This window comes from Zea mays, chromosome 5 (genome assembly GCF_902167145.1).
Source record: "Zea mays cultivar B73 chromosome 5, Zm-B73-REFERENCE-NAM-5.0, whole genome shotgun sequence".
Lineage (NCBI taxonomy): Eukaryota > Viridiplantae > Streptophyta > Magnoliopsida > Poales > Poaceae > Zea > Zea mays.
The window spans coordinates 214,222,384-214,293,754 of NC_050100.1; the positions used below are offsets into that span (position 1 = coordinate 214,222,384).

Sequence of the window (71,371 nt, forward strand, 5' to 3'; positions counted from 1 at the left end):
TCAATCTCCCCCTTTTTGGTGATTGATGCCAACACAAACCAAAGCAAATATATAAGAGCATAATTGAACTAGTTTGCCTAAGGTAAGTGCAAAGATTGCTTGGAATTAAACCAATATTGATTTCATAAGATATGCATGAATGGTTTTTCTTTCTTATTTAACATTTTGGACCATACTTGCACCACAAGTTTTGTTTTGCAAATGTTTTGGAAATTCTTTTCAAAGTCTTTGCAAATAGTCAAAAGTAAATGAATAGGATTCTTGAGAAGCATTTACAAGATTTGAAATTTTCTCCCCCTGTTTCAAATGCTTTTCTTTTGACTAAACAAAACTCCGCTTCAATAAATTCTCCTCTTAGTGTTCAAGAGGGTTTTAAGATATTAATTTTGAAAGGTGCTACTTTCTCCCCCTTTAGAACACAAAGAGATACCAATTTGAAATTTACCAATTAAAAAACACTAGGGTGGTAGTGCGGTCCTTTTGCTTTGGGCTAATACTTTCTCCCCCTTTGGCATGAATCGCCAAAAACGGATACTTAGAGTGAAATATAAGCCCTTTTCTTTCTCTCCCCCTTTGGCAAACAATTGAAATATTCCAATTGAAATAGAGATATGAGTGAAGATTATACCAAAGTGGAGAACTATGCGGAATACCGACAAAGAGTGGATAATACCGATGGAGTTGAGTGGAAGCGCCGTCTTTGCCGAATATTCCATTTCCCTTTCAATCTACGACTTAATCATAGAGATCACTTGAAAGCACATTAGTTGTAGACATAAAGATATATGATCAAAAAGATACATTAAATTAAGCATGATCATAGTTCTATACAACATAGATTTCTCCCCCTAAATATGTGCATGGAGAGGAAGAACACACATTTTGGCCTAAAATGCCAATTGCACATAATTAGGTTGATGAGAACATATCTAAATCATATAGAAAGTGAAGTGCATTGTGTCATAGGATAAGTGTGATGCTCATGACAGTTTATGCACTACTGAAAGCATGTTACAAATATTTTAAGCATTTTCCCTTAAGGATTTCAAAGAGGCTTAAGGACCATCCACCTTTGAGACAAAGGCAGCTTATCCTCGTTACAAGGTCAAGCTTTAAGCTCTTTGACAATAAGATTACTTCATCCAGTTTTAACAAAGATGCATAAATGCAAGAATGAAATGTTTGAGAGGTTAAACTAGGTATGAAGCAGGGATAAATGCAAAGGACATGCTTTCTCTTCCTTTTATACAAGATATGCAAAGAGTTTATATAAGAGGAAGATTTAGGTACAAGTGTAAGTAATAGGTAGTAGATTTACCCTTTTTGTACCTTTGCTTAGAGATGCTCTCTTCATTGTGCTTTGTCCTCAGTCTTAGATGTTTAAGACCTATACTCAATGACAATATATGGAAATACTTTGCACAAGAGAGAGTTCTACAACTAGTGATCTTTTTCAAGTTATTGTTAGCATATATCAAATGGATCACAAGTTGCATAAATGAATCATGAATTCTCCTTTTTCCTTAGTGCATATCAAGATAGATGTTAATTAAAATTACCAATTGAAATCAAATTGAAATTACATGAGGCACTAAGAAGCATAAGTGATAATTGAAGTTGTTCAATGATCAACCAATATGCGATCAAGAGAACAACATAGGCAATAGATTTTCAATCAAGCTTAAAAATAGGAGAATCCAATAAGCATGCTACTTTAGAAATGAAAGCAACAATCCTTGATAAAAGCGACTTTATTTTAACAAGTTGGATTGATGTGAAGTAGCATACTATAAGAGAAACATTATTCTCATGCAAGAGACTATATGAAATTATTAAGATAAAGCAATAGTCTCAACATAATCAAAATATAAGAATGGACTCCCCCTAAAGATATGCGTCAAGTAATTGAAAGAATTGATTTTGATGCATTCACCTTTAAAGACACAAAGGGAGACCCATTACACACCTTGATCGAGGCTTATAAAATTTGCAATAATCAACTTAAGCCTAGTAATTCCATAATGAAAAGGATTTGGAATGCTTACAACCACACCATCGATTGTTGTGAAAATCTTATTGTCCAAGTGGGTGTTATTTTCCTTGATGTTCTTCCTTTTTCATTTGAGTGTCCTCCCTTTGTAGTTGTCTCTTTTTCCTTCCAAGCTCATTGAAAATACTCAAGAGAGATGTTAATAGCGCAAGGGAGTATATGGTGAAAGATGATTACTTTAGATAATTAACATACATGATTTATCATCCACAAGTCACACAGACATGAAGTAAAATCCTTAACATTTGTGCTTATTACTAAAAAGGAATATGCACTATTTTAACTATTTGATCAAACATAGGATTTTGCTTCTTCATATTGAATTTTATTAATTATTACTTAAAACAAGTCAATATGAGAACATTTATAGCAAAGGTATGAAATAGATTCTAATGGATAAGTGCATTTATGAGAATGTGATTGAATGCACATCAAGAAAAATTTAGTCCTCTAAAGAATCTGTTCTTCAAGAATGATAATTTAGAGAGAATAACCATTGAAGGGAACTATATTAAAGAGATGAGTTCCCATACCTTTGCTTTTACCTTTCTTCCTTTTTGGTGAAGAGTACCCTTTGAGGCTTGTGGCTTTCACCTTGCACTTACTTTCTTGTAGATTTTCATAAGTAGACTCAAGAGAAATGTTAAAGGCAGCACAAGCACTAGTTTCCCTTTTTGTAATCATTTTGATAAGGAATGAAAAGTGGATTACTAAAGCATGGAAACTTTATAATATGAACTAGATTATTCCAATAAGTATGCTAAGTTTTAACTCATAAAACAAGCATGGCTAAATTCTTGATACTCTGGGAATAAATCTAATCCATAACATGGAGAGCGATAAATGAAGAAGAATCATATCCAATTTAAGCAATAAAACATACAACATAAATTATTGGATTGATTTTTCTTGCCATGATGGATTATGCATTTCCATAGAGAAATTTATCTCTACAAGTGAGACTACTTAAATTACTTAGATAAAAACAATAGTCTCACTTTTCTAGCTATAGAGAGAATTTTTCCTTTTATAAGTGCCCTAAGTATTTGAATTCCTTACATGACACCTTATTCTTTTAAGAACGCGAAATATCTCTCTATATCTAGAACATGGCAATAATAGAATAATTAATGTAAAAATATGCCATGAGAACTTGCAATAATTTAAAGCATGTAGATTGTCATAATATAGAATTTGATAAATACACAATCTACCATATGAGAGGAATTTCTTCAAAGAATGATGACATAATTTTAAAACATCCTTAAGTGCTTTCTATTTCTATGTGACTACACAAGACACATGACAAATTAAGATAATTGCACTTAAGAATATAAATGTTACCATCCCTTGACTTTCCTCCATGTTGTAGGCTTTGATATTCCGCACATGATGTTTCTTTATTTCCTACAACATTAATATCTTCCCGAGATGATATGAGTTTTGAATACAATAAACTGAAGTAACCTTGGGTCAATCTTGAATATGTAGATCATTTGAAGATTGATAGCTTGAGTTGATAAGAATTGAATTAACTCCCTCAAGCACTCCAAAGGTTCATACCATCTCCTTCTCCTACAAATCTTGTCAAGCACATTTTGGTACCCATCGCTTGATGGGTCCGTTAAGGTTAGTAAACAAAGATCTAGGAACCCAAGTGTCCTTTGTGCTAGCGCTAGGTAAACTTGTTACCTTTCTAGCACAAGTTGCAATCTTGGGTTGCCTAGTTATATATGAATCAAATGACAAGTTAGGAGTGAGATTTTTACCAATGGGACAATCTTTGCATTGATGTCCCTTTTCCCGGCATGTGTAGCATAGGCGTTTTCCAAGTTTTGAAACTTTCTTCCTTCCTTGTTTGTTGCTTGCTACATGGTTAGTAAAAATTTTCTTTTCTAACCCTATGCCTCTTTGTTTTAAATGGGGACAAGATCTAAGTGAGTGTCCCTTCTTGGAGCATGTAAAACAAAATCTATCATCCTTGTTAATAATCAAGCCATTAATATAGGGACATGACCTAATCAAGTGCCCCTCTTCAAAGCATTCACTACACCTCTTAATGTGAAGTGTGGCTTGATCATTACCTTGGATGTTACCTTTTGTGGAGGCGTGGTTGAGTCTTTTGGAGGAGGTGTTGAATTTCATATTTTGTTCCCTCCTCATGGCAATCCTCAAATCCTTGACATTTTCTTCAAGGGATGTAGTGCATGCCACGGTTGTTCCCGTCTCAAGCTTCTTTACCATGTGATCACGGTTATCTTGAGAAGGTTGGGCAATGCATTTCCCTTTTAGTTGTGTCAAGTTCTTCTTTAGCCTCTCATTTTCTTCTTTGAGCTTTTGATATGAATCATCATTTGTTCCTGCAAATTCTAGCTCAAAGGAAGATTTGCTTGTTGACAAACAACAAGCATTAGCACATGGTAATATAGTATCCATTTGAATGCATGTGCACGAATGAGGTTGTTGGGATTTTAAGTTCTCTATCACAACCTCATGAGCAATGTTCAAAATGATATGATCATCCATAAGATTTTCATGAGAACATAGAAGCATATCATATTTATCTTGAAAAGCTAGATTTTCAACTTTTAGCTTTTCTACTTGGTCCTTAAGCAAGGTATTCCTATTTACTAATTGAGCGATACAATGTAAAGCGTTATCTTGCTCAATTGAAATAGTTTCATACCTTTGGACCAAATCAACATGAGAGCACTTTAGCTCCTCATGTTCTTTAGTCAACTCGTCAAAGTGTTGCATCTTTATGGAGAGAATATCTTCTAGCCTTTGACGAGCTTCGCTTTGCTCTCTCGCTCTTTCTAGAAGTTTGAGCATGACTGCCTTATCTTCTTGGCTTAGGCGAGCGTAGAGATGCAAGAAGCTTCTTTCTTCCTCCTCATCCTCATTTGTCCTTCCGCTATCATTTGCATTAGCCACACAACACATGTGGGAATCAAAATGGGAAGACAAACCTTTTGGAGAGGTGGATTCATCGTTTGGTCTCCATCGTTCATTTTCTTCTTCTTCCTTGCAAGGGTTAGTATCACAAATACCAAAGGAAGTAGAAGCACAAAATGAACTATCATGTTCGGACTCATCAAATTTGCTTCTAATTCTAGTCCAAATATCATGCGCATCATGGATGGATTCGTCATAGTTTGATATGAAGGCATGATAATCCTCTTTGCTAAGAGAATTAGTTAAGATGTCAAAAGCTAGATAGTTTAAGCGATAACATCTTTGATCCTCCTCGGAATTAATTTTTCCATTAAAATTAGAGGGAAAAATACTCTTGTCTATAATTTGTTCTAATTGAGGATCTATGGTTCTAAAAGCATTTATCACACTAGATGACCATGAATCATAGTTAGAACAATCATCAAATAAAATCTCAAGAGTTACCTCCTTCCGAGTTGGGTTCTCCTGGGTCTTCTTGTTCTTTTGGGATCTTCTACGAGCCATCACTTCGAGTTGTTAGACTCAAGATGAAGTGCCTAGCTCTGATACCAATTGATAGTCGCCTAGAGGGGGGGTGGATAGGCGAAACCTGAAAATTAAAACTTTATCCCCCAACTAGATCCCTTGATTAGTGGTTAGAACAAGATATACAAATATCGGAGAATAGAAACTAAGTTCTTGCTTGAAAAGAGTATTGCTAAATAATGCGGGAGAGATAAATCAATACAACTAATAAGTAATAGAATAACAAAGCAAGAACCCTTAGATGAGAGGAGCACTAGAACAAGTTCTTTCTTGCAACGAGTTGCTTCACTAAATGGAATTTTAGCTTGAAGCAATACCAAATGAAATTAGCAATCAATGGTGCAAGAAAACTTAGAGCAAGGAAAAGCAAACAAATCACAAGCAATAAACACAATAGACACGGGTGATTTGTTTTACCGAGGTTCGGCCCTCGAAGGCCTAGTCCCCGTTGAGGAGTCCACTTAAGGACGGGTCTTTTTCAACCCTTTCCCTCTCTCCCCCGATCACACAAGGATCGGCGAGCTCTTCTTCTTTTCAAGGATCACTCTCGATCCCACAAGGATCACCACAATCTTTGGTGTCTCTTGCTAGCTTTTACAAGCCTCCAACACTTTGGAGGAAGTTTGAATGGGAGTCAAAACTCCACGCACAAATGAACGCAAGGATGAAGCACACACTATCTCTCAATGTATCTCACAAGGCACTAGGGCTAAACTCAATTGAGTAGCTCTCAATTGCTCGCTCTCTCTTTTGTGGCACTTGTGTTGGTTGTAGTGGGCTAGATCTTGTGTATAGGATGTATCAATGAATATAGGTGGTTGGGAGGGCTTGAGTATGTCAACTAGATGACTTGGAATGTTGCTTGGACTCCCACACATTGAAGTGGCCGGTTGGGGTGGTATTTATAGCCACCTTCCAATTTTGTAGCCGTTGGAGAAGCTGCTGGCGATGGGCGCACCGGACAGTCCGGTGCACACCGGACATGTCCGGTGCGCCAGCCACGTCATCCTATCCGTTGAGATTTGAGCTGGTCGACCGTTGGAGGCTTTGTCCTCATGTGGCACCGGACAGTCCGGTGCAGCACCGGACAGTCCGGTGCCCCTCTGACTTCTGCTCTGACACTCTGAATTCAACTGTACATTATGCAGAGTCGACCGTTGCGCGCAGATGACCGTTGCTCCGCTGGCTCACCGGACAGTCCGGTGTACACCGGACAGTCCGGTGAATTTTAGCGGAGCGACCTCCCACTTTCCCGAAGCTGGCCAGTTCGGAGCCGCTTCACTCTGGAGCACCGGACACTGTCCGGTGGTGCACCGGACAGTCCGGTGAATTATAGTGGGCTGCGCCTGAGAAACCCGAAGGTGAAGAGTTTGAAGGCAATCCTCTCTGGTGCACCGGACACTGTCCGGTGGCACACCGGACAGTCCGGTGCGCCATACCAGGGAGCACTTCGGTTTCTCTTTGCTCCTTTCTTTTGACTCTTGTCTTGTTCTTTTTATTGGTTTTATGTTGAATCTTTGGCACCTGTAGAACATGTAATCTAGAGCAAACTAATTAGTCCAATTGTTTGTGTTGGACATTCAACCACCAAAATCATTTAGGAAAAGGTTTAAAGCCTATTTCCCTTTCAGCAGTCTTGAGTGGCCTGTAGCCTAAGTCATGGCAACAACACGCTTGTTGGGCCTGCATTGTCTTCCACCTTATATTTAATGTGTTGTACATAAGAATTATCCATTAAGCTATCACTATGGACTTATCCTTGGTTCCTTACATGGTGGGGTCCGTTTCTTGGGTTCGTACTGTCATCGTTGGACTCAAACCTATCCCTTTTTCTTATTGTAGGACTGCACTTATGCATCACAAGTCCCTTGTCTCCTCAGTGCATCAAGCACCGAAAGGCTTGGGCCTCGGTCGGCTTTGGGAGGGGACACCGAGGGGCTTAAGGAGTGTAGGGCCAATGGATGTACCCTAGACACCTAAATATTGTTGAGTGCCTTGGGGACTGAACTGCATCAAGCACCTGTATGTCATGCATCCTAGGGCATGAGCCCCCCTAGAGACTTAGGCTTACTCTTGTGAGTGCCCTGGGGCACGAGGGGTCCAAGGCTTATTCTCATGAGCGCCTCGGGGCGATGACATGCCTTAAGGTCATATTCTCATGAGCGCCCCGATGCGTGATAAGCCTCGGGGACTTATCCTCATGAAACGTGGGACCCTGAGATCTTTAAACTACTAATTAGTGCTCGCGGGTTCAAGGCTCTTGAGGATTTACATTATTCCCTGTTAGGGTTTTCTTGGGGTAGTACGTGTCCCGAACACTTAGATCACCATTGGGTCTGGTGGGTCCTAAGTTTCTTTGTGACTTTACAAGTCCTAGTGCATAACTATCCGTTTGGAGTGCCATGATATCAAGTTTCTTGCCATCAAGCTCCTCATGTGTTCGGGGCCAAAGGAGGTCCTCACGACATGGTGCTCCGGTGGTGTGAACCTATGACAGTAGGTCCCACAATAGTCTCTTATATTATAACCCTTGAACTTGTCTCGAAAGTTGTCGAGCATAGGACCTTGGTCAGATGTCGACACTAATTCTACTAGAAACGTGTCTCACGATCTAATATTTGGAATAGATTTAAAACTAAAATGTTTCAGCATGCCAATCACATCCCAACATTTAACTAATAAACAAATTTGTATAAGGAATACATATATTTACTTTCTTTATTTTAAGTAAAACAATAAAAAAGTGTTATGCCTGATATATATTACGGAAAAAAATAATTACTACAAAATATGAAAGACATGACATAAAAAATCTACTTGCTTTGATTAAGGGGGTGTTTGTTTGGGATTATAAACCACCTAGATTATATAATCCAACAATTTTTGAACTAACTCTTAGTTCAAAAGGTGTTAGATTATATAATCTGGATAGATTACAATCTCAAACAAACACCCCCTAAGTGCAAAGGTGCATGAGGGACCAGTAAAGACTCCTCCCACACTTCGAATTGCCGGCTGGCCTGTGGACCGGATATCCGTGTTCAATTCCCCTTGACCCCACCTACCAGCGAATGATCACACACTCATTTGACTTGTACTCCGTACAGTTTAACGGTTAAACCTCTAGGGCGGCAAAGACGGCGACGCGGTAACCGGTACTTCCGGTACAGCACTGCTCGAGCGCATCGTCTTGTCTTCTGGGCCCACCTGTCGGCACCTAATTTAGGGCCTGTTTGTTTACCCCTCAGATTATATAATCTGGATTAAATAATCCTAAGAGGCAAACAAACAGTCCAGCTTATTTGCCGAGATTATATAATCTAACCCTTTGGATTATGATAATCCATAAGCAAGTGAGGAGGTGCTTATTTCAGATTATTTTTTTCCCACTTCCCCACTACCCTTTAAAGTTTCCTAGAAATTACCCACCATTGCCATTATAACCCACCATTGGCATTAATGTCTTCATCATACAAAAGAATCTTATTAACAACTCAAATAATCTGGATAAACAAACGGGACTACTCAGATTATATAATCCAGATTATATAATCCAGATTATATAATCCTCCAAAAATAATCTAGATTATATAATCCATGGGTTAAACAAACAGGCCCTTAATTCGTCCGCCTCTCTCGGTCGCGTCTCCCTCCCTCGTGTCACCCACCCATTTTCGTCGGCCTCCTCTTCCCCCCGCCTCGCCAGCCCGAATTAGGAGCTACGACGAATCTACCGGGCCGAGCTCGCCAGCTGGCCTCCCCGAGGGCGAGGCCCTATCGGCTGCCGTTCCCCCATTGACAGGGAGCTCAGCCCCGCCACCGCCGCGGCTGCGGCGTGTGGACGTAACCGGAGCTCCTCGCAGCCGCTGATAAGATCCGAAGGGTTCCTAGGCTTTTTGTGGCGGGAGGCGACTGGTTCCGTCGGGTGGTCCGGTGAGCATGGCGGGGCCCAAGTTTGGGTCGTTCAAGGCAGAAAAGGGGGACTCAGCGGCGGCTGCAGGCGCGGCGGCGCAGAGGAGGGACCCATACGAGGTGCTCGGGGTGGGGCGTAATGCTACTGAGCAGGAGATCAAGAGTGCCTTCCGCCGCATGGCACTCAAGTAAGTATTGTCTGCAATGGTCTTGGATTTGGGCACTTCGCGTGCTCTTATTTTCCTCAGAGGGAATGACTGTGTTCAAATTCCTTTTGTAGATTAGTTCGCATTTTGTGCTTATTTTGTTCCGAGTATGCGTAGCTGTATATTGTTTTATTATCTTGAATAAATTCCTCTCCTTTTGGAACCACGTAAAGACCAGTATTATATAGCTTCTGAATCGTGCATTATAAATTGGAACAACAAGCAAGGCTCTGTCTTGCAAAGAAAAAAAAGAAGCTCTGTCCTGCCTTATGTGTATGTTATTGGTAGTTTAGACTGTTTAGCTATCTTGTTTACTGATAAATTGATGGTGACGATGCAGCTGTCTGAGTATTTATATATCTAGTAAAATTTGTCATGCAGGTACCATCCAGATAAGAATTCAGACGACCCTGTTGCCTCAGAGAAGTTTCAAGAGGCCACATTCTCCTATAATATCCTGTCAGATCCAGACAAGAGGCGCCAGTATGACGCATCAGGGTTTGAGGTGATTGGGGGCATGGTTGAGCATTTGAGCTGACTGTTTTTTTCGTGTGACTAATGTTTTTGTTACTGTCCAGGCCATTGAAGCAGATAGTCAGGAACTGGAGCTGGACCTATCAAGTCTCAATACTGTAAATACAGTGTTTGCTGCTCTGTTTAGGTAGCTTAAAGATGATATATCTGCTATTCTGCTTTACTCGATATTATTTGCCTTGTTATGTAATGTAATATATATTTGCCTCATTGTGTAATGTAATATATTTGTGCAGCAAACTAGGTGTTCCAATCAAGACCACTGTCTCGGCAACAGTTTTAGAGGAGGCATTGAACGGGTCAGTAGAGATTTCTCAGCTTCAGCTGGGCAAATCTCTATGTAGGAAGGTTGGCTACTGCTGCTTTTTGTTCTTTATCTGTTCATTTTTTGACCAGTGAGTAAAATTCCGTATTTGTACACATGTTGGCAGGTAGAAAAGCAGTCAGCTCACTTTTATTCTGTGGACATAACAGATAAAGAAGCCAAAATGGGCTTAGTTTGTAGAGTTCATTCAACTTCTAAAAGTAAATTTAAGGTTTGTTGCCAACTTACTAGTCAATCCATCTTCTATGATCTTTTGACCTTATAACTTTTATGTTACATCAGTTATTGTGTTTCAGTTCTAAATGTCGCACTCCACTAGTAAATGTTTTCTTTCTCTTTTTTTGTGCAGAACTGACCGTGTAATTTGATTCTGTCAGTTAACTGATAAGCATCGTCTTTTAATTTTAGTGTAGTGGAAAATTTTATGTCACTTCCATTTTTATTAAATTACGATAGTCGATAAATGATTAGCTGATTCCCTTTAGTTGTTGTTAATGTTGCAGCGTAGAATGTTTAAATAAACCAAGTACTTGATGTATTGTGCAATTGCAGCAAAACAAGTTTGTTGACACTTCTCTTTTCAGTTGCTGTATTTTGAGCTTGAGGACAATGGTGGATTAAGCCTTGCTTTACAGGTATGCATGTGTGTATCCAGCTTATCGTTTTTGTTAGTGCAAATTTAAAAAGAAAAAGACAAAGTTCTATTGGTTTTTGGCTTATCAACTGCCATTCTGCCAAGCATATGACACCAAACATGTGAAACAAATATTTTCGTACCAAGTTCAGATCTTGTTGATTTGGCAACCTTGAGGGAACAGCCAAGTGGCTACAGCGCATTGACTGTCATAACTGTAGTACGTGAGTCTCAATAATGATTTTGTTTATCCCTGTAGATGTGTTTGGCATCTGTTCATTCTAAAATATAGCTGATATGGTTGAAGCAAGTCCCCTCAACATAATTTATGACAGGGCAGTAAGATATCGTTGCCTGGGAAATTTCTCATCCTGACATTATAAGTTAATTTTGTAGTTTTTTATCTCAATCTCAGAAGATCAGTGTTCAAATGGATGACCTGTAGTGAATATTTCTGTGGTATATATAAATTTGAATATGTTCCTTAGCATTATCTAAGATCCATCTAGAAGCCTTTATTGGTCCAGAAATATTACCAAGGGTCTCAACCGTACGTGTTATCCTGCATAGTCTCCAACTCTCCTATGGGATAAACTGTGTGTACCTTGACTTCATTATTAAATGTTATGTTATCCATCTAGAAGCTTTTAACTATAAATTTACCAGATCACTGAAATGGGCAAGTGGCTGCTACCACACCACTTCTCTCCAAATTAAACAGTTAAGTAATTAGCTTAAGGAATCTGATTGTGAGCACACCCTGAGTTGTTGTGAGATGCTATCACAAAGGAAAAGACAGTAATATCTGGCCCATCAATTCTTGATGATGTGTGAGGACGTTATTTCCCCTGGGTATCAAAGCCAGTTCTTATTGAGAGAGATCACACAGTTGTCTATGTATTTAGGGAGTGTAGGAGTATAGGTGAAGTAGGAAACACATCAATCTACTGCACTTGGATTAATCTAGTTCAGTATTGATTCAGACACCATGTCTAGGGAATCAACCCAAGTAACTCAGGTGAGCCATCTTTAGTAAAGGGAACACAAAAACTATACAGATAGGATGTCATAAATGCACATAAAACTTCACAATAGAATAAAACAGATGATGCACATAAAGCTTCACAAGAGAATAAAACAGATGCATAATTTAGAAAGAGTGGCATAGTTACTAACTGATTTCTGAAGTTATTGCCTTGTTTGTATTGAAGTCTGCTGCTTGACAATGTTCTAATATCCACAAGGGGATTTCGTGATCTTACCATGTTGTCTGAGCATGATTTCAGCTAACGTCTATTAGCCTAGTGCAGGAAGATAGTGCAAAAACTGGAAAAGTTACTTCTGCGGGCATGTTCTTTCTAGGCTTTCCTGTGTATCGGTTTGAACAAAATAATTCAGTGAGTATACAGATTAATGCCTTTTTGCATCTTTTTGTGTTTCTTTGTGTGTTTATTTTTACAAGCTCCTATTACTACTAGGCTGCTGCTGCGAAGGATCCTGACAGTGCTTTCTTTAAAAGATTGGATGGCTTTCAACCTTGTGAAGTAAATGAACTGAAAGCAGGAAGCCATTATTTTGCTGTATATGGTAATCTCATTTTCTGTGCACCATCTAGGCATCTAAACTATATTACAGTTTACTGAAAAACAACCATTTTTCAGGTGACAATTTCTTTAAAAGTGCAAGCTATACTATTGAGGTTGTATCTGCTGAACCCTTCTCTGCTCAAAAAGAGAAGCTACGAAGTGTGGAGGCAAAGATAATTGCAAAACGATCTGAGCTGTCTAAATTTGAGTCTGAGTATCGCGAGGTATGTGGATCCCTTTGACATATTTTATTTATGTAGGTTCTCAATTTATCATAAAGTTTAAATGCTAAAACACATCACTAAATTGGAAGGTTTTGGCAAAGTTTACTGAGATGACTAGCAGATATGCTCAAGAAATGCAAACGGTATGTGCATTCATTATAAACTGTCATTTGTGCTTCTCACTGTGGTCTGAACTTTTTATGTTTTCATGCATAGATTGATGACCTTCTAAAGGAAAGGAATGCAATTCATGCATCCTATACCAACAACCCAACTCTGCAGCGGAGTTCCAGTAGCAGCAAAGGGAAATCACCCTCTAAAGGGTCCAGAAGTGAGGATGACCAAACTGTAAAGAAGGAAAAGAAATCCAAGAGCCAGCCAATGGAGGGATCCAAAAGCGATGATGAGGGTCCCGAAAACAAAAAGGAAGAAACGCCTAAAGATCGGATTCGAAGGAAGAAGTGGTTCAACATTCATTTGAAAGTGGACAAGAGAAGGCCCTGCTGATAACTGCGATATATCATGTAACCGTTTTTTTTTGGGTGGGTGGTTGGGGGTTTGGAAGATCTATCTCTCAGTATTAACTTGTTCCTTCTGTTCTTTATTTTTTTAGGTACTCCTCAAGATCTCTGCTCCAAGTACAAGGAAAAAATTCCCATTTGACGTCCAGGAAGATGCATCTTGTCGATCATTCCCATGATCAAGCCCATTCTATTTCCTGAAAAGTCAGGAACCTCGCCAGCTTCAAAAATGGTGTATGTACCACTTAGTTTTGGACCCCTAGTCGGATACTGTTGTATTTATATCAAGTTGGACGGTTATGTACAATAGATACCTTAATAGTGTGATGTCCAGAATGGCAGAATCCAATTCAGATTTGTTCAATTTGTTTGATGTTGTCCGTGTCAAACTTTACTACCCAACTTGACTCAGCCATCCGATCTGAACTACTGATCCTGTATTCCATGAGGCAATCTAGCAATGTGCGATGCTGGTTAAAACTTGTGCGTCGTACTTCATGAAGGAACAAGGTTTCGATGATTCTTGCTGTTTCAAACACTGAATGAACACATGGTTACAATTACAAGAGAGACATTTGAACAGGTATGCTCCTAGGTTGCGTCTTGCGTGAGCTTGGTCTGGTACCGCATGATGAAAGTGAGAATTTGTATCAATCCTCTCAATTGAGAATGGCCAGTTCATCTGTTGTGGTGCGCGTAGACCAAACCGTGATTTCACAGTGTGCGGAAAACAAAATCAACTCTGACCATGTGTTCCCCTCAAAATCAAGCATTGGCACATCCCACGGACAGATTGTCCAACAAAGGATGTATGCTTCTTTTTCCTTGTAGCATTAGATACGGGTGCACCATAGCTGGTCCGTAATTGTGATGGGTCTAATAATCTTCTCCCTCATCTTTAGGCATCACTCCGGAGTTCGGGCACACTCGGCCACTCGCACACTATATAGGGAGGGGTCGGAGCCAAGGGGGCGGCCGGGCGGGCACCAAACCTTCCGTATACACAATTATACTCCCTCCGTTTCTTTTTATTTGTCGCTGGATAGTGTAAAATTGCACTATCCAGCGACAAATAAAAAGAAACGGAGGGAGTACGAAATATAGAATTTCCTTAGATCAAAATAAATTTATCTATCAAAAAAAATTGTCACTTTTTAGTTATTGTGTGCACAATTAATTTTGATACTTTAACTTGAGTATACAACCATCTAAAGCTAAATACATTAGGATCACTTGTTCATTTGGTAAAAAAATCTTTTGAAATTATGTAAAAAGTTCTATTTATCAAATGTTTTACGGATTATTAAGATTAATAATCACCATTCCAGTCTCAACTGCAACCATTGAGAGAGCCTTTTAGCTACAAAACTTACCAAAACACATCTACGAAATAAACGGGAGATAATTTTATGTGAAGTTACTTGATCATTTATATTGATATATAATTGATAGTTATGATAATCTCTCATGATATAATCAAAGCTTTTCATTTGACCGATTATCATATAGGTAAATTATTTTGATATCAGTTGGAATTAATTAATATACAATTATATGGTGCAAATATTTTTATTAATCTAGTATCTATGCTATACACAAACTAGTATACACATGTGTATATATCCTATGATACTTTTTTATTTGATAAATTATTCGGTCCCTCTTATACCGTAATTCTGGCTTCGCCGTTGAGGGAGAGCCTCGTTTAGGAGAAGCCGTGTTAAGTTTTGTAGCGGTGTCGTTCGTATATACTAGAGTTACCTTATCTTTGAAACCTAATAATGTGATTTTGTCATCCTCGATTTCTATAAACTATGAATTACCTATTTTTATTAGTATTTTCTTTTCTAAAACTATCTTTAACGGCTTACCCATTCTCATCCCGATATTTAAATTTCACGCTGCAAATATTACAACCTACAGTGTAGAATAGTGCAAAACTATGTTTTAGATAACCATATAGATAAGTTGCTGGACACAGTCTAAGCATCTCTAAGAGACTAGCCAAATAGTTCGTCCAGCCAAAATTTAGCTACTCAATAGTAAAATAACTCTGTAACAAACTAGTCATCTAACTCGGCAAACTATCCGACTCTCCAGATTGTGTCTCTCACTAGGCAAATTTGGATAGCCACTCTGACTAGACAAACTAGATAGATAGTCTGTTGAAGTGAGATGTTACATATAGAGTGTGACATTTATGAAAGGACAAATAGAGAGTTAAATAGAGAGTAAAACAAGGTTGGAGATGCTCTAATAAACTTGCTAAAAAAACCTCGACGATTCAAATTTGTACGGGTCCTCACTTCCCATTCCCAGGCACAAACCGGTAGCAGCATTTGGCGTTTGCTAAAAATGGAGTAAAGAGCACAAGGACGGCACACGTTAAGCGTTACAACTTACAAGCGTGCGCGCAGGGAGTGTTGTCCACCGTTTACAACTCCTCTTCTTCCGGTTGTGTCCACCGCAAAGCTCTCCCCGCCACTCCCTCGGCTCCGTTCGCCTGCCCTCCATTGCCTCCAAGAACGGCCGCTCCTCGCATTTCTTGGACCCGTACACCCGCTCTTCCAAGTTAGGAGGGGAGCACCCATCAGCCAAGAGCTATCCATACGCACAGCGATGCACCAGCACGAGATACTAGCCATCATGCGCCTGTCGTCCCTCCTCCTCGTCGTGGCCGCCCTCTCGGCGCGCGCCGCGGCGCAGCAGGTGCCGCCGGTGGGCGGCAGCGCTCTGAAGCCGGACTACTACAGCCAGTCGTGCCCGCGCGCGGAGCGGATCATCGCGGAGGTGATGCAGACGAAGCAGATGGCGAACCCGACGACGGCCGCGGGCATGCTGCGCGTCTTCTTCCACGACTGCTTCGTCACCGGGTGCGACGCGTCGGTGCTGATCGCGTCCACCCAGTTCCAGAAGTCGGAGCACGACGCGGAGATCAACCACTCGCTCCCCGGGGACGCCTTCGACGCCGTGGTGCGCGCCAAGCTGGCCCTGGAGCTGGAGTGCCCCGGGGTGGTGTCCTGCGCCGACATCCTCGCGCTGGCGTCGGGGGTGCTGGTCACCATGACCGGCGGGCCCCGGTACCCGATCCCGCTGGGGCGCAAGGACTCGCTGTCGTCGTCGCCCACGGCGCCCGACGTCGAGTTGCCACACGCCAACTTCACCGTGGACCGCCTCATCCAGATGTTCGGCGGCAAGGGGTTCACGGTGCAGGAGCTGGTGGCGCTGTCCGGCGCCCACACGCTGGGCTTCTCCCACTGCAAGGAGTTCGCCGACCGCCTCTACAACTTCCGCAGCCAGGGCGGGAAGCCGGAGCCGTTCGACCCCAGCATGAACCCGTCCTACGCCAGGGGGCTGCAGGACGTGTGCAAGGACTACCTCAAGGACCCCACCATCGCCGCGTTCAACGACATCATGACTCCCGGCAAGTTCGACAACATGTACTTCGTCAACCTGGAGCGCGGCCTCGGACTGCTCAGCACCGACGAGGAGCTGTGGACGGACCCCCGCACCAAGCCCCTGGTGCAGCTCTACGCGTCCAACCCCACTGCCTTCTTCACCGACTTCGGCCGCGCCATGGAGAAGCTCAGCTTGTTCGGCGTCAAGACCGGCGCCGACGGCGAGGTCAGGCGGCGCTGCGACGCGTACAACAGCGGCCCCGACGTTGGCGGCGCCATGCCTATGGCTATGCCCATGCCCAAGATGTGACGCTGCGCGCGCTACAAGTACAACGACGGCGGCCGCACGCGTGCTTGTCTGCCGATCGATCGACGGCCGAGCTGTGTGGCACGATGACCCCTGCTGCTCCTATAGTCCTATACGGCGGTCACGATGGTGTTAAAAAAAATATATGCGGAGATGTGATATGTTTCCTGCTTGATCAAGTAATTTATTTCTAATCCGTGTGCTGCGAAAAAAAACTCTTCGAAGTGTTGCTGCTTGCTAGTATAAATTAATTTATTTTTTTATCCTTTGATCGTACTCATCGTCATGTATGTAAGTAAAGTCACGCAGACTGTCACATTGTTTTCTTGTCAACAGTTTGTGAGACAGACTGTTTTTTAAGCGATGTTTAGTTTCTAGAGATTAATTTTTATTCTCTTTATTTTATTATATTTTAATTACTAAATTTAGGAATAAAATAAATGTACTAAAACTAGTCAAAACCAGCACCCCTAAATGTGTGACATTTGGCCGCCAAGGACACAGGCCACGGCAGCATGTCTGCGCGCTTGTGATTGGCTAGTTCCCTGGGAGTGCACGTCACAAGCCAGCTGGGTCTGAAACCGGCAAATTGTTTTAGTGCGCGCCGCCTTGTGTACATTGCTATGTGTACACAAGTTCTCATTTCATGCTTAAAAGCAAAATATCACATTAAACACAGCATAAATATTACTGTCTCCGTCCTAAAATATAATTTATTTTATACTAATCATATATATTTATTAACTAACATATGAATGCAGTTTGCATATATATATATATATATATATATATATATATATATATATATATATATATATATATATATATATATATATCCATATTCATTTGAATCAATATGGACAGAAAAATAGATTAAAAAGAACTATATTTTAGAACAGATGGAGTACATAGGACTTTATAAATTCGACAGTTCTTCTTATAAAGTTGACATAGTAACTTAAAATATGTGGTGGGGACGAAATATAAAAAAACACGAAGCTAACATGAAGTTTAATTGATTCACATACTTTTGTTTTTAAGTAAGAGCGAGATTATTGGCAACAAATGAACCTAGCGGTGGCGTTAGACATAGAAGCGACCGATCATACGCAAAGATGGTGTGCAATGGTGAAAGCTGCTAAGCGGATATGTGCAATGGTTAAAGTAGATAAGGCAAGATCATCTCTTGTATGGGGCAAGGTCATCCCCAACAATCACCACTTTTTTTGTTTGGTACAAGAGATAAACTTGAATGAAACTATCCTAGTTTTTGTTTGGATGGTGGTCAGATGTCATTGGTCGAGAGGGGCGGGGATGGCCATGCATCCTAGTTTTCAGGACCGCGAGAGGGCGGGAGCGGCACCGATCGCTCGATTTTTTGGGACCGTGCATCCACAAAAATTGTTTCAGTGTTCACTATCTATATGTTGTTTGGTTATACATCCAACCAAACACATCCTAAGTGTCCAGCTCACCAATCGACCCTCTCGAAGTAGGGCATCGGTCCGCTGGTAGATTTAAATAATAGTGGCACTGTTATACAAAGAGCATATAGATGGAAAGTGGTTTTTGATTGCGATAACATGAAATATACAATGAAGCATGAGAGGAGATTTTAGAAGCTACAATGCCGGTAATTAACCATAGCTTTGTGATTGATATATTAAAGGAATATTAGAGAAGACAAATAATATAGCATGTTATTGGTTGTAAGGATTTGTATACTCTATCCATACAATAGTTATGTTTTTATTATTAATATATGGTCAACTTATTATTTTTATAATATTTTTGTTCTTGTGTAAGACCTATTTGAGACCTCTAGAAATAATTGCTAGCAGCTAAAATTAGGTATAGGGATTTCAACTAGCCTAGTTAAAACCTTACCTAATTGTTAGTTGGCACCCCAACTACCAATTAGTTCATTATTTGGGTTAGAACACCTACAACCGGCTAAAACTTACCAAAAGACATTGATAGTCGCCTAGAGGGGGGGTGAATAGGGCGAAACTGAAATTTACAAATATAAACACAACTACAAGCCGGGGTTATCGTTAGTAATAAAGAAACGAGTCCGCGAGAGAGGGCGCAAAACAAATCCCAAGCGAATAAGCAAGTGAGACACGGAGATTTGTTTTACCGAGGTTCGGTTCTTGCAAACCTACTCCCCGTTGAGGAGGCCACAAAGGCCGGGTCTCTTTCAACCCTTCCCTCTCTCAAACGATCCCTCGGATCGAGTGAGCTTTTCTTCTTCTCAATCAAACGGGAACGAAACTTCCCCGCAAGGGCCACCACACAATTGGTGCCTCTTGCCTTGGTTACAATTGAGTTTTGATCACAAGAACAAGTGAGAAAGAAAAGAAGCAATCCAAGCGCAAGAGCTCAAAAGAACACGACAAATCTCTCTCTCTAATCACTAAAGCCTTGAGTGGAGTTGGAGAGGATTTGATCTATTTGGTGTGTCTAGAATTGAATGCTAGAGCTCTTGTAGTAGTTGGGAAGTGGAAAACTTGGATGCAATGAATGGTGGGGTGGTTGGGGTATTTATAGCCCCAACCACCAAACTTGACCGTTGGCTGGGCTGTCTGTTCGATGGCGCACCGGACAGTCCGGTGCACACCGGACAGTCCGGTGCCCCTGCCACGTCATCACTGCCGTTGGATTCTGACCGTTGGAGCTTCTGACTTGTGGGCCCGCCTGGGTGTCCGGTGCACACCGGACATCTACTGTTCCTTGTCCGGTGTGCCGGAATGGGCGCGCCTGACATCTGCGCGCGCAGAGCGCGCATTAAATGCGCGGCAGAGAGCCGTTGGCGCGGAGATAGCCGTTGCTCCGGAGTCGCACCGGACAGTCCGGTGCATACCGGACAGTCCGGTGAATTATAGTGGACTAGCCGTTGGCGTTTTCCCGAAGCTGGCAAGTTCCTGAGGCCGACCTCTCTTGGCGCACCGGACACTGTCCGGTGTACACCGGACAGTCCGGTGAATTATAGCGGAGTTGCCTCTGGAAATTCCCGAAGGTGGCGAGTTTGCGTTGGAGTCCTCTGGTGCACCGGACATGTCCGGTGGTGCACCGGACACTGTCCGGTGTACACCGGACAGTCCGGTGATCCCAGACCAGAGGGCCTTCGGTTCCCACTTTGCTCCTTTGTTGAATCCAAAACTTGGTCTTTTTATTGGCTGAGTGTGAACCTTTTACACCTGTGTAATCTATACACTCGGGCAAACTTAGTTAGTCCAAATGTTTGTGTTGGGCAATTCAACCACCAAAATTAATTAGGGACTAGGTGTAAGCCTAATTCCCTTTCAGACATTATTGTCCCTTTTTAACTCAATCATCGGTCTCCACTCGAAATAGAGCACTATAAAACTAATAGATCCAACAAACTTGGAGGTATCAAATAGTCTCCAACTAATAGTTAGTCGGCCTATTCCAGCTAACAATGTTTTAACTGACTAACTATTTCCTCTAGAAGTTTTAAACATACCCTCCACTGTAAGCTTACATATCACTTCTCTCAAATCTACCTTAGCACATATCATGGTTGGATCCTATTATTATATTTGTCTTTAGTCGTTGATTATTAACATGTCTCATGCGAAAAACATGCATAAAAAATCTATACGATAGATATAGATCAGTGGATCAAACACAAGGGGGTGTTTGTTTGGGATTATAAACTGGCCAGATTATACAATCCAACAAATTTTAAACTAACACTTAGTTTTTAGTTCATGTTGGATTATATAATCTGGGCAGATTATAATCTCAAACAAATACCCCGTGAGTCGAGAAACGATGCAGAGATATGTATCAAAGAGAAATAACGAGAAACATGTTTGATTTTTCACTTGAGTAGTGTTATTCTCACGGTTTGTAATTTGTCGTCCTAGTTGGCGCCTCATATTTTGCAACACGCACTATCTTTAAATGTTGCCTTATCTAGACTTATTATACACATGTACAAAATCGTATACTCACTTTGTACTAAATTGTAATAATTTTTAGATCAGCTTCAATAGTTTTGTAAATTTAGGTCTCTAAATCACAACTTTAATGAGTTGCTAAATAACTTTAGGAGTAAAAAATTATAAGTTCTTCAACAACTCTCTAAATATAGGTTATAGTTTTATTTATGAATCTATCCATGTAAAAAATAAGTCACAAATATCAACAACTACCTTCATTGCCTACATAGTACAACCAATTTGTTTTTGGTTAGTGAGTTGGTAAATGATTGCCAAATGTAGAGAAGAAATTAGGTTAAATGAAAAATAGCTAAATTTAAAAAGTTCATTTAGAGAACTGTTGATAGGAGTTTTTAGGTAACTATCTAAATCAAGAACTTCTAAAGTTGCTCTTAGTTTTTTGTAGATATATATCTTTTGTTGTACACTTAAATATATAAATATATACTCTGTCTAGATATAAAATAAAAACAATATCTAGAAAATTCGAATTGTTTTATAATTTAAAACTGATGAAATACTTTTGAACATCAATGAATTAATCTATACTAGTCGCATGTTCTATATTCACAATATTTACAATATCTATCTTTTATAGAACATAAAAAATATGTATTTCAGTGGTTAGAAGCTAAATCTAGGAGAGAGAGGGAGGGTTAAGATTTGAACCCAAGTTTTGTGCTTATTTTTTATTTATTTCTAGTTGTGCACGGGGAGGAAGATGTATTAAATATAATCTAATTATAAAATGAACTGTGTTAATATTTGAACCCAAGTTCTATACCTATTTTTTATAATTTTCTAGCGGGTGCGTGGGAAGAAGATGTATTAAATATAATATAATTATAAAATTAATTATACAGACAAAGACTATAAATGACTACAGCGGCTCACGATTTGTACGAGCTCGTAAAAAACAAGAGGCATCCGTGGCCTCCTAGCAAATTCCGCTACGCAGCAACTATCCACGCTGTCGATCAGACCCGTCTGATATCTGAACTTCTGAGAGGAAAGGAACCCGATCTCCACCACGGCTCCACGACCACGAGCCCAACCGGGTAGCTTCTTCTTCGTCCGCTGTTACCCACACCGCGGGAAGCCTCCATGCGATCCCCTGGGCGGCGCCTACCAGCGCCGGCGCGGCTCGTCGCGGCTGCCCTCCTCCTCGCAGCTCTCACCGGGGGAGCCGTCGGCGCCGATGGGTACGGGCGGGCGAGGAGGGTGTACATGAAGAACAAGGTCCTGGAGATGTGAGTACTCAGCTGCCACGTGCTTCATCCCTCCCGTCTTCGGCTCTTCGCCGTTCATAATCTTTCTTCTGTCGGATCTTGTTGTGTGCGCCTGGGTGGTGTATCCAACCGACGTTGTCTAGAGATGTTGTAAACACGAAGCCTAGCTCTTCTAATTTGACGAGTTCTGAACTGAAGTTGTAAAACGAATCCTTACAATGCTAATCTTTTTTATTTGTTGGGTCAAATGCCAACATTTCGAGCTCACTTGTCTCTGGCCTAGGATTGGACCATTGGAGTGATACAGATACACCTCGCAAGTCGCAACAAAATTTCCATGCCAACGTGGTTGGCAAAATCTGATAGCACTTTGAGCTTAGCTTCTAGTACCACTGTTATTTGACGTTCTTTTGTTCTTTCTTGGATGGTTAGCTTCTTATGAACTGAGTTGACTTTAAAGCTCTTCCATATTTATGTTATTAAAGATGAATAGACTGTAGAGGTTGGTAAAATTGACATCTTCAGTTTTATGCTTCCAGGGCAGAGCACTGTTGCATAGCCTCTCAGGAAATCTATCTTCATGGATCATCGATGCTATTTACAGTGATATGTGATAGGCTGGCATATTTAGTGTTGTCAATCAAGATTCAAGGGTTCAGCATAACCTAGCCACATTAAAGCTGCTAACTTTTGTATTGTTGCCGCTCTCAAGATTCAGTGCTGTAAGCAATAACCCACAAGGGCGTGTGACAGGGTGCCCATGCGTTACGACCCATTCTCTTTGTTTCAAATTATAAATCATTTCGGCTTTTCTAGTTACATAGCTTTTGCGATGTATACGTACACTCTATCTAGATGCATAACTTCCGCTTTGTATCTAGAAAAGCCGAAACGACTTAAATTTGAAACGGATGGAGTATCTAGGAAGCCTAGGCTCTTATAGGTCTTAGCTTCACTGCGTTTTTTTTTTTGGTATTGATATACTTCCATTCCTTTCAGGTTTTACCATGCCTATGACAACTACATGACTTATGCATTCCCTGTATGTTAGCAGCCATCTTACTTTTGTTCAATAGCTTATTGACTAGCACGAGCTAATGTTCTTTCTTGATACCTTTTCAGCATGATGAATTGAAGCCTCTTACTAAAAGTTTCACGGACTCGCTTAGTGAGCTTGGCAATTTAAATGTATTAAAGTATTGACAACTATAAGGATTTTGGTCTGTATTATATAAATTTAAGGTACCACAACTTAATGTTACCCATGATTCCCTTTTTCTAGCTTGAACACTTGCCACAGGATTATAGTGGATCCGCGTTGACACTGGTTGAGTCATTATCAAGGTACAGTTTATGAAGCTGTAATGTTTCCAGTTTTTTAGTGCTCTGAGATTTATATTGTTTTTTGTTGTTCAAAATGTAAACCGTTGTATTTTTCTTTAGGACACTTCTATTCATAAGATTGGTTTGTGATGCCCTTCTGTTTTGCTCATGCAGTCTTGTTGTCTTAGGTAACCTCACAGAGTTTGAGAGAGGAGTTCTCTGGCTTTCAGAAAATCTGACATTTGATGTTGATGCTCGGATTAATCTTTTTGAGGTAATTCTATTTGATTATTTCCACTCTTACACACAGGATTTCAAGAATGAAAGCAGCTCTGTGTTTTCTCATTGTTTTTTTTGGCTATTCAGTGTAACATAAGACTTCTTGGGGGGCTTATTTCTGCTCATATTCTTGCAAAAGACTACAGCAGCCAGTTTAAGCATGGGCTGTATCAAGATCAATTACTACGTCTTGCTGAAAGTTTAGGCAATCGTTTTCTACCGGCATTTGAGACACCTACTGGATTGCCGTATTCATGGATTAATCTTAAGGTTCATATACCGAACTTTGGCTTTTTTCAGACTTTAAAATCTTAATTTTTTGCATGCATGAATCAATCGTAAGATTCCTTTACAACCTGAAATCGTATGGCCACTTGAATGCCATCATTTATTGTGTGTACATATCTGTGTACATTCAACAGGTCAAACTGAGAAAGGGTCTTCTGCAAAGAGTTACCACATTTGTCTGAAAGCAGACTACAACAAACATTGAGTTTCTTCTCCAATAATTTTTGAAAAAGGACGTGTATAGTTATTAAGACAAGCATGCTCATTAGTACAATTTTAACATCTATCAACGTTTACCTTAGGAAAACTGGGATATTACTTGCTATCAGCTAAAATGATAAGAATGGCAAATTATAAGCATGCTATGGTAGAATGAAGAACCACAGAATGATTACTTTGTTTGAAAAACTCAAAGTTCACATATATTAGAACTCTGGTACTCATTACTTTTGCAATTGGCATGATACAACAACCTTTTTCAGTATGGGGTGATGGAAAATGAAACAACTGAAACAAGCACATCAGGGTGTGGTAGGTGAAAGATTTTTTTGTTTATTATTTATTGGTATAAATGCATGTTCCTTTGTGGTTGTTGCTTAGTAATCTACATGCTTACAGGCTCCCTTATACTTGAAATGGGTGTGTTGTCACGTTTGACTGGTGATTCTAGATATGAAGCTGCAGCTCTTCGTGCTCTCCGCAAGTTATGGAGCATGAGAAGTTCACTGAATCTAGTAGGCACCACACTTGATGTTTTTACTGGCAAGTGGATTCAGTATTCATCCGGAATTGGTGCTGGTAAAACTTTCAATACTTACCCTTGTGATTTATTGATCATGTGCTTATTTGATGTGTTTGTAGCATTATTAGAGCATATGCTGTTATGTTGCCTTCACTGTTACATTTTAGCATCTTTATTTCTAAAAACAGATAATTAGCCGCTTTGTGAAATTTCTAATTAGAAAATATTAGGCACAATAGTGATTTCTAGTAACATGGTTGCAGGTGTTGATTCATTTTATGAGTATCTGATTAAAGCATATATTCTTTTCGGAAGTGATGAGTACTGGGATATGTTTCATTCAGCTTATCTTGCGGTGCAGAAGTACTTCCGACATGGTCCATGGTTAACAATTCTTCCTACACTTCATTTCACCCACCCTGTCAGTCTCTGGATTATGCTTGTATTGGAATAGTAATGATTGTAAACTCCACAGGTATCATGAGGCTGATATGAGGACTGGAGAAGCAACGCACTGGCAGCTAACTAGCCTTCAGGCTTTCTGGCCAGGTCTTCAGGTTTGATGAACTCTTTGCATTGGATGAGTTTTTACCTTACTTTGAATGGTACTTTTTTATTGTTTGCTTAGTTCTACTGTACTGAACAGACACTTCTTGGAGACGTAACTGCTGCAAATCTATCACACCGTGAGTTTTACAATATATGGCAAAGATTTGGTGTGCTACCTGAAAGGTATACTGTTTTCAACCAAGTTTTTGTTAATGGAGAACAAAAGTACACACGTCTAGTAAGGCAAAACTAGTTCAGTTATCGATGAAGCAGAATCTAGATACATGCATTTATGTATGTATTATATTTTATAGATATCTTTTGGACTATGGAATGTTGCATCCTACAGAGAAGTACTATCCCTTGCGTCCTGAGTTTGCTGAGTCAACATTTTATCTTTATCAAGCTACTAAAGGTGCACCCAATACACACCAGAAGGATATATTCGTTTTATCTTCATCCAGCTCTCATGTTTTCATCTAGGGTTGATGTCCTATTGAGCTCATCATATATGACTTACTTGTTCTTTGTAGTCATGCCAGTTTTCTTATTATAGAAACACTTAAGTCACCCACTCACAAGTTTTACTAACTTCTCTTTTTTTCCCCTCTCCATCCCTTGATTTCTGAAACACTTCTCTTATAGATCCTTGGTACCTAGAAGTGGGTGAAACCATTGTGAGGTCACTTAATTACTATACTAAAGTGGATGGAGGTTTTGCTAGCATCAGAGATGTTTCAACAATGAAACTTGAAGATCACCAGCACAGCTTCTTTCTTTCAGAAACGTAAGCTAACAGTCTTCCTCTTTGTTTGTTTGAAGCAGTTAGCAGCAAAAATACTTTGTGCACATCAGAAAGTCTCTTTTTCTTGTCTCAAATGTTGGGGCATGAACCCCTACATCGATGACTCGGCTACTTCTACACGCTAATTAACAACTTGCAGGTGCAAATATCTTTTTCTTCTGTATGATGATTCATTCTTGAGGAATCAAAATTACATATTTACAACAGAGGGTCATCCCCTTCCAATAAGAAGCACGTGGCATGAGAAATTTCCTGCAGCATATGTTCCCAGCAATTGGACATCTGTTAAGGTGGCTTTTCCTGTTTCAGGCTCCATCCCTTATGTTCTCCTTTTATGAGTAATGTCTTCAGATTAGTTGATCTGGGAAAATATTGGCATTGCATGACAGTAAGAATCTCTGCAGGATGAGATCCAACCAATTCGCGCGAGCGCATTATCGTCTCAAGTTTGTCCCGAGACGATTTTCGGAAGAAGTGTTGGTACCCCATGGGAGAGTGCGTGCCATGTTCCAGATGCGCACGCTAGCCACAGATGCAGGACTGACGATGACTGTGGAATAGAAGCAATAACATGCAAGAAGAGGACCTGCAGTATGGCTGGCTACTGCGGCTTATTTTTTTATAATGGAAACAAGAGTTCCGGCTTTAGCATGATAATGCGTACAGCCAATACAAGTCGATTATTACAATTAAGAACTGCTGCATGAATAGTGATACTAACTCAAAGGAACTAAATTACAATACTATGACTAACACTAGTCATACTCAATTCTTGAATTTGAGCGCCATCCATGGTTTGCGAAGACTTCCATCGCCACCACTTCCAAAACTTGCGAAGCAATGAGGATTTGTTGTTGCGATTCCTCCTTTTGTAGCAGTCTCCAGAATCTTAACCAGTGAGTACATCTGAAAATAACCTGCACAATTGATGGAATTGGTTTATGATTAAAAGCCACCTCATTTCGACTGAGCCAAATAGCCCAAAATAAAGCAGCTATTCCAGAGAGTAAAACTTTTTTATACCCCGGACCCCTATTTGTTCCCCAAGACCCGATAATATGATTAATGCTAACGGGCATTTCTAATTTTAAGGCAAAGTAAATTACTCTCCATATGCTTTTGGCCATATAACAGTCAAAAAAGAGATGGTGAATACTTTCATTTCGATTGCAAAAGCTACATGTCAAGCTACCATTCCATCGCCTTTTGGCTAAATTATCTTTTAGGGATGAAAACGAACGGGAACGGTCGGGAAATACCGTCAACCGTTTCCGTTACCATATTTTTTCACCGAAAACGGGAGCGGGAGCGGGACCACTGGTATCGGTAACGGGATCGGTATATACGGTTGTACGAAAACGATAAAAAAACGAACGGAGATATAACGGAAATGGACGGTATTCAGAAAATAGCCGAAAACATAATCGTCCGAATGAGTCATGAGTGAGTAGTGGTTGACTGGCTATCATGCATTACCGGTGGCGTGCTGTTTTACCTTACAATAGTTTTCAATTTTTAATTTTATCCCTTGTTAACCGACACTCACAAACCAGCATGCTAGAGTAGTAGAGTTCACGTTCATGGCCTAGTATGAAATGGTATGAATAATAGAAAGACACATATTTGATGTGAATTTGGCTTCTTAGATAAATCTAGCGGGTCGCTCGCAATGGCAGCATGTCAGCTACGCGATCGCCAATAAATGTTGGGATGACTTTTTGGGCACATATAAATCCTGAGAACCTGAGAACCTGTTCGTAGAGTGCTGGATGACGCATATAAATCCCTTTCATCACTCACATATAAATCCTGAGAACCTGTACATAGAGTGCTGGATGACGCATGGGCGCCATGGACCAATGCAATTTAAGGTTAGCTAATGGGCTGCGCCATGGCCCATGGGTGATGCTAATGGGCTGGACCTCTAATGTATAAGGAGATAGGTATCCCGTGTAAAATTATAAACGGGATAAAACGGGACAATCCCGGTTAAATATGGGATACCAGAAATACGGGCGGAAAACTGCCTCAACCGTTTTCGTTCCCGTTCCCATTAACCCCATCCCGGTTCCCGTCCCGTTACCATATTTTCCCGCAAATACGAAAACGGTCGGGATAAAAAGGGAAAACGGTACGGGTCGAGACGGGATTTTTCCTGTTCGTTTTCAACCCTATTATCTTTAGTAAGGATTGCTCCACGACATAAATTCCACAAAAAAACTTTTATTTTCAAGGGGAGCTTAAGTTTCCAAAGCTTCTTGTTCCGTTCGTTGTTGGGAATATTCATCAACAAATGGTACATAGATTGGACCGAGAAGATTCCATTCCTTTGACCGTCCCAAACAAATTTATCTCTAGACAGAGACAGAGTAACCTCAGATAGCAAGTTTAGCATGTTGTGCCATTCCACTAATTTATTCCCCATGATTGTACGTCGAAAAGACAAATTAAGGTTCGTATCAGAAAAAACGTATGCAACCAAGGCAGATTTGTTACGCACTATATTAAAGAGATTCGGAAATTGCTCACTAAGAGGTCGACTGGTTACCCATTTGTCCTTCCAGAATCTGGTAGCTTGACCATTTCCCACTTTGAAGTGCCCCCCTCTAAGGAGTTGGTCCTTAATATTCATTAGGCCCGACCAGAATTGAGAATCCCCCTGTCTTCTAGAAACTTGAGAAAGAGACTTCTCGCCTAGATATTTATTTTTAAGTAATTGTTGCCACATCCCATCCTCATTGAGTAATTTAAAGAGCCATTTGCTGAGTAAGCTTGTGTTTTTTACAGCTAGATTAGAGACACCTAAACCCCCTAACTCCTTGGGTTGACAAACGATATTCCATCTGGCCTGCGGCTTATGGCTGGTGATTTATTAGCGTCTCAAGAGCGGGGATATTACGGGAGGATTGAAATAGCCTCGGCCTATAACTGTACAATAGATTAGTGGGATCGCTTGATAGGTTGCCGCATCTGTCATTCTAATTTACCTTTCTGAATTCGTTTTGTACATGCCTGCATTCTGGTGCGGATTTTGAGCATTCCAGAGTGTACGTAAAGGAAATAAATTTAGGCCCATTTAGATTCTTTGAATTGAATTTCATTCTAATAAGCTAATATAATTTTAAGTGAAATATATTTGTATATTACTGTTGATATATGGATAAGATATTTATGTGTTATATATTTATAGAGAGCGAATCGAAGATCGCGTTGACAGAGTGAAATATAACCACTGATACATAAAATTAATTTCCATTCCTTTTATAAACTAAACGTGATCTTTATTTCAAATAAATTATAAAAATAGAAAAAAAAACATTAAAAAATACATAATTCGTTAAAAAATAAATCTATATAAATTAAACAAAGTTCATAAAACACAATAAATTTAAAAAACCAATAAAAACATAAAGGTGTTGTTTGGTTTTGCCAAATTTGTTCGGTCATCGTTTCCACTGTTAGCCCACTCCATTGTTTCTGTTTGGTTCGCACGACCCGGAATTGATAGCGGTGGGAGTCGGCTACGGCTCATACACCGTACTTCCTATCGATACTGAGTATTTGAGTATTGCTGGTGTATAAGGGTTACAGACGAGATGTGGGCGGTGAAGGGCGAGTTCTGCAGTTGTGGCGTGGTTGTTATGAGAAGGCTAGTGAGCTATGCGGTGATGATGGGATGTGACCAACTAAGAGATGATATGAGCCGATATGAGATGTCCGTTCGTAGGGTACCCCTCGGCCTTATATAGATAACTAGAGTGTTATCCCGTCTGAGGTTAGCCTCGAGCGAGACAGAACTGTGTCTCCCGCATAGAGCTGGCCTCGGGCGAGACAGAACTGCATTTCCCGCCCAGAGCTGGCCTCGGCGAGACAAAACTGCATCTTCAGTCCAAGATTGGCCTCGGACAAGACGAAACAATGTTTCTATACTCGTAAGGACCCAGGATATCTATCTTCCACACCGGTCGTGCCACCTCACACAGTGCTGGATTAGATTGATACCGATCGTGTTTATACCGTGTATCAATGGTCAAGAAGGTTCTATTGGAACAATTATTATTTATTTCAAGCTATTTTGGCTCTTTTTTAATCTTCAAAAAGAAATGAATTCCATAATGGTAACACGAAAAAATAAAAAATAAAAGGAAGTGTGGAAAAAAAATGACAAGAAGATATTGGAATATCAATTTGAAATAGATGATAGAAGCGGGAGTTCATTTTGGTCATGGTATTAAGAAATGGAATCCCAAAATGGCCCCTTACATCTCGGCAAAGCGTAAAGGTACTCATATTACAAATCTTGCAAGAACAGCTTGTTTTTTATCAGAAGCTTGTGATTTAGTTTTTGATGCAGCAAGTCAGGGAAAAAGCTTCTTAATTGTTGGTAAAAAAAGAGCAGCGGTCGGTGCTGGTCGCCATTGGCACCGGTCTAAGCCATGTAGCCCGTTGGCATGACATATGGCACGATGTTTTGGCTCGGTCCAATCGTGCCATTGGATGAGTAACCAAATCTGTGGAGAAGAAATTTTATGATTTTGTAGGTAAACTCTATGCATACGTTGATTCTACGCGTAAACTGAATCAGAAAAATCATTTTTCAGCCTTTAGTCCTTTGATTTATTTTACAGAATAAAAAAATCACTTTTTATTAAAAAACTTTTTTTTGACAAAACCTGAATTCAGCCTGGAAAATAGTTTGGCGTGCTCTGCCAAATGGCCTTTAGCTTCGGCAAGGCTGACGGCTCCTACATTGCTGCTCGCTGTAGACCTGTAGTTTGTTTGCTTGCTGCTCATTTTTGCAGAGAAAATCTCAGCAAGGGCACGCACGTGCCGCGGCAGCTTTGTGACGTCTCAATCCTGAACATGATCAGTTAAAGCGAGATTGGAGAGACAAAAGATGAACGGTAACATGCCATGTCGTGTCGCTCACTTCACTTGACTGCTCTCATCCTCTTCTTTTTTTTTCATTCCCTGTCAAAATGCCGTCGTAGTGCCTCGGTAATGCAGCATTCAGCCTCCACTGCCCACTGGGCAACGCAGAACGCAGGCAAGTGTCGCGGAGGTGCTTTATTTTGACTGTGTTCAAATCGCAATGCAAGTGTCGCGGAAGCTTCTAGTGGAATTGGAATACAGCACCAGGCAGCAGCTGAACTCAACTTGGAGCCGATTGCATAGATTAGCAAGTGGTTAGCAGGTAGGGCCACTGGACATTAATTGTGGTGAGCTGTATCGTTAGCACAGTCATCAACTGGCAATTAATCTACAGCCAGAGTCAGACAGCTCTGCGTTCTTCTCTTCATCAGCAGAGCTGAGCATAATATTCCAGGATCAAGAGGCATGTGAAAAAAAAACAAGTATTTTTAACGAGCACTGCAATCCAAGTTTACGTATCAGTTTCGAAACCCTTGCCGTTTGTCCTGTTCTACAGCACCAGCGACGGCTTAAACAAATGCGCACGAACCCCAAAAGGCTCCGTCAGGACAGGCGCTAAGCGCTAAGCTAAGCATCGCCGACGCGAATAATACGCATGATGGGCTTCCAGCCCAAAAGGCTCCGATGATTCCACTAACTGCCGCCGGAATCATTGGCACTGAGTTCATGATCATCGCCTATTTGGCATCAACAGCGAATACTAAAGAAACACAGCGCTACTCTCAAAAGGCTACACGCTCGATTCCCATCTGCAAGAGAGTAGCAGCAAGTACATGACATGTCTGGCTGTAAATCTAATAGTAAGCTACTCTAATTTGTTACTGATATAATTCCATGTGCAAACCGTATGGATCGAGAGAAAATAAGAAGAAGAAGAAGCAAAGCAGTCTCACTAACAAACTCCTGACCAAGACCTGAAAATTTACACGGATCCGAGGCTACATGCTGCATCCGAAGCAGTGCCCTCTCATCCCGGGGTGTCAAGCTCCCAACTCACTCCACTCCACAGTGTGCAATCGTAGCAGTAGGCCAAATAGCAACCCTTGCGATGAACTGACCGAGGCCAGGTGATCGCCGAAAGTACAGGCCCACCGGTAGTCAATGATTACGGCGCTACGGCTGTATGGAGCTGACATCTCAGGTCGTGGCCTCGTCGATGCTCTGCAGCGACGGCCGCCATTGCCGGTGCCGCGCACTGGAGCTCCGGCTGCCGTTGTCCTGCCGCGCCAACTGCAGTCAGATGGGAGGAGCAGAAGAGTGATCAGGAGAAGGAACCTTTGCATGTTGCGTGGAAAAAGGAAAAGATTCTCGGAGACGATTCCTTCCCCGGCCCCTCCCTGACATTAGTTGAAACTCACCTATTAATCTATCCCCCCTAATCTAATGTTGTACTTCCTTCTGGCTGCTCAGCATCAGCCATCAGTTAGTTATTAGCTACACTTCTTTTTTTTTCCATAAAAAAGATTCTTGTATGCATTTCATCTGGAATGTTGAATCTGTGATATTGTATTTACTTGCTAATAATAGTTCTACTGACAGTTCTTTTTTACTTGTTTGTTATGGTTATGATTCTCAGTTCTGTCAGATATTTTCTACAGTGCGGACAAGAACGGGTGATGAGGATAGTCACGAGAAGATGAACACCTAACTACCCCCTGAAGAAGCAACTGATCGAGGGAGTGCGGGTCATGGCGAGAGCGTGCATGGGAGCATCGGAAAGCAGTTGAGTAAGGTTCGAGAGGCGAAATCTAATCCATGTAACAATCACCTGATCAAGGCTGGCGTCCAAGGCTGCCTCGTCGTCGTCGTCCTCCTCCTCGGCCGCGGCGCCACTCGCCACGCCCTGGCCCTGCCTCGGCTCCAGCAGCTGCTGCTGCGCTTTCCTCTGCTTGTCCTGCTTCCTCGCCTGCACCGCCTTCGTCACCTCTGCAGAGCAGCAGCAGCGCAGCACAAGTTAAAGCCTGTTGTTCACTCGTAAGTTCGCCGCAGGGCACACGTACTGGACCGCCGCGGGGGGGATTTATTTTCACGGTACGCACGGAGGACGTACGCACCCTGGGTGGTGATGAGGCGGTACACGTGACCGAGGAGCAGCGTCTCCTTGGGCTTGAGCAGCTTGACGCGCGTGAGGCGCACGGTGCGCCGCTGCCCGCCCGGGGCGTCCTGCCGGTCCTCGGCGACGCGGAGCGTGACGAGCGCGACGTAGTGGCCCGGGTTGGCGCGCATGACCTCGGCGGCGCTGGTGGACCAGTAGAGCCGCTCCACCCGCCCGCCCGGGTGCTGGAGCAGCACCGTCGCCACCTCCGCCGCCTGGCAGTTCCCCATGCTTTGCTGCGCCGACTGGCTGGTGTGCTGGCTGGGTGGGTCGCGCACGCGAGCGAGCCCGGCCGGGGAGCGGCGACGACGACTGCGATACCGAAAGAGAAAGAGAGAGAGGAGGTGGAGAGAGCAACCGCTCCGCTCTAATGCCGAGGTGGTATATATGCTGCGACTGCGACCAGCCAAGCCAAAGCCAACCCACACCCACTGCTCTTTCTCTTTCTACCCCTGCAGCCTGCCTGCGCGTAGGTTTGGTGCGAACCGGCGGTTGCTGCTCCGCTCGGCTCGGCGTGCGTGCGTGCGTGACAATGGCGGGCGGGCGCACGCACGCACCCGCGTACTTTGGCCGAGTGGCACGACCGGTGAAAGTGAAACCGATGCGATGGCTCCTGGAAGAATTCCAACGATCGACGCGGTTTTTTGGCCGCCGGGGGAGGGAAGCTTAGCTAGCTGAGACCCCTCCCGGACGGATCGTTTTTTCGCTGCCTTTTTCCCGAAAGTGGCACGTGAACGCAGTTGTTTGAGTTTGCAGTGCGGCAACAGCGAGACAGAAGAGGGAGCTCCATCAATTGGTCGTTTTCGCGGGGCGTCGTGCGGACCAGGGCGGCCGTTCCATCGGATCGGATCGACCATTGCGTCCTGGCCTCTCTCTCTCTCACTCACTCTCTGTTCCTGCTGCGTACGTCTCGTCCACCACCGGCCAACGTGAACGTACGTACGTCGAAAACCGTGGCCTGAGTCGTCCATGGCAGACGGCAGCAGCCACCACCGCCGGCTACCGATGCGTCCAAGTCTGGCCGGCGGCGCTCTGAAGTCGTTCTTTCTGATCGATGTGCGTTTCAACGTGTACCTTTCTTTGTGCCATTGTGTGATACTCCCTCCGTTTATTTTTATTTGTCGCTGGATAGTGTAATTTTACACTATCCAGCGACAAATAAAAAGAAACGGAGGGAGTACAAAACATCCACCACAGAGATGCTCCAAAAACGAAAGTTTCACGACGTACGGTACAATGGCGTATAGTGTGTGGGGTTCAAATTCAAGTCTTGTGCGTTGTTGCTCGTTGCTTGAGTTTTGCCTCACCGGCCACCAGGATCTCATTTGATACCAACTAGTGCTGCATGTGTGGGAGATTAGTTGGTCATTTCTTTAGATAAAAAAAGAAGGATATCAGTTGATCATTTCTTTAGATAAAAAGGAGGAGCACCCACTTTCAAAGTTATTAGAAACAGTACGATCGAGCAGCGTAACGCAAAACGAAAGCGCACCAGCCTGAAATCTTTTGTTTCTTTACAGCGACACAGCATGTTTGAAATCTCTGTAGCTTTTTATTTAGAAGAGATGCCGCCACTTTCATGAAAATAAATATGGAACGCGCGGACGCCACGTAGTAGCAAGGCACAATGCTGCTGCCTTGATCAACGTACACCATTAGTATTCTACTAGGTGAGTGCCCGTACGTTGCAACGGAAACACATAATACCACGGTACTGCTATGAAAAAAGGTTTCTTAATACATTTGTGATCCTATCCATACATAAATTTTGTTATTTTAATCTAGTTGTTTCACCACTATATTGCAACCATCAGTATTATACAGACTTTTATATATGATATTTAGGTACAAGTGTGTTACTACGATTTTTAAATGAATTACCTTGTAATTGATTCAAAAGATCCATAGCAAAAGTACGCAAAGCTTACCAAAGTTTAAGATAACTTACTCGACAACCGGCCTTCATCATGTGCTTTAAAAGTTAAGGAATTAATACATAAGGAAAACATCATGTGCATTACAAGTTAAGGAATTAATACATAAGGAAAATATCATGTGCATTACAAGTTAAGGAATTAATACATAAGGAAAACAAAATAGGAAAGAATAAAGCATGTCTGGTTGCATATCTAGATTTGTCAAGCGCATAAGAAAAAACATAATCAACCAAAAGTGAAATACTAACATCCAACATCTTCACCATCCTCATCCTACCATTTGTCCAGTCAACCTTCAAGAACACAGGTCCTTTTTCAGGAGCCTTGGCCACCAACCGCTCTCATCTTTCTTGTTCTGGTAGCATATGGTTCTTGGGACAACAACTGCTTTGCACTCCTGCAAATAGGAAGGCCAATACAATCAAAATCTGAAACGCTTCATTCAACATGTATTAAATAGACAACATCAAACAACTCGAGATCAAACTCGCAGGGCGAGTCATCTGAGCCCTTAGCTGACAAGTTGAAATGGCCTTTAGGCTTTAAGTTCTACTTCACACCCTTGGCGTCAGGCAGCTCTATCGTCAAAAACACCCTGCCAGATCAAAATTATACAGACAAACCAAGTCGCATCAACCCAAATCTAGAAGTACCCAGGAAATTCGATGCCATTTTCTGTAGTCATTAGAGTAACACCAATATCATTAAGCATGCAAAAATCAAAATACAGAAAGTCATTAGCATAAGGAGTAACTTGATAATGTTACAGGTGTCCCAGATTAATGACTCTAAATAGAAATTATCAACAAGGGGGAAAAGATGTTCAAGAATATATCTGGAGATCAGAACAAGAATCAACAAAATACAATCCTATGTCCACACTAATTGTCTCATTTCATCAGAATTTTTTTAAAAAAAAACTGAATGTGGACAAAGCAAAGAAAAACCAAACATATACAATGCACATATTAATAGATCAGGCATGTGAGGTAGTTATGTTAAGTATTAGCACTACATAACACAGCTCATTACTGTAGTATGGACATGTAGTATCACATTGCCTACATATTAAATCAAATATTCAGCTATTTCAGTGTGAATTTATCAGATTGTTCATTCCACCCATAAACAAATAGATCCATAAACAAATGCATTCCCTGTCCATTTGTGAAATATAACAAATGCAACCCTTGGAACATTTGTATGATTCATCACTAAACATAAACAAACTAAAACAAAACCAGCCACCAGAACTGAAGCAGTACCAGATACCAGGTACCAGAACTGAACTCTAATAACAGAAGCCTTTTTGAAGGAGGCACATGTAACCTGGTGGCTGAGAACTCTATTACTGAATTCAAATTCCAGAACTGAACTTTAATAGTGAACTAAACTCTATTACAGAACATAACTAAACTCTAGTTGGAGGTATCAAAACGGCTGGTGATCTATCATGGCTGAAGTCAACGTAATACTGAAATCTAACATGGCTGAAGCAGTACAAAACACGCTCCACAACTGAAAAAGAACTGAAATCAGAACAGAACTAAACTCTAGTTGGAGGTATCGAAACTTATTCAAAATATTTATTCAAAAATGTAAAATTTTAAATCAAGCAAAAATTACCTTAAGTGATAAAACAAATTACAACAAAATAAATGATATTACATTGACCAGCTAAAGCCTGCGATAAATATGATTCCAAGAATCGAACGAATGACCATGAGCACTATGTGAGTGACTAAGAGCCCTTGAGGAGAGGTCTCTAGAAGTAATACTATGTTCACCTAAGTTTTATCTATCCAGACTGCTTGCTTAAACGCAACCAGACCTCTTCACAGAATCATAGCATGTGCGCCTTCTGCCACACCCATGCCACCCCGAGGCTCTCACGGAGGATTCAAGGATATGACAACAGAAGAACCAACCGCAATTTCTGAAATGGTAAAAGTAAAACCAACATACCTTTAAGCCTGGAATTATTCCTAGCGTCGCGTCGAAGCATGCCCCCGAGATACGGCCATGCTTGCGTAGTTCATGTATGGGAGCTTCACCCAACCTGCCTTTTGGGTCAGAACCGATGACATTGAAGTATCTAGCAGTGCAATGTTACACATCACATTACTACCCCCTCAGCACGAATAATGTAACGATGGTCTAGAAAAGGGGTAGTTCTAGTTTCGTGGTGTGTGTTCAATCCAATCCAACCTGAGAATCATGACGGCCATCATGTTCGATTTCTTCAACTTTGAGAAGTCCAGAATGATGTCCTCCGCCATTTTCTTGGCCTTACCATATGGGTTGATCGGGAACTGCACGACATATATAGTTTATGCTCAGAACTCGAGAAGGAGAAGATTGTAAACTTTAACCTCATTTTTTGTTAATGCTAGCTAGAGAGGCGTTCAACTTGATTTTAGAAAGGAACTAATGGTTTCAGAAATCAGAACTGAACTGCTGACCTATGGAGTTCCTTCAGCGATGGGCATCTTGTCAGGCTCTCCATAGGTCGCACATGTTCTGGAGTAGATGAGAGTCCTCACATTGTGTGCAGCCATGGCTTCTAGCACTGCTAGAGTGTTTGCAGTGATGTTGCGGTAGTACCTGTTCGAAGCAATTTAAGAGAGTATTATGTGCAGGCAGGGGACTGAAACTGATGTATTTGAAACAACAGTTTGAACACATTATGTATGTTAAACCAGAACAAACTCAACTTCTGGTGTCCGCTAGAATTTAAAAAGGGAGATAAAATGCTCACATTATGGTAGCCCCTTTAAACCATCTCTCATGAATTAAAATTAAGCAGAAGAATGAATCAAATAAGTAGCTGAATTACCTCACATTGATAACATCATCAACTCTTCTAGTCATCCAGTGGCACAAAGAAGAGGATTCTCACAATCGCAACAGCCAAAAAACTTAAAAACAAGAGACGTGCCTTCACTTTCAACAATGGTCTCGGCAACGGGCTACAAGCACAAATATGTACTAACCATCATGCAAGCTAACAACCAAAGAAACAGAAGATATGCAATAATATGACAGGGTTAGCTCCAAAAAAATATTAAATATGTATAGAACAAAAATACTAACTTGGTCCGTATTTTCATCAGATGCTAAAACAATAATGGTTCATGGTTTAGAAACAGAAACCTGAAAAAGGTCAGTTATTTGAGATCTTAATATGGAATGAGATGAAATGATGATGATTCATTCTCAAGAACAAATGCCATAATAGTTCATAGATAAATAGGGTCCATTGATTGGTTTCAGAAAAGACTGAGTGACTGACGATGCATGAACACCTATGTATTAATCATATATTGAAGCAATCTCATTATAAGTAGAAAAACAGGTGTGCATAAAAATAGGACTCCTGTTGGGTGGAGCAGGTGGCTTCAGAACAATTTCTTATAGGCATGATTCCAGTGAAGGTGATGATTTGTGTTACCATATGCAATTATGACCATAGAGGTTGACCATATATTCTGCGTTTTTCTTGCTTCCTTATGCCAACCAAGGATTTAATCCACTCTAATGAGATAGCCATGAGACTCCCTCCTTCCCTTTCACTTACTCAAAGACCTAAGGCCAGTATGTTACAGTGGTTAGTTAACTATACATACAAGTCAAAAAATCACTTTTGCTTAAAACTTAAGTTAAAACAAAAGGCGGTGAGTATGATCACTCAACATCACAATTGCCGGAATTTAAAGCAGTGTTAGGAGCCTAACAAACTTGGAGTAACAATCAAACAAGAATAAGCAAGAAATGAGCTATACAGTTTTGCCAAGACCCATCTCATTAGCCAAAATGTCGTTTGCCTTATTGTACAAAGAAAGCATCCACTATAGACCCACCTGCATCGCAGCTCTCCTGCGTGTTCGAGAAAAAAACCCCACCTGCATAACCAACAAAAATGTATAGTAAGATCTCCTGTGATAGAACATAACTACATTGAAAATGAATATATTACATCAGCTAAAAGCAGATATCCTACCAATTGGTATTCCCTTAAGGTTCCTGCTCGAAACAGTGATGTCTGCTTAGCACCTCTCTCACTCGCAGCATGGGCTAAAGTATAGCACCTGAAAGTATCATCAACATCAACATAATCCTTAGTCGCAAGCAAGTTCGGGTAGGCTAGAGTTGAAACCCAACAAGAAGTCACCAAAAAGATAAAGAGAAAAAACGGATTCTTGAAGAATGGATTCAACAGCAACTACCAATGTCTGGACAAAATCATCACCTCCAGTGCCAATTTCTGTTAAACCTCTATCTATGGGGTAGGAATTTACCTATGTCATAAAAAACTTCATAGCTCTGCTTACAAAAGATACATGCGCCCACTTTTCTTGAAACATCAAGCATAAATTGATAGGTTTCTAAATATTCCGTCAAAGGAACTTAAAAAGTTTGTGAGTAGCTATGAAGATGAAAATCGTTTTATAGAGAATATGGCGATCTGAGGGGCTACAACATCAAACTACATCCTTAATGGCCTCGACCATATTTTGTGAAAATAATGTAGCAAAGACATACCCACAGTATGCAATGATGTTCTTGTATCCAGGAATCCACAGAATGCAACCTGGGCTGTAAGTGCTACTATGATCGGTGGAGCACCAAGTGCCCTCAGTGTAAGAAACTGTTCTGCAGTTGAGATGCATTTGTGAATCCTTTGTTGACAGTGAAGAGAAAAAGATTTTTTCAGCAAAGAACAATTTAAAAAGAAAAGTGCAAGAGTATAGGGAAGTAATCAGAGAAGTTGTCATTTTGTATAATATATAACAGTTATAAAGGCATTTCACATAGCATTTGTGTGCGCTGAAGGGCTGTAAACCAAATGCATATTGACTGGTTTTGACTTACATGCCTAGGTTGGAGGACTGTACACTGATTGTTAGTTGAGTACGAAACACGTACCACTTACAGAACGATAATCTCCATAAAAGTTCAGTAATTTACCGACACCAAAGATCTCTAAATATAATACTCCCTCTGTTTTAAATTGAACATACTTAGATACACACTTAGATATATGCTATTTCAAGACATGTAATAAAAACAATGTATCAAGTAGTCAAGTAAAACAAAAAACGTCTCATAATTTAAAATAGGGTACTGACGATCGGACAAGTGCAGCAAGATCGCCTCCAGCACAAAATGCTCTTTCTTTGCCCTGAAAACAAGGGATGATTGAATACAATAGTGATTATCATATTAAATAGAGCTAAAAGGCATCAAGACAATGACACAATAGTGATTATCATATCAGATAGAGCTAGGAGGAAATTAGAAACAAATTAAACCAAAGGGGAAAACACAAGTTGAAGTGAGCTCTGTAGCGAGTTTTTTAGATAATGAAATAGTAACATCCTAGCTAGATAATGAACTCACCATTTTACTACCAGAAGAATCCGAGATCACCAAAATATTTTTGCTACCAGGCTGCATCTCAACTATTACAGCAGAGAGAGAAAGAGAACCACGCTGCAACACCAGTGCTGCCAGTAGATGAACATTATAAGATGCAAATAAAGCAGCATGACCTTCATTACGAGAACAGACAACAGAACCTTTCGCATCATCAGTAGAAGAGATAACAGACATTTGCATTTCCCAATAATCCTTCTATTCTCAAACTCCAAGAGATCAATCCTCTGATTATTCCTATACTATACCTGATACTTTTATATATTTCCCCCCTGTTGCCTAAAGCATTACACAAACACACCATGTGTATAGTATTTAACTTCTAATTTTGTCAATAATAAGTAGCAAATCTGAATACTTTTCATACTAAACAAAACTTACTTGTAAAACCTCCAGAGCAAAGATTGAGTGAATGGGGAAAATTGATCACAACCTGAAGCAAGTGCCATTCATCACATCCTCACGCGGCCAAATTCACAAGTTTTGAACCGTTTGCTAAATTCCCAAAAGCAATATATTGAGATCCTGGAATTCCTTGTACTACAGAATACGGGAACACCATGCATTCTTTCTATGTATAATGTATTGAACAGATCATACGAATTGCATGTTGTTTTACTACTGCCTGCGCAGCACAATCATCGTCTTCTCCAGAATTATGCATCCAACCCAGCAGCATTCACATTCACCTGCCAAGTCCTGAATTATAATAGTAATTACTACTAACAAAAGGAGGGCTAGATCGCCGCCACCGTCTCGTCTCCTAGTCTAGACACAGAAGCATCCACCGTCGTAGTGGTGGACTTGCCGTCCTCCTTCCCCTTGGTCTGCTCGGCGACCGAGATCGCGGGCGCACACGGCGTCCACCCGGCCGCTGCCATCCTGACCTTCGCCCACTACCCACCACCACCGTCCTTGCGCTTCCTCCTCGCCATCATCGCTTGGTCCGCGAGGCGGTGGTTCTCTGCGCTGAGCCACTGGACCTCGGCCTCCCACGCCGCCGTGGCCTCGTAGCACTCGCGGTTGCGGAGCTCCAGCGCGTACACCCGCGCCTGCAGCGCCTCGACCCTGCGCCCCAGCACGCAGGCGCGGTGGTCCTCGCGGAGCCTGAGGACGAGGCGGGCCATCTCGGCGGCACGACGACATGGGGGAGGGCGAGCGCGGCGGCGGGGGTGGGTCGGGGTCTCGAGTGGAGACGCGGGCGGCTTCAGAGAGACGGGTGCGGCCGCGCGGGGCAGAACCGTGCACCAAGGTTGTGTGGACGCCTACAATATTTCCTTAAAGAGTAGTATAGATAAAAGACAGAAAAAACTAACTTTAATCAAAACCCAGTCCCATACACATATTCAAGTTTACATGAGAGTGTCACATGGACTATTCATGTAAGTCATCTTGAAAATTTCAATGTCCTGTGACACTATACGAGAAGAAACATTTAAAAAAACTAAAGTCATCTTTCGTACTTTCTGAGCGGCATCTATCTATACCTTACTGGTCATTTGCGCGCCCTAGCGCACATGAGTTTTATGTGTTGCAACAGCAATACATTTACATATTGTGATTATAGATATTTATAAGGTTGAGGCCTATATTGTTATTTACATTTAAAAGTGTAAATAGTAGTATTTTTTAAGAAAAAAAATACATTTTGATTCACATTGCAGATGCCAATTTAATAATACGGGAAAAGAATATTGAATGTCGCTATGCTGAAAGGTGGGAACTGACAATGCACTGCCACATCATGACTTAAATTGAACCCATATACCTATTAACTTGCCCTCTCTAGCACAACTCATGAGTTTATAAGAAGAAAATGGACAAACGAACACCCAAATCATCTTTGCACTAATAACCGATCGATATATGCACACAATTATCCACTTTCAGAATTGAAGGATAACTGCTAAAACAGCATAGTAGATTAGTACTGCATCAGAGAGGATCTACACCAAAATTAAAAGAGCGACAGAAAATTGCTCATGACTCGTGAGCATGCGGAATTACCTGTGCAGAGCCTGCGACAGAACAAACCCAAGCAATCTAGTTAGCTCATAAGCCATTCTAGCATTCTCAGCGCAAAATTAGTTGGCAAGCTAGACAAACTGGTCGCAAGTCACAACCTACGCTGATCCTGCGGGAGTGCTGGTGGCGTGGCGCGGGGCCCACTCCAGGCGCGGCAGGCAACGGAGAGGAGCGGGTTGAGTTGACGAAGGCAGGCGGATGAGCAGCAGGAGAAGAGAGCGGAGGACGGGCGCGTGAGCACCATTGGCGCGACCTACCGCCTCATCTTCCTCGCCAGGAGCCCTTAATTGGTAAACCCTGAGGCTTCAAGCCTCCAAGCCCAAGCGTATTCCTACCTCGCAAGCTTCCGCCTCCAGCGGGACCTAGAAATTGAAGAGTCCAAACCAACCCATCAAAAGGTAACGAATCTTACCGGAACGGAGTCGAGTGGCCTCTGCCCCGCGTCGCCATCCTGCTCCGCCATGGAATAGAGAGGGATGTGGGCGCCAGTTACGGTTTCGAGAATGAAGTAGGGTTGGGGCTCACCGCGGACGTCGAGCAGCTGCACAGCATGCCGAGCGATGGCGTCATGTGGCGGGTTGCACCCGTCGTGGTGACTGAGGGCAGCACGGGTGCCTCGCCCCAGCCGACGGCGCCGCTGCAGAGCTCGACACGCACGGCGACGTTGGAGAGCGCGGCGAGGCGCGAGGCCGCGATGGTGAAGGGCGCGATGAGTGGGACGCGGAGCGGGCGCGCGCCGGCCGCCGACACGTCCACGGAGAAGGTCTCCTTGAGAGCGTTGAAGCCGAACGAGCCCACGGGGGAGGGCAGGGACGGGACGGCGAGACGACGCGGAGGCGGGTGGTGGCGGGCTGTTGGCGGTGGATCGGCCTCGTGGGCGACGGCGCCGAAGGGTGAGCGATGGGTGGGGGCGGGGTGGTTGCCAAAGGCAGGACGGCTGGGACGGGGGAGGGGGCGGGGAGGACGGTCGGATCGTCCTGGATGAAGCGAATGGTTCAGATTCAACGGCAGAACCAAAAAAGGCAGGCTACCCTTAGAGTCTTAATAAGTAGTATAGATTATACGATGGCATGATCACATAAATTTATTTCGACGCTCTCTGCACACCGCTTCCTGATAATGGAATGTGGCGGGTTAAAAAATAACCCGAGACGACCAGTCGACCATTCTGCTGCTTGCCTGCCAACCAGCAGCCTCCTGAAAACAAGCCTGTATAAAAATCGTGTGAAAAATTAAAGAAACATCCATCTTCGCTTGCAAGTCAAATAGAAACAAATTAACGTGTCAAGGTTAGGTACTTAATTAAACTAGCGCGATTGGATGTTTATCGGACATAGTTTGCCGGCCGGAGATGGGTCGGGACTTGGCTGAGTCAACTCTCCTTACTGCCAGGGGGGCGTGTGTGTAGTTCGTGTCTGCCTGCTTTTCCGGTGATCGGCCGCGCCCAGCTACCAGTGACGATGGCCGACGGACGCAACGCATGCATGAGGATGAGGGAGGGGGGGTTCTCTTGGTCAACAATGGCAACGCAGCTATCAGCGGGCAGTGCAGCAGTGGTACTAGCGGATAGCAAGTTCGTTCAGCAACAGCAGCTGTGTGTCTCAGAGAAGCTCTCGCGTACGTGTGGTGTCAGCGTCATCGGTGGTCACCGTAATCCCAAAGGGAGATATGGCAGCAACACTCGTGCATTGATGAGACCATGTGCACCGGCGCGCCGCTGCCTTGCTCGAGTTGGCGTCTGCGTGCGACCAATGCCATTTCTGCTACGACGACTATAGCTCTCTATATACGGACCGGGAGCGGGAGAGAAGTAAACAGAAGCTGCCGAAGAAGGGGACGGCGTGTTTAGACTATCCGTAGCAGTGTATGTAGCACCCTAATTCCTATGCTCTAGATATAAAAAAGATGTAATTTTCTATAGTTTTCTCTAGATATTAGAGAGAGAAAAATATATGGAAGATCGATACCACTCGAGACATCCTTAAAAGTCTTTGCGGCAATAAATTTGTGGAGCGTCAGTGATGCCGATGTGTGAGGCCAGATGAGATCAGTATCATGTTTTTCATCAAGGTGAGCAAACCCTAATAACGTACGTGAACGTACCACCAAGAATTTCACAGGCTTCAGAGTTCATTGTTATATATATAAAAAACCCTCAGACTCAGAGTTCGGGCAGCCTGCTAGGTAGGTATATACTGTAGCATACTGCACCGAAAAAAATAGGGAAAACGAAAGGACAGAGACGTGGTGGATTATTTCTGATTAATCTGATGCTTCACACGAGGAGCAGTTACTGCTGTTGATACGATGAGTTCAGCTTCAGCAATCAGCATTGTGCAAGTGGGTGAGGGTGATTGCACTGTTATAGTGTAGGCCATGCAACGCCGTTCGATGGGCCAAATCCCAGAAACCAGGCCCACTCGAACCATTTTCCCCCAATCATTCGAACCTCAGCAGCAGACACGTACCTGCCCAACTGCATCTACCATCTATAGCATAGCAAGGCTGGTTCCCCTGGCTGAACCGGAGCGAAATGTGGCTGAGAACGCACTACTCGTCTTAAAGGCTTCTTCATGGACCATACGCAAATTGCAACGCGATTTACGTACGCAGGCGTGCCTGCCTGATTGCTTGAGAATACGTGTGTGAAGCAGATCGCAATCGCAACGTGGGTGCTAACCCTACCTGTGGCCTTATCATCGCTGTCGCCTTTCATGTCTGTCTCTGATGTCCATTGCCGATGATGCGTGTGCCACACCCACACCCGTGCTCGTACAGTGACGCTTGGCACTGGCAGCATCCGCCGGCCGTGCCCTTGTTTGTCAGGAGGTATCAGGCTACGAGATGAGAGCGTCGCCACCCTAGCTGTCGATCGGTGGACGCAAACGAATGATCATGCCCGTGGTGGCCCTCGGCCAGGGCCATATGGGCCAATCAGACAGACCCCCCCAGTTTAGCCCGTTCTGCACGTTGCTTCTTCCTCTTTGGTTGGTTCCACCTACGAGTCGGAAACGACGAGCGTAAGTTTGAATGGACCAGGATCTTGTTTCTCCAGACGTTCAGAATTCAGACGGCGTAGGTGCATGTTGAGCATCTAATTGAGCTGCCATCATGGACCATTTTTTTTATGAAGAAAAATCTCGCCTGCACTTGGTTCACCAAACCATGATGGACTGATAATAAACTCATGAACACGACGACGACGACGACGACGACGACGACGATGTGATCGCCGTGATGAACCACCGAATCGGAACAAGTATATGGCACAAAGATTTGGCACCACCAGCCATGCATGTCAACATGCCGTTTATGTACAGGATAGGATACCAGCACCGAGGACAACGCAACAGACGAAGCCATCGGATCATGTGAGTGAGAGGATACGTATAATTAAGAAAACAGCCTGCCATGATCCAGAGGATCACAGATGCTAGCTCTCTCTCTCTCTACCTGCAACAACAGTTCGCTTCTTGGCAGCGTCTGGCCCAAGGCAAGGGGAATGAATATATTATTTGTTCCGACAACCGGCCAAGATCTCAAGCTAGCGCCGGGCTTCAACGGCCGGAAGATCGCTGAGAATCGCAAACGGTAGGGTTTATGCGAGGTCTCCGAGGCTAGGTAATGTTCGCAGCGTGCCGAAACTAAACATGTGTGCCTGAATGTGAAACACAAGAACAAAACCATCATAGCCTCGACGCGTTTTGTTTTCCTCTTGTTAAAATTAATACGTTTATGTCTGTTCTGCTGCTGTACATCTGACATCTCATCTTGGATCGACAAGGGAAGCAAGTAAAATCTGCCGGATAGAGCCGCTCAATCCCCGGAACCAAACACGGCGTTTGTGGGATTACTGCAATATATTAGCATAGTGTACTACAATGGCAATGGCATTCCGTTAACCCTGTTTGAACTAACATGCTATTCCCATAGGAGTATAGGACAAACGGGTAACTAAAATTCCCTACTTGGCACCAAACTAGAGTATAAAATATACAACAGCATCTTAACACATAGAAGACAATTGCAGCGCGCCACTGATTTTTTTTATTGTTTGTGCCGTAGGATCTTCCATCCTTTTGAAGCATAACTAAAACATGGGGCGCCCTATCATCCACACAAAATTTCCTAAGTTACATCCATAGTTTCTGCAGAGCGTTTGAACTGAGCTCTGCACACACGCACAATTACTTGTAACAATAAGCACATTACTAACACAAAACACAAGGAAAATGGGAATGCAATACTGACACAACAATTAGATATAAATCAAAATGCAGTAACATTAGAGTCGCTTCATATTCCATCAAGGCCTGGAAAATAATTACATAGTTTGTTTCACGCATAATTAATTCTTGAGGGGCATACCAGATCCTGGTGCAACCTTTTCCCTTCTTGTGACTTGTTCATAGTATCTTTTTGCCAAGCAGACATATCACACTCAGAAAATTTGCCTTTGTTTTATGTGTCTCAACTTATTTAATTTTGGTCCAATGCAAACATTATTCCGGCCAGTAGTAAGAAAATTGACGCGACATGACCATAAAATATTGTAAAATTGCAGTCAGAAAACAGAAATTTGAAAACAAAATAGTTTGACATACTCAGTGGGCGGCGAGGAAGCAATAACAACTTAGTGATAAAAATAAAATTGTCATTGCAGAATAAAATCTGCCTGCTAATTCACGTGTTAATGGATTATTGCTTTCAGATGAGTAAGATGGCTTACTTTTACTAGTTAATCTACCTCTGAAGTTCTTTTTTTTTGAAAGGAAGGGGCAAAAGACTTGCCGCTCCGATATATATTAGATTAGAGAGCAAATAAGTGGAAGATACAAAACCAAAGAACCGGAGGGGAGAGGATAAGAAAGAAAAAATAAAAAGAGAAGAACAAAAACCCACTAGACCAGATCAACAAGACCTCAACTACTAGCAATATCCGAAGACTGCAAGGGCCACTTGATTAACGTTTCTATGCTGACTTTGGAAAATTCTGTTATTTCTTTCCAGCCATAAATTCCACCAAAAATGAATTAGCAGGCCGTCGAAGCATCTTCTTGCCTGTCTGTTGCAAAGGCTACGCAGGCCCGTCCACCAATCATACAAAGATGTGTCGCTGGGAATCCCATTCAAGAAAGGAAGGTTGGCCCAGGACAACACTTTGTTCCACACCTCTCTACTGAAGGGGCAGTCCTTGCATAAGTGCAGAATTGTTTCTGGGGCCGAGTTACAGAGACAGCATAATGGGTTGCAAGGCCAACCCCTTTTAAGAAGGTTATCGGCCGTTAGGATTCTCTTATGTAGTAATGTCCAGGCAAAGAAACGGCACCTCGGTTCCACCATAGCCTTCCAAATAGGGCAGAGATTCATTGTACTGTAATTGGATGAGAATTGGATGTTGTAAGCACTGCTTGCACTGTACTGCCCATCTGCCGACCATTTCCAAGTAATGGTGTCCTCCAAACCATTGAGTTCTTGCATGTTACCTATGGCCTGCCATAGAGAGACGAACTCTCTAAGCTCAACCTCCCCCGAGCATGGGAAGCATAATCGTATCCAATTGTTGTTAGTGAGTGCTTTTTCAACCGTGATATTCTTCCTCTTTGTCTTCCTGAAGAGTGAAGGTGCAATGCTCTTAGGGGCTTGACCATGGATCCAGCTAGATTTCCAGAACTCAGCTATCTTTCCATTGCCAACCGTCACCATTGTGGATGCATTGAAGAGATCTTCATCAGTACTGTCACAAGGAAGCTTCATGGCAGTCCACGCCCTGTCTTTGCTCTTCCATCGTAGCCAAAGCCATCTTAGTCTTAACCCCCTCGCAAAACGATCAAGATCCAGAATTCCAAGACCCCCCTTGCTCTTTGGAAGGCAAGTTGTGGGCCAGTTGATAAGGCAGTGACCCCCGGAGCAAGCCTCTGGATTGTTCCCTTTCCACAGGAAGTTGCGTCTCATTTTGTCAATTGAATGCAGCAACCATTTATGAGGCGGAAAAACCGTTAGATGGTAGATTGGCTGTGCGGATAGCACCAATTTTACTAGAGTTTCCCTACCAGCCTTGGACAGCAGTTTACCTTTCCAGCCAGCCAACCTGTTGTTAATTTTTTCGATTAGTGGTTGGAGATCAGTCCTTTTTACATTCCTGTAATGAAGGGGTAGCCCTAGATACTTTCCGGGTAAGCTAGAGTAATTTCCAGGGAACACGTCCATTAGCGTTGGCCATAATGATGCTGGATATCGAATTGGGAAAATTTCTGTTTTGTCATAGTTGATCTTTAGTCCTGAACACCCCTCGAACGCGTTGAGAATCCCTTTCAGCACCTCCAAGTCTGATTTGTCAGCTCTAACAAAAACACCCGCATCATCCGCGTAGAGAGAGCACCGAAGCTTAGCTTCTCTAGGCAATACCTGTCCAAGCAGTCCATCCTCAGCGGCCTTCTCAATCATCCGATGCAGCGGATTGTCAGCGTTCTTACTAGAGGAAGAACACTGAACGGAGATTACAGACAAGAAGAGACGAAGAAGGAGGATTGAGCGTGAGCTTTGGTATTCTGTTATTTCCAAAACTGAATGTCTTTTCCCTCAACTCTCCTATTTATTCTATTACAACCACTATTTGATACGGGCCTTAACGAATCCATTCGGCACCAGAAATTCTGGAGCTGGGCTTCCTAGTGCGTCGGCCCACCACCCTGTCTTGTGGCCCTTCCAGCGTTGTCTCCCCTGCTCCATCTTCAGCCATTCCAGGAGAGCTGACATTCCCTTCTCCTCGAAAGAACGCTTGTCCCCAAGCGTTGGCGTTAGGAAATTTTGCACGGAGAGCTTCTTCATCTTCCCATGAATCCAATGCGGCATCCGACTGTGACCACCTGACAAGCACCTGCTGCACTGGGCTGCCTCCTCGTGATATCACGCGTCTGTCCATGACTTGAAGAGGAACTTGGAGAGAACTGTCAGTCCCAGGCAAGGTAGCACTGACCTGATTGTCACCTTTGGAAAGCTTGAGTTGTGATACGTGGAAGATGGGATGGACAGTGGCACCTGGGGGCAACTGAAGCTTGTAAGCAGCCTTACCAATTCTCTGTAGCACCACATATGGCCCAAAATATTTGAAACTAAGCTTGTGATTTGCACGAGCTGCTACAGATGTCTGAACATATGGTTGCAATTTGAGGTAAACTGAATCCCCCACGTTGAACTCTCTGTCAGTTCGGTTCTTGTCAGCCTGTGCCTTGATGCGCTGTTGAGCCCGAAGAAGATGTTGGCGAACAACACGGACCATCAATTCTCTATCATTCAGCCAGTCCTGAAGATCTCCAGAGACAGGCGTGTCATTCAGAGTAATTCCAAAATGCCTGGGAAGATGGCCATAAAGGACTTCAAAGGGCGTTCGTCCCAACGAAGAATGATAACTGGAATTGTACCAATATTCGGCTATAGATAACCATGACAACCATTTGGATGGACAGGCGTGTACAAAGCTGCGAAGAAAGGTCTCAAGACATTGATTTACACGCTCTGTCTGACCATCGGTTTGTGGATGGTATGATGAACTCATCTTCAATGTGGTCCCTGACAGCCGAAAGAGCTCTTGCCACAAGTGACTAGTAAAGATCCTGTCTCGATCTGATATGATTGACAGTGGTAAACCATGAAGCTTATACACTGAATCTAGATAAACTTGAGCCACCTTGAGGGCCGAAAATGGATGTAACAGTGGTAGGAAGTGAGCATATTTAGAAAAGGTGTCCACCACCACAAGAATAGTATCAGCATTACGAGAACGGGGCAAACCTTCAATAAAGTCTAGGCTGACCACTTGCCAAGCCTGTTCTGGGACAGGAAGAGGTTGTAGCAGCCCCGGGTATTTACTCCGGTCAGGCTTGGCTTGCTGACACACCTTGCACTGAGCAACATAATCTCTGACTGCCAGTTTCATACCAATCCATGCAAATGTTTGTTTGACTCGACGGTATGTGACAGGAAAGCCCGAATGCCCACCTAAAGGACTATCATGCAGGGCTGCGATAATTGTCTTATGGAGACCAGGATCTGCTCCCACCCATACTCTTCCTTTGTATCGAATAATACCAGATTGCAGCGTATAAGGTCCAGATGCTGCTCCAGTAACAGACAAAGCAGACAACAATTGTTGCGCCTTTGTATCCTGCTGATAACTGTCAACGACCTGCAGTATCCATTGGGGCACTGAAAGTTGCCTAGAGGGGGGGTGAATAGGCAAGTTAAAACTTTTTCAACAAAAACTAGAAGCAAACTGGGTAAAACTGAATTGATCTCGAAATTCACCCAGTTAACTTTGGAAATGAGATGTTCTAAATGATCCACAGGGTTCAAAGTAGTAGATCTGAGAAGGGCACTTCTCAAAATCCACACACCAAAAAGATATAAACAATCTTCCACGGAATGGTGAGAGAACGAAGAACATGAACAAACACAATGAACAAGAACACAAGAGACACAAGATTTATCCCGAGGTTCGGTCACACCACCAAGGTGCCCTACTTCCTCGTTGAGGCGCCCACAAAGAGCCGGGTCTCTTTCAACCCTAATCCTCCCTTTGCCGACCACAAAGGTCAAGCCCACACACTAATCTTTGCTCAAACGAGCGGGTAATACAAACTTTCTTGTGGTCTTCCACAAGATTTGGAGACTCACAAGAGACACCTAGTCGTCTAGGAGCTAGAAGCTCCAAGAGTAATGAATCCACAAAGAACTCGATGTAGTACCAAAGCTCGAATGAAGAAGAAGAGCAAGAGAGATTTAGAGATGAAGCACAAAACCGCAGCTCTCAAGCTCACTCAAAGATTTATCTCCAAAGATTTGAAATGGGAGAGGCAAGAGATGTGTGTGAGAGAGAGGGAGGTGTTTCTTGGGTTAGAAATGGAGTTCAAATCGTGCTCACTGCTTTGGGGAGAGAGGTAGGAGGTAGTATATATAGTGGGAGCTCAAAACTAGCCGTTGGGCAGAATTTTCTGCCTGAGGGCGGTTGAGCCTCCCCCTAGGGCGGTTGAGCCTCCCCTGGCAGGTCAGGCAGACTGTCTGCCAGTCTGACTGGCAGACTGACGCGCAGACTGACCGCAGACTGGTCAAAGTTGACCAAAACCAGTTGAACCGCCCAGGGGGGGCGGTTGAACCGCCCCTGACAGCTCCTGGCGACCTGTTTGCCAGTCTGACTGGCAGACTGCAGATCAGAGGTCAGAGGGGTCAGAGACCAGCTGAACTGCCCCTCAGGACCAGTTCAACTGGTCTTGACCAGAGAGTTTAGGAGAGAAAACCCCAGCTCAACTTCCCGGAGGCAAGTTCAGCTGGTGTATGGTCAAAGAGGTTCACAGCTGAAGTCGAGTTCAGCTGAAGTTCAGCCCAGCTGAAAAGCTCAGCTCAGCTGAAGTTCAGCTCAGCTGAAAAGCTCAGCTGTAGCTGAAGAAGCTCAGCTCAGCTGAAGAGCTCAGCTGCAGCTGAAAGAGCTCAGCTCAGCTGAAAAGCTCAGCTGTAGCTGAAGAAGCTCAGCTCAGCTGAAGTTCAGCTCAGCTGAAAAGCTCAGCTGTAGCTGAAGAAGCTCAGCTCAGCTGAAGTCCAGCTCAGCTGCAGCTAAAGGAGCTCAGCTCAGCTGAAGTCCAGCTCAGCTGAAAAGCTCAGCTGCAGCTGAACAAGTTCAGCTGCTTTTCAGCAAGAACACTCTAGGTTTCTCAAACCTAACCATGGTCAACCAAATAATGTTAAAGAGATTTTTGTTTTTTCAAAAATAGCTTTTGAATATAGAGGTTTGAGCTTTGGCAAACACCAACCTTCTTTTTGGATCCCCCTTTATAGTACGACGATTCCTATACTCAAGTTAAATAAAATAAATTGAAGTAAACTCCTTGAGTCATTGGTGTCTCATGTGTGATTTCTCCATGGCATTGCTTCATAAGGATCACAAACATCTTTGTCTCACCTTTTGAAGCAAACTCAAATCAAACCCAGTGACTTGTACCATATCACCTTATATGAGTTCAAATCATGGCTTCAAGTCACCTTACTGATGCATCAACATGTTATAACTCTTCATAGCTGATTAGTTCATCGACTTAGTGCAAGTACTCTCTTCTTCACCTTAGCCATGGTACCTCGGTCTACAAGCCGTCGCTTGACCTTCACCTTCGCTTAGTTCCTCGAAGCCCTTTCCTTGCTATCTTCACCCTATCAAGCCATTCTTGAGTCACATCAAATTGAGCATCCATTGAGAGAATCATTTCTTCAATATTGTGAACCTTGCTTGAATGTCTTCTAGATATAATTGTCAAGATCAATCAAGCTCTAGTTTGATTCTCATAGAAGCATATATGGACTGATAGTAATATGGTCAAGCCAATTCATGATTCCTCATATCTTATTCTCTTTGGCTTGACCAATCCTCTAAATCACTTTGTCCTCTATTCTGGTCATATGTATGTAGTGATTTCTCAGGTCTTGTCCATATATTCAAACCAATATAGAGATCATATTATATCCATTTGCATTGTCTCATTGGTTATTTAACCTCGTGTTGAACCTTTGTTCACTGATCATTATACACTATTCAAGTATGTTCATCATACTGAATTTCCTGTTCAACACTTAGCAAACTCGTTAGACCTTTAAATGTGTTGTTATCCAAATCACCAAAACTCACAAAAGGGATGAATGCACTTTCAATCTCCCCCTTTTTGGTGATTGATGACAACACATTTAAAGCTTACATAAGATTTGATAAATGAGATTTTTGAATCCTATGATATAGTTTCCTCCCCCTAAACATGTGCATTTCAGAAAATAACACTTTTGTACTCAAATGCCAAAAGCACATATTTAGGTCAAAGTATAGACAACTTATATCATACTATTCATAGGGTGCAGTGTGTCATAAAATAAACGTGATGCTCATGACATGGAATGCACTTATCAACTTTCTTCATCTTATGTTTTTCTTATGATTCCCCCTTTTGTTAATTATTTCTCCCCTTTTCTAAAATAAAGATAAGCTTTAATGCAAAATTTCTCCCCCTTTGTCATAAATCTCCAAAAAGGATACAAAGAATATAAAGGGTAGAAATTATGATTTAAGCAAGATGTGAACACACTATCATGAAAAGGATCCTTAGATGACAAAAAAGTAATGTAGAAGTGACATGAAGTGATGTACCTTTGCGTTTTACCTTTTCAAGGGGGTGTTCCAAACTTGTGTTGGATTTAGAATTCATTTGCACGCTCTTGTTGGTATAGTTGTGACATAAGTCCAAGATATCAAATGAAGATTGTCATACTAAATGAAAGATAAATCTTGATACCTGGAGTCTAGATGTCACCTAGCATTTTCTTATCACAACAAGAGGCAACATGAAAATTGCACAAGTATGGATTATGCAACTAGTGATCATGTATGAAAAATATCAATTAAAAAACACCAATTGATACAATTTGATAGATAAATAGATCACTAATAGCATATTACACTAAGTTCTACTCAAGTTTTAGTGCGCACATATATATATGAATTCAATTGATATCCGTTGAAAGTACTTATTTGCATGTTAAAGTACCATTGGCATAAAAGGAGTATCAATTGAACATAATCATGCAACATAAGAAACATGTGCACTATTTAATCAAGTAAGTTCTAGACAGGAGAATTTATAAGCTATGCTACTTTAGACATTTGCAATCCAAAAGGATGTGATACATGTTTACCAATTTTAGATGATGTTGGAGTATCATATAAAAGAGAAACTCATTCCCTTATGAAATGTATAAAAGATACATTTATTGGAGCAAAGAATTTTTGATACCCATCAAATTTGCAGTGGAAGCGATTGTCTTTGCTTGAAGATTCCTTTCTAATTTGAGACTACACACATAGTAGACTTGAAAATGAAGTTAGTCTCAAAGATTCAAATTATAGACTATTCTCCCCCTAAATGTGTGCATGCAAGTGATGAATACTTGTTTAGCTTATGCACTTGGACTTGTGAGGCCAGGGGATTAAGTTCTACAATTTGAACCTTGGTACAAATAAGATATAAACAAGTGAAATTGTACCAATTTAAGGAATTACTCATAATCAAAAAGGTATACTAATAGACATGATATGCAATATTTTAAGCCAAGATTCTTGAGAAGTTAGCATGTTTGGCTCATACCTCACTAAGATGACTTAAGACTAACTTATGATATCACCACAAAAGGTATTAATCAAATATCTAGAGATTCTTTAATCGTCACCACAAGTGCAACCTTATGATGTGACTTAAGATATTGCATATACATGCACACACTAGCATGTAAGAGCCTAGAAAAAAAATGTAATACAATAGTTCATGGAGTGACACACCTTTGTTCTACGCCACATGGTCTCCATTATAATCATGAATTTCCATCTTAGCTCTTGATAAGCTTGACATTTCAAAGAGAAACTTATCCTCTCCAAACGATTAAGAGAAATTCATTTTCATTTCTATGGAACCATTCATCCTCATTTGATGTTCTCCAAGGTGTGAGACTACACAACATGAACTTGAAAGAGATCATTAGTCTCACAAGATATAGGCTAAACTCTCCCTCAATTTGTGCATGTAAGAGTACACAAAGTACACTTATTCACATCAACAATACGAGGTTAAAGGAGATGTTTGCACTATATCTTGGTTGAACATAACATGCTTTACATAGATAATGAAAATTAAACCAATTGAAAGTTTAAGAATTGAAAGTATATCAATTGAAATCTTGAAGGGTAAAGCATGCTAATATGAACCTCAAACCTCATAATGAAGGATATTATATAAATATATCGCTACATCTTCATTATTTGGTTGACAAAAAATATAACTCCCTTCTTGAATCACTATGATTTCTTTTCTCTTTATGATTCCATCCAACCAAGCGATCTTGAACTTCATTCATCTTTGCTTGGTTCGATCATGCTTGATATGAGACCCATTGAAACTTAATGATTGAAAGAACCAAGTCTATTATATTTGTAGATTTTGAATCCATCTTGAAAGCACTTGGAAGGACCTTGTTGAAACACATAGAAAAGAGAGCATTAGAAACACAAGAGAGGGTTTCACAAATGATGATCCTTATATGTGGATGGAAAATGAATCATCATTATTGAAACCTAAAAGGATAGATTAAATTCCTTTAAATTAGTGCACACATATAGTTGATGTCAAAGTTATATGCACTATTGAACATTTTATATTGCAAGGAATTTAACCTATACTATGGTACATCCCAATAAGAATAGAATACTAAAACAACTGAAGGAGAGAAAGTTTTCATACCTTGGCCTCTTATCAACTTCTTACTTTAGTTGAATAGTATCCTTTAAGCTTGTGATTTATCCAATTTAAAACAAGCACCATCTCTTAACATAGATTTTCTAAGGATAAACTCAACACAAGAGATGGAATTAGTAGCACAAGCACTAGTTTCTTATTTAGCAACCCTTTTATATGTGGAAGACAAGCATGTTGCTAAAATAGAGAAACATCATAATATGGACTAAATTTCCTTGAACCCTCATGCATAATATATTTTGAATGACATGGATAATATGCATGGTTATTCAATGAAGTCTAAAGGGATGACTTAATCCATATTATGGTGAGTGTCTAATATAGAAGAATCAAATCCAAATTAACTAGATAGAGAATACGTCACATAATTTTGGATTGTTCACCATATGATAATATTCATTCATCTTCCAATTGGACCTTTATTTCATAGTCAACAACTGATGTATATCCTCAAGTGCTTCTTTTCCCTTAGTGGCTACACAAGTCACAAAAGAGATAAGATTTGAAAATAATATGCACTTGAGATTCAGTTGTTACCACCCTTGCTACTATCTCCAAATATGATTTATACATTCATTATTGAGCACCCAACTTGATCCATTGAAGGAGTGATCCTGCAAAACAAGTTTAAGCTTCGTGTCTTGGTACCCAATTTGAATTGGGTCCTTTGAGATTAGTAGTAAGAGCCTTGGGTACCCACACATTTCTTATTGTGGCCTTTCTCTTTGTGTAGGCACCAACATATACTTGACAACCATCTTACATGGTTTCAAGTCAATATTTAATCACATAGATAAAAACTAGAGTTAAGAATAGGAGCCTTTTCTCCTTTTATTAATACATCATTGTGTTGCCTTCTTGATGATGAACCTACCTTGACTTTGGGTGCACCTAGCTTATCAAGGTTAGTCGCACAAGCATTCATATCATAAAGACAAGTTATGCATGGAATTTACAACTTAGTGATCCAATTCAATGTGAAGCATATGGATACCGATTGAAGTAGATTTCTAAGATATCAAAATATGGGTTTCCAAAATTTAGAGAGTATGGATCACTAATTGTACCTTTTACAGTTTAAAAATCATATCCATGTTAGTGCATATGTATGTGATGAATATCAATCAAAAAGATTCTTATGCACTTTTAGAATTAATGACAAGGGAATTTTAAACTGCATCAAGAGTAGCTATTTAGAAAACAAAGATTACAATCCATATGAATGAGATACAAATTTACCATTTTGGATTGTCTTAGTATAGCTTACTCAAGTGAAACTTATTCTATGACACAAGATATATAATGTTCTCCCACTAGATATGTGCATCAAGTATTTGAATGACTTGCCACATGCACTTTCAATTCAGTTAAGAGTCTCATGAGGAGTACATTACATATCATGGTCAAGGCATGACAAATTTGCAATGAATTAACTTATGCCTAAGAATACTTACCACCATATAAAACATACCATTTGTTATACCAATTTGATAGATCTTACTATCTGTGGTGGTGTCACCTTAGTATTCTTCTTTTCTTCATTCGTGGAGACTTCCTTCTTTAGCTTGTTATCTCTTTTCCTTTTAAAACTAGTTGAAAAGCACTTTGAAAAGAGGTATTAGTAGTACAAGGAAGTATTTAATGAATGATGATATTTATATATGAATGGCAAACAAATCATCATTTATGAGGCATAAAGGCATAAATTAAATTCCTTTTAAGTTAGTGCACATGGATGAGTGAATTAATATTATGCACCAATTTACAAATTTAAGCCAAAAAAAATTAACTTTCATATTGACATTCCTTTCCATAGAATATATTATTACCAATTGAAAGAATGCCACTTGGAAGGAATTACTATTGATCAACTACCAATTGAAGCAATTGGTTCCATACCTTTGCCTTGAGCATTCCTAATCTTTCTTTTAGGTGAAGATTAACCTTTAATGCTTGTGATTTTACCAATGAAAGAGCACAATCTCTACTTATGAATTTCCATGGAATATCTTAAAAGAGATTGTATTAGTAACACAAGCAATAGTTTCCTATTTAGCAACCTCTAGTATATGAATGACAAGAAGGTTACTAAAACAAGGAAACCTCATGATATGAACTAAATTACCCTTACAAGCATCATGCATAACATCAATTGTAAAAAAAGATGAAAGTAGCATGATTATTTAATTAAGTTTACATGGCAAGTTTAATTCATAGCATGGTGAGTGATTAATGTAGAAGACTCAAAACCAATTTAAGAAAGAATGAATACATCACATAGTATTGGTTCGATCTTCTTTGAATGTTGAATGGCACACTCCATTTGGGAAACACATTCTCATGTTGTGAAACTACATAAATCACTTAGATAAAAACATTAGTCTCACAACTCTAGTCATATAGAGAATTTCCCTTTTGGTAAGTGCTTTAAGAATTTGAATTTCTTACTTAGCACTCTATTCATTTAAGAACATGGGATAATCCTCTTTATGTCTAGGTCATGGCAATAATACGATAATCAATTTGAAATATGCCACAAGATACATACAACCAATTTAAAGCATGTAGATTGTCATAATATAAAAATATGAACTTGCAATCTACCATATAATTAGATCCTTTCCAAAGCAAGGTAAAATCTTTTAAGTTCATTCTCAAGTGCTTCATTTTTCCTATGTGGATACAAAAGACACAAAGGAATATACCAATTAAAAGCAATGTGCACTTAAGAATTAATTGTTACCATCCTTTGGATATCACTTGGTTGTAGGCCTTTTGCTTGATTCCCACAAAGATTAATCCTTATTCCCTACAACACAAGTTCTTGCTAGAGATGAATATGAAGTTAGTGATATAACAACTCAATTCATCTTTGGGTCAATCTTAAAGGATAGACAATGTAAGATTGATAGCTTGAGATAAGAATTGAGTTAAACCGCTCAAGCACCCCAAAGCTTCATATCATCTCTGGGTACCTGCAAAACTTATTAAGTACATTTTGGTACCCATCTTTGGATGGGTCCACCAAGGTTAGCTAACAAGTACTTAGGCACCCAAATGGCCTTTGTGCTAGTTTTAGGTGAACTAATTACCTTTCTAGCACAAATGTCATTTTTGGGTCTCCTAAGCGAATATGAATGAATTGACATGGTAGACTTAGGATACTTACTCATGGGACAATCCTTGCATATGTGTCCCTTTCTTCGGCAAGTGTAGCAAATCTGATTTTTAATTTTGCAAGACTCCTTCTTGCCTTGCTTCTTGTTTGCTACATGGTTAGTGAGCCTCTTTCTTTCTAAAGTTAAGCCACTATCTTTTATGTAGGGACATGACTTAATCTCATGTCCCTTCTCATGACATTGATAACACTTTCTAGTGCATCTTCTCTTATTTGGAAGAGTGGCTTGTTTGTTACCTTGTGTGGAGCATGTGGAGACGTGGTTGAGGCACTTGTCATGAGCTTTGGATTTCTTATCTTGATGTTTGATCATGACTTTCTTGGAAAGCTTGGTATTCTTTTGAAGGGGTTTTGTGCATGCTACGGTTGTCCCCTTTTCAAGCTTCTTCACCATGTTATCACGGTTATCTTGAGAAGGTTGAGCATGACACTTTCCCTTCAATTGAATCAAGCTCCTTCTTAGCCTCTCATTTTCTTCCTTGAGCTCATTGTTTTCTTTTGCATAGGAAACATTACTTGTTCCTGAAAATTCTAGCTCAATGGAAGATTGGCTTTCTTGAGAGCAACATTTGTTAGCACATGGTAATATAGTTTCAATTTCAACATATGTGCACATGTGAGGTTGGTATGATTTCAAATTAGTTAACACAACCTCATGAGCCATTTCTAACATGATATGTGAATCCATAAATTTATTATGAGAGCACACAAGCATATCATGTTTTTCTTGCAAAGCTAGATTTTCAATATTTAGCCTTTCTATCGTGTTCTTGAACATAGTATTTTTATTTTCTAATTGAGCAATATATGATGAATGATTAACAGCTTTAATTTGCTCAATTGAAATGTCTTTATACCTTTGGACCAAATCATCATGAGAGCACTTTAGCTTTTCATGCTCTTTGGTCAACTTCTCCAAGTCTTTGATTTTTTCGATGAGGATATCTTCTTGCTTATGAAGCATTTCCTTTTGTTCTTCCGCCCTTTTCATGAGTTTGAGCAAGCTCATCCGGTTCTTCTTACTTAGTTGAGCGAAGAATTTTTGAAGATCATCCTCATCTTCACTATCACTTTCATGCTCCTCCTCATCCTCACTTTCGCTTTCACTGTCACTCTCATTAGCAACAAAGCACATATGAGAAGTGGATTTGAAAGACGAACCTTGTGAAGAGGTGGATTCGTCGTTTGGTCTCCATCGATCATTTTCTTCTTCTTCAATAATGTTCTTCGCCTCATCTTCCATCATTTTGAGGAACATCCTTTCGGCGATTCTCATGGCAAGGTCTATTGCCCTAGGATCAACATCTGCACCAAAAGATGAAGTCGAGACAACCTCAACTTTTTCAAGCTTAGAAGCACTTTCGTTTCTTAGTCCCCCCGACATGATCTTTTCCTCACGCGGTTAAGCGTTAGAACGAGGATTAGGCTCTGATACCAATTGAAAGTTGCCTAGAGGGGGGGTGAATAGGCAAGTTAAAACTTTTTCAACAAAAACTAGAAGCAAACTGGGTAAAACTGAATTGATCTCGAAATTCACCCAGTTAACTTTGGAAATGAGATGTTCTAAATGATCCACAGGGTTCAAAGTAGTAGATCTGAGAAGGGCACTTCTCAAAATCCACACACCAAAAAGATATAAACAATCTTCCACGGAATGGTGAGAGAACGAAGAACATGAACAAACACAATGAACAAGAACACAAGAGACACAAGATTTATCCCGAGGTTCGGTCACACCACCAAGGTGCCCTACTTCCTCGTTGAGGCGCCCACAAAGAGCCGGGTCTCTTTCAACCCTAATCCTCCCTTTGCCGACCACAAAGGTCAAGCCCACACACTAATCTTTGCTCAAACGAGCGGGTAATACAAACTTTCTTGTGGTCTTCCACAAGATTTGGAGACTCACAAGAGACACCTAGTCGTCTAGGAGCTAGAAGCTCCAAGAGTAATGAATCCACAAAGAACTCGATGTAGTACCAAAGCTCGAATGAAGAAGAAGAGCAAGAGAGATTTAGAGATGAAGCACAAAACCGCAGCTCTCAAGCTCACTCAAAGATTTATCTCCAAAGATTTGAAATGGGAGAGGCAAGAGATGTGTGTGAGAGAGAGGGAGGTGTTTCTTGGGTTAGAAATGGAGTTCAAATCGTGCTCACTGCTTTGGGGAGAGAGGTAGGAGGTAGTATATAGTGGGAGCTCAAAACTAGCCGTTGGGCAGAATTTTCTGCCTGAGGGCGGTTGAGCCTCCCCCTAGGGCGGTTGAGCCTCCCCTGGCAGGTCAGGCAGACTGTCTGCCAGTCTGACTGGCAGACTGACGCGCAGACTGACCGCAGACTGGTCAAAGTTGACCAAAACCAGTTGAACCGCCCAGGGGGGGCGGTTGAACCGCCCCTGACAGCTCCTGGCGACCTGTTTGCCAGTCTGACTGGCAGACTGCAGATCAGAGGTCAGAGGGGTCAGAGACCAGCTGAACTGCCCCTCAGGACCAGTTCAACTGGTCTTGACCAGAGAGTTTAGGAGAGAAAACCCCAGCTCAACTTCCCGGAGGCAAGTTCAGCTGGTGTATGGTCAAAGAGGTTCACAGCTGAAGTCGAGTTCAGCTGAAGTTCAGCCCAGCTGAAAAGCTCAGCTCAGCTGAAGTTCAGCTCAGCTGAAAAGCTCAGCTGTAGCTGAAGAAGCTCAGCTCAGCTGAAGAGCTCAGCTGCAGCTGAAAGAGCTCAGCTCAGCTGAAAAGCTCAGCTGTAGCTGAAGAAGCTCAGCTCAGCTGAAGTTCAGCTCAGCTGAAAAGCTCAGCTGTAGCTGAAGAAGCTCAGCTCAGCTGAAGTCCAGCTCAGCTGCAGCTAAAGGAGCTCAGCTCAGCTGAAGTCCAGCTCAGCTGAAAAGCTCAGCTGCAGCTGAACAAGTTCAGCTGCTTTTCAGCAAGAACACTCTAGGTTTCTCAAACCTAACCATGGTCAACCAAATAATGTTAAAGAGATTTTTGTTTTTTCAAAAATAGCTTTTGAATATAGAGGTTTGAGCTTTGGCAAACACCAACCTTCTTTTTGGATCCCCCTTTATAGTACGACGATTCCTATACTCAAGTTAAATAAAATAAATTGAAGTAAACTCCTTGAGTCATTGGTGTCTCATGTGTGATTTCTCCATGGCATTGCTTCATAAGGATCACAAACATCTTTGTCTCACCTTTTGAAGCAAACTCAAATCAAACCCAGTGACTTGTACCATATCACCTTATATGAGTTCAAATCATGGCTTCAAGTCACCTTACTGATGCATCAACATGTTATAACTCTTCATAGCTGATTAGTTCATCGACTTAGTGCAAGTACTCTCTTCTTCACCTTAGCCATGGTACCTCGGTCTACAAGCCGTCGCTTGACCTTCACCTTCGCTTAGTTCCTCGAAGCCCTTTCCTTGCTATCTTCACCCTATCAAGCCATTCTTGAGTCACATCAAATTGAGCATCCATTGAGAGAATCATTTCTTCAATATTGTGAACCTTGCTTGAATGTCTTCTAGATATAATTGTCAAGATCAATCAAGCTCTAGTTTGATTCTCATAGAAGCATATATGGACTGATAGTAATATGGTCAAGCCAATTCATGATTCCTCATATCTTATTCTCTTTGGCTTGACCAATCCTCTAAATCACTTTGTCCTCTATTCTGGTCATATGTATGTAGTGATTTCTCAGGTCTTGTCCATATATTCAAACCAATATAGAGATCATATTATATCCATTTGCATTGTCTCATTGGTTATTTAACCTCGTGTTGAACCTTTGTTCACTGATCATTATACACTATTCAAGTATGTTCATCATACTGAATTTCCTGTTCAACACTTAGCAAACTCGTTAGACCTTTAAATGTGTTGTTATCCAAATCACCAAAACTCACAAAAGGGATGAATGCACTTTCAGGCACAACCGTGGACAGACTAAACAACACTGCATCCATATGGGGACGTCGAGACAAGGCATCTGCCGCCCCATTCTCAATTCCTTTTTTGTAGACCACACGATACTGAAGTCCCAGAAGCTTAGAAAACACCCGCTGCTGCCACGGTGTATGCAATTTCTGCTCAGTCAAATGGGACAAACTGCGATGGTCAGTGAAAATGAGAAACTCAGCATGTAACAAGTATTGTCGCCACTGAGTAACAGCTAAAATGATAGCCAAGTACTCCTTCTCATACACAGACAAGCCTTGATTCTTGGGTCCAAGGGCTTTGCTCACAAAGGCCAAGGGATGACCTTCTTGTAGTAACACAGCACCGACCCCTACCCCCGAGGCATCAGCTTCTATGGCGAATGGAACTTCAAAATTGGGCAGTGCCAAGACTGGAGCTGAACATAAGGACTGCTTCAGTGTGTCAAAGGCAACAGTGTGGTCATGAGTCCACACAAATAATACTCCTTTTTTCAATAGAGTAGTCAGGGGCTTAGCAATCATGCCAAAATGTCTGACAAACTTCCTGTAATACCCAGCTAAACCAAGGAAGCCTCTAAGTTCCTTAGAATTGGTAGGAACAGGCCAAGATTTGACAGCCTCAACCTTATTAGGGTCTGTGGATACTCCTTTACTGCTGATCACATGTCCCAAATAAGCAATCTGCTGTTGAGCAAAGGCACACTTTGATAGCTTAATATACCATTGATCCTGTAGCAGCAACTGCAACACTTGGCTCAAATGATTTAGATGATCCTCCCAAGTCCTACTATATACCAGGATGTCATCAAAAAATACCAATGCAAACTTCCTCAATATTGGAGCCAATGTGGTGTTCATAGCGCCTTGGAAGGTAGCTGGGGCACCAGACAAGCCAAAAGCCATGACTCGAAATTCGAAATGCCCGTGGTGTGTCTGGAATGCGGTCTTATACTAATCATGTGGATTCATTCTTATCTGATGGAAACCAGCCCTCAAATCTAATGTAGAAAACCAAGAAGCCCCATGTAACTCATCCAAAAACTCATCAATTACAGGCACCGGAAACTTAGTCTTTACTGTGAGAGCATTAAGATGTCTGTAATCTACACAAAATCTGTAAGTTTGGTCCTTCTTTTTGACTAGTATCACTGAAGATGAAAAAGCACTTTTACTTGGTTGTATAATGCCTGAATGCAGCATCTCAGCTACCTGGTTTTCAATTTCTGTTTTCAACGCAGGAGCATATCTGTAAGGCCTCATTTGCACAGGTCGAGCCCCAGGTAACAATGGAATTTGATGATCACAGTCCCTGGTAGGAGGCATGCCTTTAGGTATCTCGAAAACTGAAGGAAATTGTTGGATTAGGTCTTTTATAGCACCAGGTAAACTGTTCAAAATCACTTGCTCCTTGTCAGACAGTTCTAACATGTTGCACACTTGCACCACTGAATCCCGCAAGACTGAAGAAGACACGCCCTGGAGCATAACATAAACACCTTGCAATGGAATCATTAACCACTTCTGCAACCAGTGAACCATCATAGGACTATGTGCCTCAAGCCAATCCATGCCAATAATCAAATCATATGTAGACAGAGGTAACACTTTCAGGGTAGAAGTAAAAGACACTCCTCCCAAGGACCACGAGGCATCCACTATTTCAGATGAACAACAAATCTGAGAACCATTGGCTACCTGAACTTTAACAGGTACGCTTAGTGGCACAACATCAGACCTGGTCGATGCAATAGTGGAACTGACAAACGAATGTGAGCTGCCAGAGTCCAAAAGAGCCAATACATCAGTTCCTGCAATATGCCCCACAAATCTCATAGTACGAGGAGCCTTGGAGCCTTCAACTGCAGCCTGGGACAACAAAATAGAGTGGCATTCAGTGTAAACTTCTCCATCAGACAATGCAGTCTCCTCCTCTTCAGGCAGAGTCACTAACTGCCATAGTTCTTCCACCATTTGCAGCTGAACTGTATCAGCACATTTATGACCCTTGGTATATTGCAGTCCACATTTATAGCATAATCCCTGTGCCTTGCGATAAGCATATAAGGATGTCAAACGGGTGTCGTTGGAGGCACTTGTAGATGGAGCCCCCGACTTCTTGTCGTCCAACTTTCCCGGATAAGAAGACTTATAATCTTTGGCTGTTGGTTGTTGAGACTGAAATGTCGAACCAAATGAAGAAGGCGTGAAACTTGTAGGTCCTCTGCGGTGGTCGCGCTTTCGCATTAGCTCTCCCGCCTCTTCCTGCAATTGAGCCAAAACAGCGGCAGTATCGAAATCTTTGGGGCGCTGAAGCATGACTACCGCCTTAATGTCATCTCTAAGTCCATCCACAAATTTCATCATGTAATATAAGGGGTCAGACATGTACTGATAGGCATTAAGATGATCCACTAATTGGGAAAACTCATCAATATACACCGCCACTGAACTAGTCTGCCTGATGTGAAACAACTGTCGAAGCAACGACTGGTGTTGGTTTTTTGCAAATCTCTCCTGGATCAAAGCACAGAACCCCTCCCACGACATGTGGTGGATCTGGTGTTGCACTGATTGCAACCACCTTGCTGCTGGACCCAAAAACTGCATGGTAGCTACCTGGACCCAAACAGTATAGTCGACTTCATACATACGAAAATACGCCTCACAGCGAGACTGCCATAACTTGGGGTTTTCGCCATCAAACGATGGGACATGCATCTTCGGCAAATTGCCTAATGCCTTACTAAGCAAGGACCCCTGGTCCTGATGGTACAAGCCAGGATGTATATGTTGTTGATCCGGAAAAGAAGTATGACCCCCAAACCCATCGCGCGACTGAAACTGAAACTGAGGGCAAGGAAACTGAGCAGACTCATGCATACCATTGTTCGGGAGATGGTGGGGAGGGAATCCCCAACCAAACTCCCGAGGTTGAGGATGAACGTGGTGCCGCTCTGGGCCGTCGGCGTAAGACGTGGAAGCAGTTGGGCGCTTCATCGCCGACTCATACTGACCAAGGATTCCGGCATGGGGCGCCTGTTCCTCAACCATATTGCGCTCCATCAACCGGGAGACCTTGAGGAGCTCTGTCTTCACATCATCGACCGAAGATTTGATAGCTTCCACGGATCCTTCCATCCGAGGTCGCCACGCCTCGTGGACAGATGCGGCGTTCTCCAGCGCCGCCACTCGGGCAGTAGCGTTGGCTGCAACGGCGTCGATGCGGTCGAGCGCCACCGCCTGCAGCTCTGCTACCTGGGCGTCGAGCTGTGCCCAGAGATCCCTTCCGAGATCGGCGCGAGGAAGCACACCCTCCACTCCTTCAAACTTCGAGGCTAGGGATGCGACGTCTTCGGTGTTCTTAGCCACCGTAGACTCCAACTGCTGCCAGCGCCTGTCGGTCGATTCGAGCCGGTCGCACAGCTGCTGCAGCAACTTGGATTGCGTAGCCAGCGTCTTTGATTGGGACTCAATCGATTTGGACTGGGCTGCAATCGCCGCTGCGACGGCTGGGTCAGAAGCACCTGCCATCTTTGAGCGCCTGGTGTAGTGCAGCGTCGTCGCCAGGACCACCAATCTGATACCAATTGTCAGCGTTCTTACTAGAGGAAGAACACTGAACGGAGATTACAGACAAGAAGAGACGAAGAAGGAGGATTGAGCGTGAGCTTTGGTATTCTGTTATTTCCAAAACTGAATGTCTTTTCCCTCAACTCTCCTATTTATTCTATTACAACCACTATTTAATACGGGCCTTAACGAATCCATTCGGCACCAGAAATTCTGGAGCTGGGCTTCCTAGTGCGTCGGCCCACCACCCTGTCTTGTGGCCCTTCCAGCGTTGTCTCCCCTGCTCCATCTTCAGCCATTCCAGGAGAGCTGACACGGATCCATCGCTAAAATGAATAGGAAGGGAGAAAGAGGGTCCCCTTGCCGAACCCCACGTCTGTGTTTGATTGCCTTTGAACGTTGCCCATTTAAAATTATTCTTGAGGAGGACGATCCCAGGATTTCAGCTACCCAATTGCGCCAATTCTGGGAGAACCCACAGGCCCTTAACACATCCAAGAGATATGCCCAATTCAGGGTGTCGAAAGCTTTAGAGATGTCAAGCTTGACAAAAAGAGCTGGATTACCTTTTTTATGCAGCTTCATGATCACCCTCTGCACGTATAGAAAGTTGTCATGGATTGACCGGTTCTGGATGAAGGCGTTCTGAGCGTTGGAAATAATTTCATTCATTCTTGGCGCAAGCCTATTTGCCATGATTTTTGTTATAATTTTCATGAAGCTATTGATCAGGCTTAACGGCCTAAACCTATCAATTCTGTCAGCATTTTCCCCCTTGGGTATGAGGATGATGTTTGCTTCGTTGACCAAATGCAGGCTTTTGGATCTATGATGGAAAAAATCATTTATTGCCATGTAGAGATCGTTTTTGATCAACTCAAAGCAGCATTTGTAGAACTGTCCAATGAACCCATCCGGCCCGGGAGCCTTTTCAGATTGAAGCCTCATGACCACGTCCTTAATTTTATTATCATCAATCAAGTTGTCCAGCTCAGCTAGCTCAAAAGGAGCATACCCCAGATGGTCCCAACAAACAGCACTGCTCCTCCTTCCTGTCATGCCTAGAATCTGACCGAAGTGATGTTGTACCTCGTTCATTTTGTCTTCCTGGCTCATTAACAGCATGTCATCTCGAGTTAGCGATCTGATTAAATTTTTCCTTCTTCTATTATTGGCCGCTAAGTGAAAGAACTTAGTGTTAGCATCGCCCAATCGCATCCAAGTAAGTCTGGAATGTTGTCTTGCTCGTGACCTCTGAGCGGAGGCAATATCCAGAATCTTGATTTTAAGGGTCCTCCTGAATTCCATAGTTTGAATATACGTCGGCTGGTTTGACCAATTCAAATCAATTTGAATTTGAACCGGTTTATCGGCAGAAAACCGGGAAAAAACGGCGAAAACCATAAACTTTAGTTCTCATGCAATAAACAATCAGCGAACTTCGCAATACTCAAATACAAGTTCTTTTACAACTCTCCAACGAGCCAACGACACATAGGTCGACTTGTTTTCAATACTCACATATTCAGATCGAGTCATAGTGATAGTACTTAGGCATGTTGGAGGTATCGTGATATTGTTCCAATCCGTTATAGTGATAGGTCTATAAAAAAATGAAATACATTAGCAAGAAAATAAGAACGGCAAACAAATACTTATTCACAAAGCAAAAAAATATATACCGATATGTGTGTTTGGTGTTTGTGTATTGCATGTGCACCTCACCAAGTGTTGAACTATTCTCCTGATTAGCAAATCTTAGGAACACATACAGAAGAATTGGAGCTAAGGGTTCTAGATCGTGTCTTGTCCAGACGGATACTTATTAGAAGAACTGAAGCTACTTGATCCACGGATTTCATCTTGGTCAAAAAATGAAACCGAAATTAACCACTAAATACCTAAACTTGACTTGAGCTACGAGTTTCAGCTTCACATATAGCATATAACATTTGGCATTAAACGTGACATTAAATCCGGTTTTCCGGCAAAAATTGACGGTTTACCAGTCTAAAATAACGGTTTACCGATTATTTTCGGTTTTTACAAAATTTTATATTTTTTTGAATTTAGAACGAATTTAAAAAAACCGGTGTTTAAGTGAAACCGTACCCCGCCGGTTTTAGTAAACCTCGGCGGGCAGTGGCTCCTGGGTCCCGAATCCCGACGCCGTGGTGACGCACCGCCGCGTCACCGGTAGGAGGCAGGGCCGCAGGGGCTCGCTCAGGGCAGCTATCGACTTGATGGGTCATCCACAGGCGAGGTAACGAGGGGAGGCGCCGATGGCTAGCCGACGACGTGTAGGCACGCGGCGGCCAGAATGTGGGATGGGATTGGGATGGAAGCTAGGGTTTGGTGAGAGCGGTCCACATTTCACAAGCGGGAGTGTGGACGAGACGAGCTTCATGTGGGCACGTGTCGGAAGGAGTGTCGCCAAATTCCCGTGAAGCACGGGGAGGAGGTGAAACCCGAGCTGAGCGGGTTTTAATATACAGTAATTTTTTCATGTACCGAGAAAATCCAGATCACGGTGCCACCGCCGGAGAACAGGGGGTGGGCAGTTCCAGAGTAACAAGAGCATCTCACATTAACCACAGCAAAAGCTCAGACCGATGGGAAGAACTTATTCAGATTGAATGGCAGGGAATAGAACTCCTCGCTTCTTGTATCGGTCCTGTACGACCGGAATTTGTCCCACCAATGGTAGCCTCGGTCTCTCCTGACTGAAGCTTCATGCCTGTCAATAGTGTTGTCCAGCAAATATGCCACGAAGCCAGCAACAAACGCCTTGGACGAGAATATCACATTCACTATATCGTTGAACTGTACGATTGAACAAGACAACCGATGTGAGTACTTTATTTATCTTTCCACAGAATTGTAAGATTTCACGGAAAAAAAGAACAAATGTTACATACCCATCTTGAATGTGTGTGAACAGGACCATAACCAGCAATAGATGTGTACTCATTGAAGTATTGAGGAACAGAAAGGCCCATGAAAACTGAGAACCCAAGGATGAACTTGGTCCTAAAGGTGTTGAGGTTACAGAACTGAAGGAAGCCGATCCCAGCAGAACCTGTTGACAAATTACCAACACAGTTCATTACATTACACATATCTGATGCATCAATCGTCATAGTTTGAACTAATAGAACAAACACAAGTAGGTTCAAGGTCTTCACTCACCGGCATAAGCAAAGAAGATACAATACATAGCTGCAAAGATGGGTGCAGGAATTGAGGCGAACACAGCTCCGAATTTCCCTGGGTAGTCAAAATGACCCATGATTATTACAGAAAACATAAGTATTCACAATCTGAGATGACCGGAGCATGAAAAATTACAATGCAGATGCTAGGCAATTTCCATTGAAAACCAAGTTCAGCAATGAAGTACTGTAAACATCGTTGTAGTGAGCCGCAAATAGATGAGAGAAATAGCATAACTATACAACACACTCAAAACAGTTCCACTAAATTCTTCTTTGGATAATACTGAATAAATTAGTACTAAAAACTGTTTCTTATATTTACTATTATGGATGCCCATTCTAGCACATGCTCAGAGCCTCAAATTCACAATTATATCGATTGGCAAGGAAAAAGGCCTTGCAAGCAATAGCAATGGTCCCGTTGAACGCATTCAAAGAAAATATTTAACCGCAGAATTTCAACTTTGGGGCCTTGGAAGTCAAGTAGGGGGTGAAGTTAGGAAAATGGGTAATGCTTGTTTCTGAGCATCCGTGTATTGATGCCCATCATGTACAGCCTCTCAACCTGATTATCCCCTCCCAAATTGATGCTCCAGCAGATTAATTCTTCCTCCTGCTGCTCGGGGAAATCGCCATCACCCCCAGGGTCCGTCATTCTTCTTTGTGCAGTGCAAGTCACAAACTCTCACTGGCTCCTTGATCTCTGCAGCACACAGAGAAGTCACAGCACAGCAAGCCATGTGCTGCTGGAGGGCGAGATAGAGACCGCCTGAATCAGGAGGCTACGGGATTTAGGGTTAGGGTCTTAGGGATTTGGGCTCTGGTTCTTGGGGGAGGGCTCCATGTCCAGCAGGCTTAGAGGGATGGCCTGCAGCCGCAGTAGGCATAGCAGCAAACAACTCTGGCCAGGGTGGAGTGTGGTGTGAAGGCAAGAGTTGGCTGGCAAGGCAGCAAAGGTGCCACTGGCCAGGGTGGCAGTTGATTTCGAGGTGGCAGCACGGCCGAGTGCCGGGGTGAGGTTGTGTTGTTGGCTGCAAAAGAGTCAAGCTTGAAGGAGGCGGTGGAGGGCACCATGGTAGTCACAATGGAAGGAAGAAGATGAACAAAGTGGGAAAAAATGACGGTAAGCTATTTTTTTTTTGTAGTGTGCATGCGCATGCAGTCTTGTGAAAAATACTCGCCACAGTTCACTACTGCCAGATAAGTATCACTTATAGACAGACCTGGTTCTAGACTGCATGAGTCCGAGTTTCACTTCAAACTTCAAAATGAACACAATCAATCAGTCCATGTAGTATATTGTATGCACCACCAACAACAACATTAACCACCTCAGTAAGGTAAGGTAAGAGT

General features: G+C 42.1%; 5 protein-coding genes and 1 long non-coding RNA gene across 10 annotated transcripts in view; 3 read left to right on the forward strand and 3 right to left on the reverse strand.

The window, feature by feature from the left end:
- The first annotated feature begins 9,191 nt into the window (after positions 1-9,191).
- LOC100382440 (uncharacterized) lies at positions 9,192-13,830 on the forward strand. Its single transcript, NM_001175182.1, has 12 exons — positions 9,192-9,630; positions 10,030-10,153; positions 10,227-10,309; positions 10,419-10,530; positions 10,614-10,718; positions 11,092-11,142; positions 12,452-12,538; positions 12,620-12,728; positions 12,803-12,951; positions 13,041-13,094; positions 13,168-13,475; positions 13,565-13,830. The coding sequence occupies exons 1-11, from the start codon at positions 9,470-9,472 to the stop codon at positions 13,456-13,458; spliced, it is 1,326 nt and encodes a 441-aa protein (NP_001168653.1). The 5' UTR covers positions 9,192-9,469; the 3' UTR covers positions 13,459-13,475; positions 13,565-13,830.
- Positions 13,831-16,024: 2,194 nt separating this feature from the next.
- Positions 16,025-17,440, forward strand: LOC100284887 (peroxidase 65). The gene has a single exon (NM_001157782.2). The coding sequence runs from the start codon at positions 16,092-16,094 to the stop codon at positions 17,178-17,180; it is 1,089 nt and encodes a 362-aa protein (NP_001151254.2). The 5' UTR covers positions 16,025-16,091; the 3' UTR covers positions 17,181-17,440.
- Positions 17,441-22,119: 4,679 nt separating this feature from the next.
- On the forward strand, positions 22,120-27,163 carry LOC103627708 (alpha-mannosidase I MNS5). 3 transcript variants are annotated; one of them, XM_008648017.3, is made up of 15 exons: positions 22,120-22,395; positions 23,374-23,416; positions 23,497-23,562; positions 23,657-23,718; positions 23,872-23,971; positions 24,064-24,246; positions 24,747-24,795; positions 24,883-25,062; positions 25,270-25,390; positions 25,482-25,563; positions 25,653-25,738; positions 25,870-25,970; positions 26,201-26,342; positions 26,500-26,650; positions 26,765-27,163. In XM_008648017.3, exons 1-15 carry the CDS (start codon positions 22,250-22,252, stop codon positions 27,065-27,067), a joined length of 1,815 nt encoding a protein of 604 aa, XP_008646239.1. In that variant the 5' UTR covers positions 22,120-22,249; the 3' UTR covers positions 27,068-27,163. The 3 variants fall into 3 exon arrangements, 2 of the variants coding, with proteins under 2 accessions (XP_008646239.1, XP_008646241.1); XM_008648019.4 differs by lacking the exon at positions 22,120-22,395 and adding an exon at positions 22,409-23,096; XR_004849705.1 differs by lacking the exon at positions 25,870-25,970 and having other exon boundaries at positions 22,191-22,395; positions 23,497-23,718; positions 26,765-27,047.
- On the reverse strand, positions 26,982-29,009 carry LOC103627707 (uncharacterized). Its single transcript, XR_553785.2, has 2 exons — positions 28,909-29,009; positions 26,982-27,277 (listed from the first exon to the last, which is right to left on the reverse strand). It is a non-coding gene; the product is annotated as an uncharacterized lncRNA (long non-coding RNA).
- A 3,001-nt stretch (positions 29,010-32,010) lies between these two features.
- LOC100277687 (uncharacterized) lies at positions 32,011-33,827 on the reverse strand. Its single transcript, NM_001151190.2, has 3 exons — positions 33,347-33,827; positions 33,061-33,218; positions 32,011-32,522 (listed from the first exon to the last, which is right to left on the reverse strand). The coding sequence occupies exons 1-3, from the start codon at positions 33,615-33,617 to the stop codon at positions 32,430-32,432; spliced, it is 522 nt and encodes a 173-aa protein (NP_001144662.2). The 5' UTR covers positions 33,618-33,827; the 3' UTR covers positions 32,011-32,429.
- A 35,382-nt stretch (positions 33,828-69,209) lies between these two features.
- Positions 69,210-71,371, reverse strand: part of LOC100282103 (uncharacterized) — a 7,903-nt gene continuing 5,741 nt past the window's right edge. The window contains exons 12-14 of one of the 3 annotated variants that reach the window (NM_001155016.2): positions 69,993-70,070; positions 69,722-69,882; positions 69,210-69,626 (exon numbers count right to left, since the gene is read on the reverse strand). In NM_001155016.2, the coding sequence (NP_001148488.2) occupies positions 69,408-69,626; positions 69,722-69,882; positions 69,993-70,070 (458 nt within the window). In that variant the 3' untranslated portion in view covers positions 69,210-69,407. The remainder of the gene's footprint in view (positions 69,627-69,721; positions 69,883-69,992; positions 70,071-71,371) is intronic. The other 2 variants (XM_035968015.1, XM_008645426.4) reach the window with 2 other exon arrangements.

Bases quoted from the DNA above. Each gene is read 5' to 3' on its own strand.
- LOC100277687 (NM_001151190.2), bottom strand. From the start codon at position 33,617: ATGGGGAACTGCCAGGCGGCGGAGGTGGCGACGGTGCTGCTCCAGCAC. The intron at 33,219-33,346 runs GTGCGTACGTCC...GCTGCTCTGCAG, and splicing joins CCGCCTCATCACCACCCAGG to AGGTGACGAAGGCGGTGCAG. The intron at 32,523-33,060 runs GTGATTGTTACA...ATCTGACTGCAG, and splicing joins TGGACGCCAGCCTTGATCAG to TTGGCGCGGCAGGACAACGG.
- LOC103627708 (XM_008648017.3), top strand. From the start codon at position 22,250: ATGCGATCCCCTGGGCGGCGCCTACCAGCGCCGGCGCGGCTCGTCGCG. The intron at 22,396-23,373 runs GTGAGTACTCAG...CATTCCTTTCAG, and splicing joins AAGAACAAGGTCCTGGAGAT to GTTTTACCATGCCTATGACA. The intron at 23,972-24,063 runs GTAATTCTATTT...TTGGCTATTCAG, and splicing joins CTCGGATTAATCTTTTTGAG to TGTAACATAAGACTTCTTGG.
- LOC100284887 (NM_001157782.2), top strand. From the start codon at position 16,092: ATGCACCAGCACGAGATACTAGCCATCATGCGCCTGTCGTCCCTCCTC.
- LOC100382440 (NM_001175182.1), top strand. From the start codon at position 9,470: ATGGCGGGGCCCAAGTTTGGGTCGTTCAAGGCAGAAAAGGGGGACTCA. The intron at 10,719-11,091 runs GTTTGTTGCCAA...TTCTCTTTTCAG, and splicing joins CTTCTAAAAGTAAATTTAAG to TTGCTGTATTTTGAGCTTGA. The intron at 12,952-13,040 runs GTATGTGGATCC...CTAAATTGGAAG, and splicing joins TTGAGTCTGAGTATCGCGAG to GTTTTGGCAAAGTTTACTGA.